At 42.0% G+C, this 72089-nt stretch overlaps 1 protein-coding gene across 1 annotated transcript; it reads left to right on the forward strand.

Annotated features, from left to right (window-relative positions):
* The first annotated feature begins 18153 nt into the window (after positions 1-18153).
* GPR139 (G protein-coupled receptor 139) lies at positions 18154-56203 on the forward strand. Its single transcript, XM_047087193.1, has 2 exons — positions 18154-18277; positions 55269-56203. The coding sequence occupies exons 1-2, from the start codon at positions 18154-18156 to the stop codon at positions 56201-56203; spliced, it is 1059 nt and encodes a 352-aa protein (XP_046943149.1).
* The last annotated feature ends 15886 nt before the right edge of the window (positions 56204-72089 follow it).

Genomic DNA, 72089 nt, shown 5'->3' on the forward strand with positions numbered 1-72089 from the left:
ACACAAATAATAATTCCTTTACTACTGATAAGAATAGGATTCACTGTACACTGACAACATTGGAAATACTGTACTAAGCTTCTTAGATTTCATATTGCATTTAATATTTCATATAGCAAATCATAAAGTAGATACTACTATTAACTCTATTTTACAGATATGTAATAGAGCGGAGTAAAGAAAACTAACATTTTTAGGTTGACAATACATAACCTCTTGGGACACTGGGGAGATGGCTCAGAATGCAGACTCTTGAGTCAGACCATCTTGTTGAAATCCAATGTTATCACTTACTGGCCATGTGATCTTGGGCAATTACTTACCAAGTATTCTCTTGGAGCTTGTTTCTTCACCCTTAAAATGGATAAGAAAATTGCATCTCTAAGTGGTATTAGGATGAAATGAGGTTCATCCAATCAACAAATGTTGTGTGCATGATTTAATGTTCCTCATAGTTCTGCAAGACTGGGAAATACTACCCCTTTTACATAAATGAAAAAACTAAGGTTTAAAGAGGTTAAATCAGTTGTCACACACACACTACTAATAAGCGGGGTGTTGGGATTCAGATCTAACTAGGTTTCTTTTAGTAGCAAAGAACTGGGTGTAGTTACATGACAAAGTCTGTTTGGGGCAGGGGCTAGGACAGAGAGGTGGAAGGACAGATTAAGCCCAGGTTGTGAAAAGCCCTTTGTGCTTTGTCAAGGAACATGGGCAACATGTTGGGTGAACTGTGAGAAGAGGGAGGCTGTGGGGGGCAGGAAAGGTGGGCACTACCAGATGGGTGACCCTCAATCTACAGAAGTGCAGCCAGTCTCTAGGCACACACTCTCCAAGGATGGTTATGGGATCACCAACCCAGGTGGCCTTGTTAATTATGAGATTTGCCTTGTGCACTGTGGTATTGTGATTTATAATAAGAAATATGTTAGGTCTTTGCCCCCTTCCTGGCACAGGGCTTCTAAAACCCTAGGAATTTCAGAAGTATAGAGAGCTAAGAGGTATCTTTGTTATGTTAATTTCAAAAGTATAGAGAGCTACAGAGGTGTCTTTGTTATGTTATGTTATGTCTATGTTATGTTAATGCCTTTGGATTGAGCCTATCAATGGGGGCTGGTTCACCAGGAGATCCATCCCTGTGATTCGAGGGTTGGAACTTTCAGTTCCTCCCACTACCACTTTAGGGAAGACAGAGGGACTGAAGAATGAGTTCAATCAACAGCAGTCAATGATTTATTCAATCATGCCTATGTAATAAAGCCTCCAGAAAAACTTACCTGGTGTGGGGATTCAGATAGCTTCTGGGTTAGTGAACTCAGAGAGGGCATGGAAGCTGCATGCCCCTTTCCCCATACCTCGCCCTATGTATTCCTTCCATCTGGCTGTTCCTGAGTCATATCCTTTTATAATAACCAGTAATCTAGGAAGTGAAACGTTTCTCTGAGTTTTGTGAGCTGCTCTAGCAAATTAATTGAACCCAAAGAAAGGTTCTTGGGAACCTCTGATTTATAGCCAGTCAGTAAAAAGCACATGTAACAATCTGGGCTTGTGACTGGCATCTGAAGTGATTGGGGTGGGGAGGGGAGCAGTTCTGTAAGACTGAGCCCTTAATCTGGGAATCTGATGCTATCTCCAGGTACATGGTGTGAGAACTGAGTTGAATCATAGGGACACCCAGTTGGTACTGGACACTTGCTGGTGTAAGGGAAAAAAAACCCACACACTGGCATTCATATCCAAATATTATACACTCTTGTCATCAAAAATCTATGTCGCTGATGGTTACAGTTCAGTCACCTCTCCATCAGCTGACATGGGCATAAACTGACCTCAAGCATTTGGGTAATCAGGGCTCTGAAGTCTGAAACTCCCTTATTCCAAAAAGCAAATGAACTAATAGCTACAGTAGGGCATTTGGGTTAGAATCCTTAGTATCTAGGTGATTGAAGCACAATGCCTAACTCTTGGGAACTCAGTATAATTGTTCTGGAGTCAGACTACATGGGTTTAAATCTTGGGCTGTGTAATCTCAGATAAATTATTTATAAGCTCTCTGAGGCTGTTTCCTCATCTATAAAATGGGAAAGATAGTTTTACTTATCTGTTAAAATGATGGAGAAGAAATTATGTAAGTCATACATTCAATAATAGTCAATGAAGACTTTCTATATGCTAGTCAGCTCTGGTGGTGACAAGACAGACAATATCCCTGTTCTCATGGAGCTCTCATTGGAGTGGGAGGGAGGAGATGATACACAGATAATTAAAATAACAAAATAACATCAAGCAATGATCAAACTATAGCTGCTTTGACACAGAAGAGGAAGTTTGAACAGAGAGGTGAATAATGGTTGAGCAGGGGGAACAGCAAGTGCAAAGGACCTGAGGTGAAACAGAGTTTGGCATGACTGTAAAAGACAATAAAAGGACAGTGTGTCTGGACATACTAAGCAAAGGGTAGAGCAGTGTAAGAGGTAGTCAAGGGCTGGATCCTGGGAAGCCTCTTTACTCTTGCTGGCACTTTGGATTTTACTCAACTTAAAAAGAAAAGACATTAGTGGAGGTTTTTAAACAGAAGTTCTTACCTAAGTGCCATCTATTCTAAAATTCATATGCAAGATTTGGTTTAATCAGGTATGGTAAGACACACAGACATGGAAATGACTGTCATAAAGGAAGTTTATACTCACAGATCCCTAGAAATAAAAGGCATGTCATGCAGGGCCACATGAGGAAACAGCAGAGGAAGTCAGGAGGCAGAGGTGGGAGAGGGCAAAGCCCAGATCCTGTGTGGGAATTCTCACAGGAAGAAATGGGTCAGGCAGGGTAGGTACAGTGAATAACTTTGGATTGGATAGTTTAAGTAATTTCAATAGGTTCTGGGCTGTAAGAGTGGTCCCTAGTTGTCTAGTACCTGGCCCTGGGGTGACTTAGGGCAGGGGGAACATTGGCTGGTATGTAAAGAGTTTGATAAAGGAGATGGTTGGGAGTGTGGGCTCTGAATTAGTTGGTTTGCCTAGCAAAAGTGTGCCTGAACAGAGTTGTTTGCTGTCTCTAGGAATTAGCAAGCCCTGGGAGGGACAGTCTCTCTAGAATCCAGGCCCCAAGTGCGAGGACATCAAGAATACACAAAATCAAAATAAGAAAATACAATCAACATGCTATCACATAACAAGCTTTCCATAAATGATATCTATTAGTATTACCTCTAAGATGAGGGCAATGAAAATTTCTGGTAATTATACAGTTATTCAAGGTATACAAGGAACTGAAAATGTAGGAAGTCCTTAAGAGTTTTATTTCTAATAAAAGTGGTGAGAGTGGACATCCTTGTTTTGTTTCTGAGCTTTTCCCCTAAGGTCAAGAACAAGATAATGATGTCCACTCTAACCACTTTTACCTAACTTGGTACTGGAAGTCCTAGCCACAGCAATCAGACAACAAAAAGAAATAAAAGAATCCAAATTGGTAAGAAAGAAGTAAAACTTTCACTATTTGCAGATGGCATGATACTATTAATAGATAACCCAAAAGACTCCACAAAAAACTGACAGAACTGATAAACAAATTCAATAAAGTTGCAAGCTACAAAATCAACATACAGAAATCTACTGCATTTCTATACACCAATTATGAAGCGGCAGAAAGAGAAATTAAGTAATCAGTCTCATTTACAATTGCACCCAAACCCGGGGTGCCTGGGTGGCTCAGTCGGTTGAGCGTCCGACTTCAGCTCAGGTCATGATCTCACAGCCTGTGAGTTCAAGCCCTGCGTCGGGCTCTGTGCCGACAGTTCAGAGCCTTGAGCCTGCTTCTGCTTCTGTGTCTCCCTCTCTCTCTGCCCCTAACCCACTCACATTCTGTCTCTGTCTCTCTCAAAAATAAATAAACATTAAAGAAAATTAAAAAAAAAAAAATTGCACCCAAACCTGTAAGACATCCAAGAACAGACTTAACCAAAGAGGTGAAAGACCTGTACTGTGAAAACTATAAAACACTGATGAAAGAAATTGAAGATGACACAGAGAAATGGAAAGACATCCCAAGCTCATGGATTGGAAGAACAAATATTGTTAAAATGTCTATACTACCCAAAGCAATCTACATATTTAATGTAATCCCTACCAAAATATCAGCAGCATTTCTCACGGAACTAGAACAAATAATACTAAAATTTGTATGGAAACACAAACAACTCCCAAATAGCCGAAACAATCTTGAAAAAGAAAAGCAAAGCTGGAGGCATCACAATTCCAGACTTCAAGTTATAGTACAAAACTGTAGTAATCAAAACAGAATGGTAATAGAACAAAAATAGACACATACATCAATAGAACAGAATAGAAAACCCAGAAATAAACCCATAATTATATGATCAGCTAATCTTCAAGAAAGAGGGAAAGAATATCCAACAGGAAAAAGACAGTCTCTTCAACAAATGGTGTTGGGAAAACTGGACAGCAACATGACAAAGAATGAAACTAAACCACTTTCTTGCACCATACCCAAAAATAAGCTCAAAGATTAAATGGATTAAAGATTATAAATGTGAGGCCTGAAACCATAAAAATCTTAGAAAAGAACACAGGCAGTAACCTTTATGACATGGACTACAGCAATTTCTTTCTCCTGAAGCAAGGGAAACAAAAGCAAAAATAAACTATCAATAAGACTATATCAAAGTAAACAGCTTCTGCACAGCAAAGGAAATAATCAACAAAACTAAAAGGCAACCTACAGAATGGAAGAAGATATTTGCAAATGACATCCAATAAAGGGCTAGTATTCAAAATATATAAAGAACTTATAAAAGTCAACACCCCCCAAAAAAACAAATTATCTGATTTTAAAATAGAAGACATGAACAGACATTTCTCCAAAAAAAAGACATACAGATGGCCAACAGACACAAGATGTTCAACATCACTTATCATTAGGGAAATGCAAATCAAAACTACGATGAGACATCACCTCACACCTGTCAGAATGGCTAAAATCAACAACACAAGAAGCAACTGGTTTTGGTGAAAAGGTGAAGAAAGGGAAACCCTCTTGCAGTGTTGGTGGGAATGCAAACTGGTGCAGCCACTGTAGAAAACAGTATGGAGGCTCCTCAAAAAGTTAAAAATAGAACTACCTTATGATCCAGCAATCGCACTACTGGGTATTTATCCAAACAATATAAGAACACTAATTCAAAGGGATACATGCACTCCTATATTTATAGCACCATTATTTATAATACCCCAGATATGGAAGCAACCCAAGTGGCCATTATTGATGAATGGATAAAGAAGATATAATGAAATATTATTCAGCCATAAAAAAGACTGAAATCTTGCCATTTGCAACAATCTAGATGGAGCTAGAGTATAATGGTAAGTGAAATAAGTCAGTCAGAGAAAGACAAATACCATATGATTTCATTCATATGTGGAATTTAAGAAACAAAACAAAGAGAAAAAAATAAGAGAGAGAAATCAAGAAACGGACTCTTTAAATACACAGAACAAACTGATGGTTACCAGAGGGGAGATGGGCAGGGAGATGGGTTAATTAGGTGATAGGACTTAAGGAGTGCACTTGTGATGAGCACAGGGTGATAAATGGAAGTGCTGTATCACTATATCATACACCTGAAACTAATATAACACTCTGTTAACCAACTGGAATTAAAATAAAAACTTAAAATTTTAAAAAAGGAAAAAGAAATAAAGCAAACTATATAAAAAAGTTTTATTTCTTTCCCCTTCCTGCTATAACATTTTGACCTCAGTGCTACATTTAGACCAGAAAATACCCCATAGCATATGGATTCTGACCTGTATTTTAAACTAGAACAAACTTCCCATCCACCCTCCAAAATGCAAGCCAGCCCTGGCAACTGATGGATGGATTGATTGATTGATTGATTGATTAAATAAATAAATATGTATTCACCATTGGAAATGTTGCCACCATGATTAAACCTCCCAACAGTCACTTTAAAAGCAGCCATGACAAAGAATAAGGGAAAAAGAGTAAATGTATTGCAGGTATCCTATGGACCAAGCACTATGTAAGGCATATACACCATTGCAGTATATTTCCCCCAAATATAGTTACAGGAGATGCTATGTCTAAATGCTGTGCACCCCCACCCCCACCCCCACACACACTAAATTCATATGTTGAAATCCTAACCCCCAAAGGTGATAGTGTTAGGAGGTGGGGCTTTTGGGAGGTGATGAGGTCATGAGGGTGGAGCCTCATGAATGGGATTCATGCCCTGATAAAAGAGACCTCACACAGCTCCCTACCCCTTCCACCATGTGAGGACTCAGTGAGAATACTCTGGCTATGAACCAGGAAGTAACCCCTCACCAGCCACTATATTGAATCTGCTGGCTCTGCCATCTTAGACTTCCCAGCCTCCAGAACTATAGAAATAAATGTATGTGGTTTATAAGCTACCCACTCTGAGGTATTCTGTTATAGCAGCCTGAACAGACTAGGACAAGAGACCATGGAGAATATAATTTTAAGGGTTCCTAGACCCAGTATTAAATAACATTGGAACACATGGTGAGCAGTTCATCCCTCACCCATCTTTCTAATTACACCAAGGGAAAGTCTCAAGTGGGTGCTAGCATGTCTTTAACACTTCTCTACCACTTGCTAATCTCTCCTTTCAACAAAAAATGAACAAGCCTTAGACTCAGAGCCGTGGCAGGCTACAGTACTGGCTAGAATTTTAGTGACTATTTTTTTTTTTACTCCATGATTCTTTAAATGGTTTCCTTTTTTAAAGAACGAGAAACTAGTCTGCTTATACATGATAAAAATTAATTTTAAAATAAAGTTTAAATACCTACTTAAAAAGCAATATCATGTTAATAATAGTACATGTGGCAAAAATCATACACACAGTACTCAAATGGCTAAATTTCAGGAAGTGCTGACTTACTTCTTTTATCCTAATAGCAACCCTGTGAGGTAGATGCCATTTTTATCTCTAGTTTACATGTTGGAGTCTGTGACGCAGATAGGAAAAGTGAGGCAGCCAAAGTCAGATAGGCCTCTTCAACCCAATTCTACCTAGCTGCAAAATTTGAAATCTCACCACGCTGACTGATCACAGTGTTTGTTATCAGAATCAGAAGTTGTCAACTTAGGAAAACCTCCGATGCATCTCTTAGGAAGGCTCCAGGGGTGCCTGGGTGGCTCAGTCAGCTCAGATCAGGAGCTCAAAGTTGTGAGATCAAGCCCCGCATCGGGCTCCACACTGAGCTTAAGATTCTCTCTCTCCCTCTCCCTCTGCCACTCCCCTGTGCATGCATGCACACACACTCTCTCTCTCTCACTCTCTCAGAAAAAAATTTAAAAAAATAAAAAGTTCCAGTGAGTGCTGGCTTTAGAAATTAGCTTCCAGGTGTATGGCTAACCCTCACCTGCAAATGCTTGGGCAAGCACTAAATTCTCTCTCCAAATCTCCAGCAGCTTCTCTTCTCACAGCATCAGCTATAGAGAGGCAGAGTGGTACTAGAACCCAATGTTGCACTGTTAATTGGTCTCTTAGGTCAGTAATGTGGAGTCCCCGGGATGACAGTGCTGTTCCAGGGAAGACAGCATCTGGTGCTCAGGTATTCAGGACATTCTGAAACTTTCCTGATCAGGACAGTTCACTCCTCTGCCCCTACCTAGTGTGGCCCAGCCACTAGATTGCCTATCTGCTGGCCTTTCTAGCTGCTCTGCTTCTGTCTTCGTTGCTGCTTGGCAGAACCCGCCTTATCTGTACATTGATGAGTCATGCTTTCTGTACATTTCAATGTTTTATCCCTGCAGGGAAGATTCTGGTAAGTACCTTCACTCTCACTGCTCTTAATACTCCATGCTTCCCTGTTAGGACTATTTCTGAGGCTCTTAAAGAAAATTGAACTTTTCAGCAGTTGGAGTGCAGTGGCTGAAAAAAAAAAAAAAAAAAAGGCTCCAGGATGGGGGGAATGTTCTTGTGATAACCTGGCTAGAAAGAATATTCAAACCTTCTCTCATCTACTAGTTTGACAACTTGACCATCTATTCTAGGTGTTATATAGTATATGAGAATTCTTGGCCTCTGAATGTATACAAATCAGAAGAAACTCATATAACCCACAGACAGGATTTCAACAACAAGTTACTGTTCATGCCTCTTCTGGAGCCAGTTGTCAATTATGCTGGGAGTGGCATGATACTAAGTGTTGTCAAAACTGCCTTTGTGTTCCAGCTGTGATATCAATGCAGTGTGTGACCATGGGCGCCTCACTTAACTTCCCTGGACCTCAATTCTCTCATCTGTAAAATATAGGAATTGGACAGAATCATCTCTGTGGGTATCACAATCCTCAAACACTAGGTAATCATGTGGGCACTGTGCTTGCTGTCTCCAGGCCATGGATTTCCCATGTGTAAAATGAGCTAATTAAGCTCTGACCACTTCACACAGATAATGATGAGGATTAAAATAAAATGGTGTACACAGCTATATTTGTTAAAAGTAAATTTCCATCAGTTTTGAAGTGTTACTGTAATGACAACAAAGATCACTGGTTGATCGACGCATGCCCTTGAGTTGCTAGGAACAAAATCCTTCTTTAACTTAAACAAATGGGAGGGTTTTTTTCTGTTTTCGTTTTTGTTTTTGTTTTTGTTTTCTACAAAGCCTTACCTAGACTATCTTTATGTTTTTTGGATTTTTAAAAATTGTAATAAGAACATTTAACATAAGATCTACCCTTTTAACAAGATTTTAAGTGTGTAATGCAATATTGTTAACTATAGGCATGATGTTAACGGTAAGATTTTGAGAACGTATTCATCTTGCATAACTAAAACTTTATGCCCCTTGAGTAGCAACTCTACATTCCCCCTCCTCCAGCCCCTGGCAATCACCATTCTACTCTCTGCTTCCATGAGTGGGCTATTTTAGATACTTCATGTAAGTAGAATCATGTAGTATTTGTCTTTCTATAATTGGCTTATATCACTCAGCATATTATCCTCAAGGCTTACCCATGTTGTCACATTAGGCAGAATTTCCTTCTTTTCTAAGGCTGAATAATATTCCATTGTATGTATATACATTTTCTTTGTCCATTCACCCATGATTGGACATTCAGGCTGTGGCCACATCTTAATGATTATGAATAATGCTGCTATGAACTTGGGAGTTACGAGGTACTCAAGGGCTCACAGGGAAACCGGGAGCCATAGATTTGAGAATGGGCAGGAAACAAGAACCACAACAATGGCTCCAGAGCAGTAGAATCTTGCCAGACAGTCCTCATAGGACAAATGAAATCCAAACTCTTCTCCTGCCCTTGTTTCACTCATTCAAGATTCTGACCCCAGAAGACAGAATCTACTGGCCAAGTTTAGAACACCTGCCTTCCCACCCATGACAGTCCTGAGCCAGAGGATCTGGCCCCTTCTGTTTCTGTAAATGAGTAGCAGACACCAGAATTCGCTGAGACCACACCAGGTAGAGAGGATCACTCTCCAAAAGGAAATCAAAACTGCGAGGAAGGGGAATAAGATTCTGCACAGCTCCTGAACATGAAATAATGACCACCCAGAGATTACTTAAATGCTTAAATAATCACAGTATGTCACCCACCAGTATGACTTATTTTTTTTTACTTTTCAACATTACATGTTCCCCTGCCTGATAGGAGACAGGTAGTTTGGTTAGAGTGGTTTTATTTCTTTCCTCCATATCCTCTCTCTTTCCTTTTCCACCCCTACCCCCACCCCTGTTCTTTCTGTCCCTCTCCTCCTCTTTTCTCTTCCCCAACTCACTCCTGTCCGGTAAGGTGATAGGAGCAAAGGCTTAAAGGATACTTACGAGTCTCCTGGGTCTCTGAACCAAAGAGAAAAGACTGTTTTCCTCATGCTTCAACCTCCTGGTCAATTACCCCTCCTTCAATCTGCCACATGGGTGCGTACACATAAGACACAGATACACGCCCCAACCCTTGCTTCCCTCTTCCTCTCAGGCAGAGGCCCTGTTTCCTTCACCTCATCCTCTGTCATTCCTCACCTCCTGATGAAATTTGCCCACGTGCAATTTGGACCCTTTCTTCCCCCACCAGGCTGCAGGGTTGAGAAAGAGGCATGCAACTGTGGAAATAATTCTCTTCCTGCTCTGTGGCAATCACTGACCACCTCAACAGGTCAGTGACAAGCAACAAAAGACTTTATCCAAATTCTATCAGAATTGGCATGCCCCTCAAAGAACTGTAGTGAATGGTTGTTACAGAGAGCACTGGAATGGATGGATTCTTAGCAGCTCACCAAGACGCCCTCAACCACAAGCCATGCGTGTGCAGTAAAACAAACACAGCAGAGAAACGCAATGCTACAGTTCTTATTGGAAAGCAAACAAGAGCCTGCAGACAAAGACAAACCAGTAAAAGCTCTAGTAAAGCTGGCCAAGGTCAGTGGAGAACCAGGAACATCAGGGGAAATGTCAGGTACTATTTTGACAGCCTAATAGCAAGGAAGGAATGGTCTTCTGCAACAACTCCCAAGGCTGAATTTGTCAAGAACTGCAATACCACCAGAAGGTGCTGGTTTTGACAATAGCTTGTAATAACCTACATGCCCAAGACAAAGTACACAAGATATTTTTTCCTATATTTTACTATGAAAATTTTCAAGGATACATAAAAACTGAAAGAAGTTTATAGTTAAAACTCATATACCCATGACCTAGATTCTACTATTAATATTTCCCTGGGTTAACACATATTTATCCATTCTTTTATCTACTCATCAATCCATCTGACTTTTTGATACACTTCACAGTTAGTGGCATGCAATGGTACATGTTACCTCAGAGCTTCAGCATGCAGTATTTGCTTAGGGCACATGCAGAAGATATTTCTGATATAAAAAATAAAACACAGGGATTAGGGAGAGGGAAGGATGAATGCATGAGGCACAGAGGATTTTTAGGGCAGTGAAAATACTCTTTATGACACTGTAATAGAGGACCCTTGTTCTTATACATTTGTCCAAACCCACAGAATGTACAATACCAAGAGTAAACCCTATTGTAAATTATGGGTTCTGGGTGATAATGATGTGTACATCCATTGTGACAAATGTACCAGTCTGCTGGGGGACATGGATAATGAGGGCCTGTGTATGTGTGTAGCCAGAGGTTTTATGGGAAATCTCTATACTTCCTGCTTGATTTTGCCATTAATCTAAAAATGCTCTTTAAAAAGTCTATTTTTTCTTTTTATAAATAAAGTCTATTTTTTAATTAAATAGATGATTGAAAATTAAATAAAACCTATGACTTATCTCTAACAGAGGATCGGCAAACTGGCATCCCAAGGGCTGAACTTGGCTTGCAGACATGTGTTGGTTTTCCCTGCCCAGAATCTATTCTCATTCCTCCTGTTACAGAATCCCAAGCTTCTTTTGAATAAATGATCCACCTCCTCTCATAATCCATGTGTTTTGGGAAGAACGGATTGCTTCTCTTGGCTCTATCACCAGGCCCATGAGCCCTACCTGGCCAATCAATGCAGTGCTGATTGGCTACAGAAATCCAATTCAAATGGTGAGTTGAGTTGAGATGGGCACATGGATCCCATTGGTCCATTGAGAGCCTTCCCGAAGACCCTCACTGAAATTCTCTTTCAGTTCAGGTTACTAATCCAATAGGATAAATCTAGGGATGCTGGTGTGCTGGTGTCCACCTTTTTTAAGATGTTGTAAGAAGCTGCTTAAAAATGCAGCTAATCCAAAGCAAAGCAGAGCCCATAGGTAGAAAGGTACAGGTAATTTATGCTCCTGGATCTAGCCAGGCCTAAAGTCCAGAAAACCGTATTTTTCAGTTATAAGAGTTAATACATTCCTTTTAAAAAACTAAATAGTTCAGGTCGATTAAACATCTGACTTTGTGGCTCAGATCATGATCTCACAGTTCATGAGTTCGTGCCCTGCACTGGGCTCTCTGCGGTCAGAAAAGAGCCTGCTTTGGATCCTCTGTCCCCTTCTCTTTCTGCCGCTCCCCTGCTCGTTCTCTCTCTCTCTCTCTCTCTCACTCTCTAAAAATAAACAAATAAGCTTTTAAAAAAGAAAAAATAGCTTGAGCTCTTTTTCTATTCATTTCAATAAAAATAATCCTGGCGAATAGTTACTATGGGTTTCACACCCAAGTCTGGGTTCAAGTTCTTGACTGTTAAGTTACGCTACAGTTAGGTCATGCACTGAAAATTCAAAGAGGAGGGAAACTTACCCTGCCCAGTAGGTGATGTGAATCCAGAAAGCACAGGTAACAAGTAACCCTCTAGTGGGAACACAATGTGGTAAGTGGTATAGAAGATAGATCTCAGTGTCAGGGAGGTGCTGGGGGACTTGGAAAAGCTTGGAGGACAAGGTGACCCTTAAAACGAGCCTTGTAGGGGCCCCTGGGTGGCTCATTCAGTTGAACATCCGACTTCACCTCAGGTCACGATCTCACACTTCATGGGTTTGAGACCTACATAGGGCTCTGTGCTGACAGCTCAGAGCCTGGAGCCTGGACCCTGTTTCAGATTCTGTGTCTCCTTCTCTCTCTGCTCCTCCCCGACTTGTTCATTCTCTCTTTCTCTCTCTCTCTCTCTCTCTCTCTCTCTCTCTCTCTCTCTCTCAAAAATAAATAAATAAACATTAACATAAAAATTAAAAAAAAAAAAGAGGAGGCTTGTAAAGTCAGGAGAAAACAGAGCACAAGTTGCACTCTTATGGGAGGCAGGGAACAGAGCGGGTCAGCAGAGTGGTCTTAGGGAGCTCCAAGCCCTTTTCACCAACCTTCTGAACCAAAACAATCTCAGTCATAATCTGTGTGTGTGTCCCTCTATCAATCTGTCTATTCATCTGTCTTCTCTGTGTCTCTCTCCACATCTCTGTGTCTCTCTCCACATCTCTGTCTCTCTTTTTCTTTTCTTTTTTTTAAATTTTTTTAATGTTTACTTATTTTTGAGAGAGACAGAGATGGAGCAGGGGAGGGGCACAGAGAGACAAACACACAATCCAAAGCAGGCTCCAGGCTCCAAGCTGTCAGCACAGAGCCCAACGCAGGGCTCAAACTCATGAACTGTGAGATTATGACCTGAGCCAAAGTCAGATGCCCAACCAACTGAGCCACCCTGGCACCCCTCTTTTTCTTTTCCTGTCTCTCACTGTGTGTCTCTCTCTACGTTTCTCTCTCTGTATCCCTCTCTCTCTCTCCCTCCCCTTCTTTCTCTCTCCTCTCTTCATGCACTCACTCGCCTACCTTCTGGGATGCAGTCCACCCCATCATCAATACCGCCCTAGTCTAAGCCACCATCATTTCTCACATGTCCAACTTGGCAGCCTCATAACTTGTCTTCCCACCTCCATTCTTGCCTTGCTTCCATCAATTGTCCACCTCTCTGACAAAGCAAATATTTTAAAATGAAAATCTAATCATGGTACTCCCCTGCTTAAAACCATGGATAAAGAAAGAACTCCTCAACACAGCCTACAAGACCCTTCCCATTCTCCAACCACATCCAGCTCCACGTATCCACCCCACTCACTGCACCCCAGCTTCCCTGGTCTTCCAGTTCTTCAAAGAGTCCTTCTCTATCCCATCCTAGAGCCTTTGAATTTGAAATCTCCTTGAAATGCTCCTCTCACCCCCAGCCCCACATCCCTTTACCTAATTAACACTTAGTCGTCTTTTACTTCTTATCTCAGATTCAAATATCACTTCCTAAGAGAAGCCTTCCCTGATTGCCAGACCACATCAGATCTCACTGGTACATGTTCTCTCATTTGTTTGACTTTTTCTTTATAGCACTTATCCAAGTTTAGAAATGTGTGTATGTGTGTGTATTTGATGGATTGATTCATGCCTGTGTCTTGTACTTAAGACCCAGGAAATCAGAGACCACGTCAACTTCTTAAAATAACTTCATACCCAGAATTCAGTACAGTGGCTAGTACACACTTCCATTTTGTTACAGTCCCCACCACTCCCTGTTGCATTCCCAACTCCAAGTTGTGTTAGTTACAATTTATGTTGTTTGTGCTACTGTTTCCCTAGAAAAAAGAATTATTCCTTTAGACTACTGCCTCTATTAAAGGGTAGAGAAATGGAGGCTAGACCCAGAGGGCCAAGTGTTTCCAGGAAAATGGGAGACTGCATTTTTCTTTATGGAAGTAGAAAATGTACAATAAATAGTTCTGTCTCACTTATGTTTATTTCCTGTCCAGGCTCGTAGGCATTTGAATTTTCAACACCTTCCCCTAACATTATTCATATATTTCTATTACTTATTTATTTATTTAAGGTATCTGACTCTTGATCTCAGCTCAGGTCATGATTTTGCAGTTTCGTGAGTTTAAGCCCCACATCAGGCTCTGTATTGGCAGCATGGACACTGCTTGGCATTCTCTCTCTCTCCTCTCTCTCTGCCCCTACCCCACTCATGCTGTCTCTCTTTCTCAAAATAAATAAATATAATTAAAAATTTTAAGATTTATTTCTGAACACCCACTTGGCACTAGGTATGTTCTTGGCACTGAGGATACAGCAGATATGGCAAATGAAGTCCCTGCCCTCAAGTCATAGTGCCTGAATTACAGTGTGACAGTTTCCTGTTGTATACCTGTCCTTCCACTAAGCAGAAGTGGTTCCAACACCAGCTCTGGAGCCAGACAGCCTTGGACCTAATCCCAGCCAGGTGGCCTTGAGCAACTTACCAAACCTATCTAAACCTTGGTTTCCTCACCTGTAAAATTGAGCTAATAGTGTTATTGTGTGCATGTAATGAGTTAAGACACAGCTGTCTCATCATAAACCCCCATATCTTTTATTTCCTACCTCTGTACCTTACGCAGGACTGGCTTCATGGGTAATGTGACCTGTGCAGCCACACAGAGCCCCATACTCAAAAGGGCTCTCCACTTGGTTTAATGCTCTGCTGTTGCTGCCCCCCAAATTCTTAATTTTTGAACAAGGGGCCCTGTATTTTTATTTTCGTATCAGGCCCTGCAATGATGCAGCCAGTCCTGATCAATACACATTAAATGCTCAGTAAATGTCTGTTGAGAGAATGAATAAGTGAGTGAATTTAGCCAACCACAGTTGATCCTCAAGAACGCCATTATCTTACAGAGCCAGTCAAGTGGCTCAGCCCCTGAGCAAAATTCAACAAACTTCGTTGTTGACTCATCCTGTCCCTTCCCTGTTACTAAAAGCCTGACCCAGGACCTTAAATTTCTTCTCATCTAACCCACCCATTTCCTGGGAAACTTTGACCTTGACAGGCTGCCAGAGTTCTCAATGGAGCCAGCAGTGAACCCCATCCCATTCTCCATTCTCCAGATCAGAGTCTGCACGGTTTCTACCTCTCTACTCCCTCTCTTCCTGCTCAGCATCCCTGGAATAAGATGCACCTGGTTTCCTTCATCCCATTTTACAGATGGGGAAATAGAGGCTCAGTAAAAATAAGGTCCATCAAGATTCTCCATGCAGCCCTGCTCCTTTGCCTAGCCAAGTTTCTAGTTTTATAGTTTCTAACAAGATCCCCAGAACCAAATCACACAAATTATTTTTATAGTGGCTAATCAGACTTGATAATTACATGCTAAATCTGAGACTGAGCCCCACAACCCTAACAGTATCCCATGTTCTGACACTCTGGCCTGCAAAGACAAGCAAAGATAAACTCATCTCCCCATGCCCTGCCTGCCCTAAGTCAGCAGGTGCTGGGGCCTTTCATTCTCTCAATGTTTAATGAGAATCTGCAACATGCAGGCACCATGTAGAAGCTGGTGATGCAACTGTGAACAAAACAGACAAAAGTCCCTGATTCTCTAAGAGGGGAAACAGATAAGAAACAAACTAATTCAATAAACTGTATATGGTATGACCATGGTACTAAGCACGGTGGAGAAAAATTAAGCAGGGGAGGAGCAGAGGAAGTGAGCATTTGGGAGGGTAGGAGTGGAGATTTCAATTTTAAATAGGACTGATTGGGAAAGACTTGAAGAAAGTGAAGAAGCTGGTTAATACAGCTTTCTGGAGAAAGAGCATTGCAGGCAGAAGGAACAGACAGTGCAAAGCCCTGAGGCATTATCCCTGACTCATAATGTTGAGAGATACCTGAATAGACTGGAGCACTTAGCCAAACCATACACACTCCCCCTCCCAGCCCCAGCTTCTCATCTCAGTTTTGCTGCCTATAGACAAATCTAATCTATAGGGTTTTGAACCACTAGGTATTGAATTTCTGCAATGGTACTACTTTCTTTATCAACACAGTGGGGTTTTCATTTTGTTTTTGTTTGGGGTAGTCACATTTAAATGAAAGAGTTCACAACAAAATTTCAATATCCACCTTGGCTTGAGATATCAGACCTGTGTTCACTGGGCCCACATGACTCTTTGTAATAATCTGTCCCTTCAGGGGGCATAAGCCCCCCTATTCACCACAAACCCAGCCAGAATGCCTCCCTTATGCAGAATGCCTGGCCCTGAATGCATTGTGGTTTACCACCAGCCCCACCCCCAACGCCTGCCTTGGAAAGCCCCTAACAATGATGGAGATTGGACACATGCTCCTTGCTGGGCATGAGGAGCAGGGGTCTCCTCCATCTTGGGAGACTGAAAGAGGCTGGGGAGATCCCTGTCAATTCCTTCTCCCCAGGAATAGATAGATGTGAGTGGGGAGGGGCTGGGAAGCCAAGAGAGAGGTCTAAGGCTTCTCTGAGCTCAACACATGCTCTTGCATTGACCCCCTGGAAATGCTTCTCCTCCTATTTCTGCAGAACCTAATTCTCACACATGCTGTCTTGAGCCCTGATTTCTCCCCCTGCCCAAATCTGTTGTGGCCTCTAGAAGAGCTACACTAGGAACTCTCCACCCTCCTACACTCAAGAAAAAGGGGGGTGTCTATGCGCCAAAAATTTCCAAGATTGCCTAGGTCCCACCTGTTTACCTCTCCTCTCCTATGCTTCACTCAACTTTCAAACTAGACCACCCTCAAATGACACCCACGTGAATTTGTATGTGTTTGAGTTGTCACGTGAGTGTGGTCTTTGTGCATGTTGATTAGGGTGCTCCTATGTTTTCACGTGTCTTGCTGAGGGATGAAAGGGCCTCCGCGTGCCTGTGAGTGTGTGTGTGTGTGTGTGTGTGTGTGTGCGCGCGCGCGCCCGCATAACCGGGTATTGTGTGTCTTTGTGTGAGCGTGGGTGAGTCTGTGTGTGAGTGGTTGCAACATCTTTACTCCCGACAGAAGGTCTTTGCGGCACACTTCTCTCAGCCAGCCTGCATCCTCTTCAAAGGCACTCCAGCTCAGGGACAGTCCACCTCTGGCCTTCTCCAGAATCAACACACGCATTGAGACGCACGCACACTTCCTTTCAAGCACTGTTCCTTTGGCCCAAGAGTACCGACAAACCTTGAGCATCCTCGCTCCGACAGCCTCCTCCCCACCCCCCAACCCCACCCTCCGATGCCCTGGCTGAAGGATCCTCTACATGGAGATGGACTCAGAGCACTAGCAACGGGGAAGAAAAGTGACTGGGAGGAGAATCGAGCAAGGCAAACTGAGGACACGCTGAAGGAGTACGGAGCCAGAGCCGCTGCGGGGAAGCAGGTCCCACCCACACCACGCCCCTCCCGCAGAGGGATAGCTTGTTCCCACCCCGGTCTTCCTCTGGGGCTTCCAGGTCTCACTCTTCTCCTCAAACTGGAGCTGTGAGAGGCAGCTGGGACCCCCTCCTCCCATGCATCCCCCTCGCCACACCATCCGCGTCCAGGCAGCTGCTGATTGGCTGCGGGGAGCAGCGCCCCAGCTCCCCGTCTCCGAGGCGGGAGCCGAGCGGGTCCGAGGTGGGAGGCGCACGAACCGGCTCTGGGAGCCCCTCCCAAGTCCCTGTGCCCAGCGCCCTGTGCCCTACGCGACGGCCGTGCCAGGACTCCAGGAGGGCAGGTGTAGAGGGAGCAAAGGGGACCACGGCCAAAGGTAGAAGCAAGTCCTGCAGAAAGAAAGGCGCTGCTGCTCCGGCTGCTGCCTCCGCCACTGCCGCCACCACCGAACCAGCGTCCAGAGCGGGGCTGGCAGGCCAGGCACGGAGACGAGAGGAGCGAGGGGCGAGCTCATGGAGCACACGCACGCCCACCTCGTAGCCAACAGCTCGTTGTCCTGGTCCCCCGGCTCGACCTGCGGCTTGGGCTTCGTGCCCGTGGTTTATTACAGCCTCTTGCTGTGCCTCGGTTTACCAGGTGAGGAGCGTGGGGGAGAGGGAGGAAGCCGGGACCCCCGAATGCGGAGCGACCCTGTCTAGAACCCCCAGGCCTAGACATCCTCGGCGCGTGATCCCTGGCGCCCCTTCTGAAAAAGTTTAAGCCTAAGGGCAACAGCGGACATTTCCAGACTGGGGAGAAAGGAAGTTGCTGTGCCTGTCAGGGACTCGTGTGTGTGTGTGTGTGTGTGTGTGTGTGTGTGTGTGTGTGCGCGCGCGTGCGCGTCTCGAGCGTGCGTGGCAGGTGATGGGCATGGTGTATGTGTTGGTGTGAGTGTGCGCGTGGATTCGAGTATTTGCATGAGCATCTGAAGCGATCCGCGTCCCCGAAGGTGTCCAGTGGGGGCTGTGTGACTTGACCGCACTTCCCCACAGCTTTCTGGGGTTTCACTTCTCTTGTGGCCCCCCCCACATCCACTCCAGCCTGAGAAAACCTCTGCCCCCTCCCCCACCGCGCGTGTCACCCCTGATTGGAGGTGAAGCCAGAGGTTCTGATGCCCAGCACTCTTTCTCTGGGGCTGCTGGGATGGAGCAAAGGATGAGCCCCTATGACCCCTAAGCGAGGAAGGGGTCTCCAGGGAGGCTAGGAAGAGTCTGGGTGGGTCTGGGACCATGCCTTGGCCAGGGTAAGGGTCCAGAGACACCCACAGGCTTCAGAAGCCACCACTTCAGGGGGTCACAGTCTCCTTGAGGACATGCCTTGCCCCCTGGCTTTGCTTCCCTGTCCATCCATTCTGGGCAGCTGATGACCGCTGCGGATGTCTGGCTGGTCCCACATCTTAACGTCCTCTCCAAAGTGTGACTGAGACTTCTGCTGAATTCCTGAAGAGAGCTGGGCTGCTGGGGGCTGGGGGTGCTTGCTGTTTGTGAGAGAGGGGGAGGGGGTTCCTGGGGCTCCAGCTTGAGATAACCCCTTCTTCCAGATAGTCTCTGAGACGGTCTGTGTGGCAGAAAGATTCCTAAAGATCACTTGCAAGCAGACAAGAGAGGGACAAAAGGAAACAGAAAGAAAAAAATCCAGCATACAGCCTAGAATCACAACATCATCTACCCTGCCATTCCGCATCCTGGGAACTTGGGAGCTGGATTTCTGAAAGCCTTGTTGACATTTCCTTTTCAAAACATTCAACTTGGTGGTCAGGGCCCCTGATAAGGTTGTTTATATAAATTCCCCCTCCCAAATTTTGGAAGGAATGAGAAAGCATAAGTTTACAATCACCAAGCCTCTCTCCCAGCGAGTGATGAGGTTTTTATTACTAACTAATCGTTCTGGCTGCCCTGGGAGAGACGCTCAGCCTCTGATTCACCCTGCTGGGGCAGCAGCACGTGTCCTATAATTACCTTGAGCAGGAATTGATTTGTCCAGTCCCCACGTCCCCATCAGCCCCCCTGAGCCTCTCCCAGAGCTCTCTTTTAGGGAGTGAGTTTTTGAGGAGGTTGGTTATTGGTGACACTTGCTGAACCAGAGAAGTGATAGCCGCCCCTTTTCCCTTCGGCTCTCACATCAGAATGTCTGACCCCTCCGCCTTCAACCCTCCATCTCCTCTGCTGACTAAAGAAGCTACTCTCTCAGGCTTTCCTTCTGAAAACCCTTTAAGGGACAGAGACATAAAGACGGGGAGGCTCCAAGGGCCCAGAGCAGGGACATGAAGATGAGTAGAACAGGGGAAAGCTGACCTTCAAACACCTCAAGGTGGAAAACAAGATACCTCACATCTTTACAGCATAACTCCTATGCCAGACATGGCCTTCCTGACCCATAGCATTGGCACCTATTGTGTGCCAAGCAGTCCTAGGCACAGGCTCATCATGGCTGAGCCCAGGGTTAGGAGACAAAGAGAGAGGGATTAGGATGAGAACTTGGAAGGCACTGATAGGTTCTTATGCTCCACTAAAAGCTGTGACCACCTACTGTGTGTCAAGTGCTAAAGAGGTGCCTACAGGATTCAAGGAGCTCACAAGTGGAGCTTGTGGTGGATGCAGAAGGACCAAGCATTCTGGAAAAGGATGACTGAAGAGGGCAGGCTTGCAGGAAGATGATAGGTTGATAAGTGTTTTGTTAATTGCTTGCAAGGTGGTTCAGAAGGTGAAATCCTTAAGTCATTCTCTTAGAACCATAAGGGCAGGCAAGTATGTCCTAGTGACTAAGAATGCAGACTGTAGAATGAAGCAGAGCTGGTTGTTAACATGTGGACCTTCTGTGTTTCTGTGCCTCAGTTTCCACATCTGTAAAACAGGCATTAGGACAGCAGCTACCTCCCGGAATGATGGCAAGAAGGAAAGACGTTGATGGAGATGATGGTGCAGGTTAAGCGCTCAGCTCAGTGCCTGACACACCACACACTGACTGATTGCTGCTGTGACACTGCAGTTGTGGTCATCATGAAGCTGATCTGGTTGTAAGGAGGGGGACTGCGTGGCATGGGAGTCAGAGAAGGGACTGGGAGCACACAAGAAAAGCACTTAGCTCAGCGCCTGAGCTCACTACAGTATTCCCCTCCCCACCCCCAGCTACCGGCAATTAGCAAACCCTCATTACCCTGCTACTGACCAGGATGCACAGCTATGCTGAGTGTGAAGTAACAGACCACAGAGCTTGGTCATATTGTTGAAAACTGAGATTTTTAATTGAATCACTTTTCCTGGCAGTGAACTCACCCCCATTTCCAAATTCTCACAGTGATTGGAAACTGAGGGGTGGATGAGGAGTGGCTGTTTGGCAACAAGGGAGCTAGTGACTAGGAGAAAGCACGGATGTTTCTTACCTCCTTCAGTATCTAGACTAAAAGGAAGAGCTTGGGAAAAGCCATGTGGTCCAATCCCCTGCCTCTAGGAATCACCTCAGTCTAACTTAACTGCTTTGGAGTGGGACCCGGGGGTCCTAATATGAAGTATGGGCACAGCTCTGCCACTTAAGAATTCTTAACATTTCTGTACCACAAATTACCCCACTTGTAAAATGGGGGTAACAGCACTACCTACTACCCACACAGATAATGTATATTAAATAAGATCATCCATATAAAAATTGCTAAGTACAGTGCCTGGACTGAGGAAAACACTTGTTAGTGCCTTCTCTGCACGGATCTTTTTCTATGCTAAATGCTTAGATTATTGCACTTAATCTTCACCACATCCCTGTGACCTGTACATGTCCCTGAACCCATTTTACAGATGAGCAAACTGAGATTCTGAGAAATGGAGCATCCTGTCCACAGTCACACAATCAAACCAGTATGTAAACACCTGCTCTTTCCATTGTACCACGGTGCCTTCATTATTGCCAGGAAGTTCTTCTAACTAACCCCAGTCCTTTATGCTGTGTACTCAGTGGAGAACATTGGTGTGTCCCAGCTGTTCCTAAAACTATGTCTCTTTTCTCTTCCTTTTAAGTAAGCAAGGTGTTTCTAGCTTTTCCAAATGCATACAATAAACCAGTAAAGCTAACAAGGTGCAGTTGGGGACCCTGATGGGGCCAAATGGGACAAGATAGTCCAAAGCAGAAGGCAGTACAGGAAGAAGAGATGAGCCTGATGCCTGAGGGAAGAGAATGGCAGGGAGGACGGGTGAGCCTGGCTGATAAGGAAGGAGCAGCACGAAATTAAACTGAGATATGAAAGATATTTTTTTAAATTTTACCTTCTAAAAGGCACCAGGGATGTTACGGGAGACAAGGTAAGGAAGACGATAGCCTGACACCACACACAGCCCAGCAGATAGGAGCATTTCTGGAACTGCCCTGTGAGGATGGTAATACCTGCCTGTGAGGATCGGTGCACAATGAAGGAGATGATGAGTCTGTCACCTGTCAGATAGTGCTTTGACACATGGTGGTTACAGTTGCTGCTAACAAGAGGTGAGAAAATGGTGACTAGCAAGCTGGACTGAGCCCTCAGATGCATTCTCTTTTGAGAACCTATAAACATCTTTTGAGAAAATATAGTAAGCAGGTTAACAGTACAAGGTGTGGAGTTAGACCTCTGGGGTTTGAGTCCTGGCTTTGCTATTTATATGCTGTGTAACTTTAGGCAAGTGACTTTACTCTCTGCCTCAGTTTCCCCATCTGTAAAATTGGATGATGATAATAATGGCACATACCTCATAGAGTTGCTGTGAAAATTCAGTGGGTTATATATTTAACACAATGTCTGCCACACAGTAAGCACTCCATAAGTCATATTTTTCATCATTTAAAAATTAGGAAAATTAGGGACGCCTGGGTGGCTCAGTCGGTTAAGCGTCTGACTTCAGCTCAGGTCATGATCTCACGGTCGTGAGTTCGAGACCCGCGTCGGGGTCTGGGCTGATGGCTCAGAGCCTGGAGCCTGCTTCCAATTCTGTGTCTCCCTCTCTCTCTGCCCCTCCCCCGTTCATGCTCTGTCTCTCTCTGTCTCAAAAATAAATAAAAACGGTAAAAAAAATTTTAAAAAAAATTAGGAAAATTAAAGAAAAATTCTCAACTTGTCTTATGACACCAGCTTTACACTAATACCAAAGCAGACAAAGATATTACAAGAAAACTACCAATCAATATCCCCCATGAACATAGACACAAAAGATCCTCAATAAAATATTACCAAATCTAACTCAGGAATATATAAGAATGATAACAAATCAAGATAAAGTTGGGTTTATCCCAGGAATGTAAGGCTGGCTCAACATCTGAAAATCATTCAGTGTGATCCACCATAATAAAAAACCTAAAAAAGGAAATCCATATGATCTTCTCAGTAGATATAAAAAAGTATTTGACAAAATTCAACATCCATTCATGATAAAAATTCATCACACTAGAGAACTTCTTTAACCTGATAAAGGTTATCAATAGGTAACCTATAGCTAACATCATATGTGATGATAAAAGATGGAATGTTTCTCCTCTAAGATCTAGAACAAGGCAAGGAGATCTGTTCTTGCTACTCCAATTCAACATCATACTGGAAGTTCTAGCCAGGAAAGAAAATGAAATAAAAGGTATACTGGAAAAGGGCACCTGGGTGGCTCAGTCAACTGAGGGTCTGGTTCTTGATTTCAGCTCAGGTCATGATCTCACAGTTTGTGAGTTTGAGCCCCTGCATGGGATTCTCTCTCTCTGCCCCTCACCCACTTGCACTCTCTCTCAAAATAAATAAACTTAAAAAATTGTTTAAAAAAAGGTATACTAGAAGGAAGAAATTAAACTGTTTCTATTCACAAATGATACAATTACCTTCATAGAAAATCACAAAGACTCCACACAAAAAAAGCTCCTCAGAATAAGTGAGTTCACCATGTTTGCACATGTTGCACCATGTTCACACTGTTAATATGCAAAAACCAACTGTATTTCTATGTATTAGCAATGAACAATTTGAAACTAAAAATTGGAATTAAAAAAATAGATTTCCAAGTTTCCTTGAAAAGCCAGAGGAACTAACATTAGGCACATATTCCCAGAAGGTTGGCTGCAGATGAGGAATGGACTGCTTTCCTATGTAGCTGCTTTTTGGAGAGAGAGAGAGAGAGAGAGAGAGAGAGAGAGCCTTAAATAGGCAATGACATTCATATTATTCAAAAACCTAGTAATATAAAAAGGCACACATTGCGAAATCTCCCTCCCATCCATTTCCCCCGCTCACCAATTCCTAAATCCACCCCATCATCACTACTACACAGATAACGAGGGCATCAGTATCTTGGTTTCTTATTTGTTCTTTCAGAGTGTTTTAGTTTATATACAAGCAAGTATGAATAGAGGATCTCAACTCTTCATTTTTTTTTTACTGTTCTCAAAATGAGCACATTATACACACTGTCCTCCATCTTGCTCTTTTTCACTTAATATATTAATCATCCATCATGGTATATTGAAGCTTTTTCATTCTTTTATGAAGCTGCATAGTATTCCATTGTATATTTGTACCATAATTTAATGGGTGCCCCTTTCAAAATCACATAGGCACTCTTATGTGAAAGTCCCTATATGCGACACCTCACTGTTCTCTGTAACGTGTATGGCCCCTCTTTATGCACATTTGGCCCTAGGATCCCTGTTATAACAGTGGGAGAAAGAGCACTGCATGAGGAGTCCTGGATTCCAGGCTATTCTCTAGCAATAACTCACAGTGTGGGTCTGTCAGAGGCCTGAGAGAGCTGGGCTCTGCTTGTATAGCTCAGTTGGAGACATGGCCCATAAATGGGACGCAAGCGTTGACCAGTGAAGTAGCTATGCTGGAGGCTGGCCGGGTTGGCCTTGGGCTGGGGTCCAGAACAGGAGCTTTGTTGTCCTTGCCCCTGCACAATTTCTGTAGTGATCCCATGTGTAATTTCTGCTTTTGAGGTTGTGTATAAAATGCATTGCACTGGAAATGAATGGACATGGATTTGAATCCTGTATCTTACCCGTGTTTTGTTGTGTGATCTCAGATATGATACTGTACCTCTGAGTCCCAGTTTTCATTTGTAATAAAATAATCAGCCAAGTTCAGCATTTAAGAAAGAGGTCTCTGATGTTAGACTGAATGGGTTTGAATCCTAGCTTCCCTACTTACCAGTCTGTGACCTTGAGCCAATTTCTCACCCTCTATGAGTCGCAGCCTCATCAATGAGGTGGGGCCATACTAATACCTATCTCATAGGGTTGTTGTGAGGATTAAATGAAAATGTAAAAATACTTAGCACCATTCTTGGCACATGTTTTCTCTTGTATAGAGTAAGAGTTCAGTAAGTGTTATTAACCTTCTGTGCCCTGCATTGTTACTGTGGTGATCCAAAATAAAATATGCAAAGGCTTCTCACAATCCCTCAAACATTGTAGGAGCTCAATAAAGAGTACCTGGTGTTGTTTTTATTGTTTAACATGTCAACAAGCCTTGTTGACCAAGGTCTTTCCCATACAATTCCACTCAGAGTGCACCCACCAGGAATGAAACTCCTTGCCCTGGAAAACTAAGAAAGAATTATCCAATGGATTAAACAATCAATTCCATCATAAGCCTAAGGAATTTGTACCTCTCAAAGAGTTGCCTGTGGTTCAGTGAAACCTCCAGAAATACCATCAGTCCAGAACATGAAACCTTCTTCAGCTAAAGTTGATAAAGGGACTGACAAGCACCCAGAAGAGTGCCCTGCATTCTGCAGCCAGGATCATAAACAGAAGTGATGCAGGGAGGTGAACACAGATCCTGCCACTGAACCTCCATGTGATCTGAACTGTGTGGGCAATGCTGATAGGGGATGCTAGCCCTGCACAGGGTGCCATGAAACGCTGGGGGCAGGGAAGGGCAGGTGTCTTGAATTCAAATACTTGCTAGAGGCAGTCAGATAGCATAAACAAAGTGGCCCAGTTTTAAGAAATATTTCACTTACCCAAAGAATCATCCTTCCCTGCTGTTTTTCTGAAAACATGTGGCCCTTTTGGTCTCTCTAATCTTCCCTCAGTGATAGAGACGTATGTACCAAAACCACTGCACTCTCCTCTTAACAACTGCTAGCACGTTTGTTGCACTTACTATGTACTAGGGATTCTTCAAAGCATTTTACAGGCACTAGCTCATTTAATTCCCACAATGACCCTTTGAGGTGTGCATACTTATCATGCCCATTTTTCAGATGAGAATGATGAGATGCCCATGGTCACATAGCTAGAAATCAACAGAGTGATACTCATTACTGCTATCCAGCTTTATGATAAGAAAATGGCAACACACACACAATGACAGCTGACAAGCAACACTTGGACTAGATCACTAGGGACAGGGGTAACAAACAATAGGGAGGAGTGGGGAGGAGTAAGGACTGGAGGAGGTTACAAAGTACCATCACCACTCAGCTCTCTAGCCAATGCAGTGTTGCCAAATTCTTCCAAAAATCTACAAATCTAGATTTTTATATGAAATATCCTAATGTTTCAATGTTGGCAACTAATTCAAAAATTTTAAAAAACACTGTGCGAGCCAGCACTGCATGAGCCAAACCAAACATATCTTCAGGCTTGATACAGCCCACCAGGCTGCCAATTCACAAACTCCAGAGTGGGTAAAGCTTTAAGAGGTACCAAGAAATGCCAACACAGTGCACAGTGTGTGGAGAATAAAAACAAGAAGCTAGGGGAAGGAGTAAGGAATAAAAGAGAGGGAGACCCAAAGAAACACATGACTAAAAAAAAAAAACAAGCATGCCAACTCAGGAAACCAGGGGTTTGGCATGACTAGAAGAAAGGGCTCCAAGTAGTACCACAAACTGCATGTTGACAATGTCCTGGAACACAGATCCCCCATTTTTTTTTTTGTAAATGGGAAGAGCCCTTAGAACCTGATAGCATGGTGGATTAGGATGTGGGCTCATGGTCTCCCACTGACCTGGATTCAAGTTCCAGCCTTGTGACTTCCTAGTGGCAGGGCTCTGGCAAGTTGCTTAAACCTCTCTGAGCGTCAGTGATCGTCTCTGCAGAATGGGTATAACAGTGCCTTTTTCACAGGGTGTATGTACAGACAAAATGAAGCAATTCATGGCTAGCAGGGGTCCCAATGTCTGCCACTCCATGGCTGCTGTTTTTTAATCAATGTCAGCACCATCATTTTATAACATGAGGAAACTGGCACCTTAGCCAATGTCACAGAGCTAGGAATGGCAGAATCTAAACCAGAACTTAACTTTTCCAACTTTAATTTAGTTCCCTTTTTATAAAATCACACTGCTAGTGATTTCTTGAGGAAGCAAAGTGATAGGAGTAAAGGAGAAACAGGCTGTGGAATTTTAGAACTCAGAGTAATCATCTAGATTTGGAGGCATTTTGTTGTTGTTATTGTTGTTTTATGTAGGATTATTTTAGGTGGCACAAGACTGCATCATTATTTAATCCCTTTTCAGTTTTCTCAACCTTTCTGATTCTATCAAAGGGAAAGTCTCATCTTGGTGCTAGTATGTCTTTAACACCTTTTCACGCGTGCTAAACCTCCCTTATTAACAGACACAGAGCAGGCCTAGAGCTCGGCCTTGGGAAGCAGCAGTATCTAGCTAAAATTTAATGTCACCCTTGCACTGTCATTATATTTATGTTTAAGGCTATCTTCTGTTTACAACAGGGAGGTGGGTTTGGGATTCAGGGTTGCTATATATGCTGTCCAATATAGTAACCACCAGCCTCACATGGCTATTGAGCACTTGACATTTGAGTAGCACAACTGAGGAACTGATTTTTTCATTCAATTTCATTTCAATTCATTTACAATTAAGACCTGATACTTGATTCAGTTATTGGACAATAACTGTATATTGGAACAACTTGGGTATGTGAATCTACTCTGAAATTTTCAACTGTATATTTTATGACATCTAAACAGAAATCAGGATTTCCACTGAAAAATTTAGCATCCTTAGAGAAATGTGCTCAGAATGTAAAATACATGCCAGACTTTGGACATTTAGTATGAAAAAAAATTAAATATCTCATTAATAATTTATATTGATTACATTTTTGGATGAACACAGTTAAATAAAATATATTTTTAAAATTAATTTCACCCGTTTCTTATTTTGTTAATGTGGCTGCTAGAAAAATCAAGATTGCATATGTGGTTCACATTACATTTATATTGGACAGCAGTATTGTATAAAGTATAAATTCAGGGGGAAAAAGACAAGTCACTTTAAAACAAAATGTTAATAATAGCACAGGGGACACAAGAATATGGCAAAAATCATAATATTGGTGGCCAATCACTAAAATCTGGGGAGCCCTGATATAGTACAATGCTCTTAATACAAAAACTGAAGCCCTGGAGAGGACAAGAAATTTTCCCAAGGTTACACAGCTAATCAGGTGTGATCTTGACCCCAAATCTTCTAGATTCTGAATCCAGTGTGCTTTGGCCATTGCAACAGCCCTACCATCTGTCCCCTACCAAGAGAAATGTAAGGAAAGGGGGTTGGGGCATGGGGAGGATGTGGCTACCTTGAATCCCATTGGTATTCAAACGGAGAGGACTTCTAAGTATGGATAACCCAGGATCTTTGCTTTTCTATCAAGTGAAGCTGAATGACTTGGGCTCCTCTTGAGTAAAAGTCATGACCAGCTGAACTACAGTGAGAGTTGTGACTTTCAACCCAAATACATGTTTTCATTTTGCCCCATGGCAAAGAAGGATGAGACAAGAAACCAGAAAGCACAATTAGGCAAATGAATCTGCATTTTTAAAAAAATTTTTTTAACATTTATGTATTATTGAGAGACAGAAAGAGACAGAGCATGAGCATGGAGGGGCAGAGAGAGGGGAAAACACAGAATGTGAAGCAGGCTCCAGGCTCCGAGCTGTCAGCACAGAGCCCAATGCGGGGCTCGAACTCACGAACCATGAGATCATGACCTAAGCCCAAGTCAGATGCTTAACCGACTGAGCCACCCAGGAGCCCCTGAATCTGCATTTATTGATTCACTTATCCCTCCCTCTCTCCTTCCATCCATCTATCCATGTGCCTGGCACTGCCAAGTAGGCTCATGGCAAGTCTGTGGTAGGCTCATGGCAAGTCTAAAAAGACCCATTCGATGTCTGCATGTTCGTGTGGGGAAGACAAGCATGATCAGAAGTCTGAATAAATGTAAATAGTCCCATGTGAGAAGAACATGAAGGAGAGGCACAGGGTGATAAGAGAGCTTTTTGTGGGGGGACTTGCCCAGTGGGGAAGACCCAGAACCTGAAGACTGAGGAAGGAAAGAATGGAAAGAAGAGGCAAGGGGGACAGGCTTCACGATGACTCTTAGGCAAGAAAGGACTGGTGCACCATATAGGAACAAAAAGAGGACAAGTCTGGAGTGCCAAAAGGTGGTCTGAGGACAGGAGGAAAACAAGGCATGAGATGTAAGCAGAGGAAACAGGAAATCAGAGCTTTACAGAAACCACACAAAGTGACAATGAATTGGGAGAACACATTCTACAGTGTTGACTCCTTTTGACTTCTGGTATTAACCAATGATTTCTTTTCTTTCCCCCTTTGTTTACCAGAATATTTGGCAGTTGAAGACCTGGGGCAATTGCTTTTCCACCACAGACATTTCTTATCATTTACAGCTAAGTGCAGGGAAAACTATCTACCACATGACTTCACAGGAGGGACTATCCACAGACCCACACAGAGAGACGTGCACACACACACACACACACACACACACATAGAGATGCATGCATGCGCATGTGCACACACACACAGATGTGTGCACACAAACATACACAGGCATATACACAGACACCACACAGACACACAGATGCACAGACATGCAAACACACAGACATACACCCACAGGGATACACACACAGAGACATGCATACACATACATACACACACACACACACACACACACACACACACACACACACACTCCTCCCACAGTCAAAGGTATAGAATGGTCTAGTCCTTGCTATAGCCTTTTGCTGTTAGCATTCTGGACCTCACCACCATGGTTCAGCTCCATAGAGCTGCTGACAAGAACCATCATCTGCCTCTTGAACGAAAAGCAGTGGCCTCCCTGGAAGGTAGCAGAATGGAGCAGTAACTGCAGAGAGAACTCAAGAGGGGCTGGTGCTATGAAAAGGGTAGAGATGGGCATTCCTTAAAGGAATCACAGGCCCACATTCTTAACCCTCACAGAGCCTGGCTTCTACATCATGTCCACCCTCCACACCCAGGACCCTTCCAGAACACCACCTGTCCTGGCTGAAAGGCTGAACACCACCTTTCCTATCAGGAAAGTAACACTGGCTTAGGAATTAGGCACACCTGGGGGTTTGAATCCCAGCACTGCAACTTTGCTAACTGTGAGGTCTTGAGCAGGTAATTTACCCTTCTTGGAGCCTCAGTTTCCTCATCTGAGAATGGGGGTGATAACAACTTTATTTGGCATATATGTGGCACTCCTTTCATATGCCAGGCACCTATGTAGGCACTGGAGGAAAAATAAAGAAAGTCTGCACAGGTATACATTCTACCAGGGAGACAAGTGGTAAACAAATAAACAAATGCATACACAACACTCTTTGAGATATTGATACATGCTATCAAGAAAACAACGTGGTAAGGAGATAGGGAACTATATTAGATAGGGTGGTCAGGAAGGGGCTCTCCAAAGAGTTGATGTCCAGAATGACACTGGAATGATGAGCAGGAGCCAGCCACAGGAAACACAGGGGAAGGACATGCCAGGCAGAGGGACCCCACAGGGTAAAGGCTCAGAGGTGGGAAGGAGGTGGAGTGAGGGCAGACTTGTGTGGCTGGAATACAATGAACAAGAGGGAGAGTGGCAGGAGATGAGGGGAAGAGGCGGACACTGGCTGGATTGTGGGGCCTTTTGGTCCACAGTGAGGAATCTGGATTTGCAAGAAGAGACCAGAGCCTTTTAAGCAGGTGATATGACCTAATTTGAGTTTTTCAAAGGTCTCTCTGGCTGCTGTGAAAAAAACAAATGGAAGGTGGTTTAGGAGGAAAGCTCCTTTTCTTAGGAAAGAAGAGGAAGCGGTTGCAGTGTGAACGATCTCTGGTTTCCAGTAGGAGAGAGTGCGCAATACTTGTAGAGTGGCCAACACAGTGCCCGGCACACAGTAGGAGTGTGGGTCAAGGGTCATGTTCACAGACGCTCCAATCCTACTCCCACCCCATCCACCATCACCTCGGTCTCCAAGTGAAACAGCATCAGACATGTGAAGTAAGCAAACTAACAATGTCCTCAGACATCAAGGACATCTGTGCCTGGCTCTCCAGGCACCATGGCAAAGCGCCCGCAGCACAACAGAGAGCTATCATCTTGGTTGTGGCAGTGGGCAAGTCCTGCTAATGATCCAGCTGTCAATTGCGAGAGTCCTGAACAGAGAGAAAGCAAGTGTCTGGACAAGAAGAAAAGGGTCACCTTCAGCACTGTCATTTGACAAATGAACAGGATTGAGTTCTGGCTGGCATGGTAGAGAGACATTATCATCGTGACTGCATTCAGTTCTAATGACCCAAGGTATTACAGGAAGAAGGGAGTAATGCCCCCAGGATTGAGGTGGAGACTCCAAGGACGTCCTGAAAATGGGAAGAGAATGCTCATGGAAGAGGAAAGAAAATGGTAGTTTGCCTCTTGGATCTTCTCAGCGTTAGGCCTTCTGGCCAGAAGAGAATGGCTCTAAGAAATAAGAGGATTTTTTTTCTTTAATCACTATCAGTACTGAATAATTTCCTCAAAATGCTATTCAGATACATGCTGGTTAATACCTTTCTCAACCACCCTCATATAACCTCCTGAAGAGGCCTGGACTGGGGGTCATAGCCAGCCAACAGCCAACAACCAACCAGAAACTCAGACCCCTTGGAATGTGAAAGAAGCCTGTGAAAGCTTTTCTTAAAAGGCAGCACCATGCCTATTAACATTCAGAGGCAATCTCTTAAAAATTCAGTTCCTCATGAGTCTTGGAAAATTTCAAAGGCTGGAAAAACTGAGCTTTCCCTGTCACTAAGTGCCTAGAACCAAGTAGCCACAGCCTTCTTTAGGTGGCACTTGTGCTACCCAGTTCATCGGAGTTATGGTGCCCCAGCACAAAGATTTTATACACACACACACACACACACACACACACACACACACACACACACCCCTGGCCTGTTTCTCTCACTTCTGTTCCCTACCTTGCTCCTATAGGATTTTAAATTTACTGTCTTACTGTCTAAAGCTTAACACATACGTACATATATCCCATATCCATTTATACCACCACACTTTTAGCCGCATCTATGCTTTCCAACCACACTATATGCTTTCCTGCAAGAAGGGAAGTTGGTGAAAACCTGGGTTTGAGATCCACTGGACTTTCCAGCTGTGTGCAATTAGCTTCCCTGAATGTCTATTTCCATATCTGTAAAATGAGGATTAGTAACAAGGATGCACCCCTTGTTGAGGGGAATACACAAGACAATGTACCTGGCACATGGTAGGTTTTTAATAGAGGATTTTTTTTCTTAAGACTGACAAGGATTTCCTATCAAATCCTCACCTGGACTCCTTAGGCTATGTTAAAGATCCAGCTCCATTACATGAGGCCAGATTTCTTTTCATTTCATACTTTGTGCCAGGAATTCTAGGGGATAAAGATGAGCGAAAGACAAAGATAAACATGGCATGGCCCTTGCCCTTAAAGAATTCGCAGTCTAGATGGGTAGAAAAGCAAGTCAATAATCATAATGTGATATGACAAGTTCTACAACAGGGGTGAGGGTGAAGCATTTAAATTCCTGTGGGACCTCAAACTTATCTTTGCCTAAGGGCATTGAAAAATGCAGACTTAGGCTTTGAACTAACCATGCCAATAGGCATGGGATCTGAGTCATCTCCATGATGACAGTACCCTCTGGGGGGCCTTGGCACATGATAGGGGGCTTAGCAATACTGAATGGATAGGTGGGTGGATGCATCACATGAATAGGTGACTGCCTTCTTTATCCCATTAATGTCATGTCCACACTAACCTTGAAGAGACTGAAGAAAACATCTTGATCACCACTATCATCATCACCACCACCACCCTTTATCAAGCACTTAATCCAAGCCAAGCACTGAATCAAACACATTATTCCACACTGCCTCATTAAAACCCAAAGTAATGCCTGTGAGGTGGTACTTCTATCATCCCCATCTGGTAGATGGGGGAACTGAGGCTCTGAGAAGTAAAATAACCTGCCCAAGGCAATTCAGCTCCTGAGGAGCAGAGCTAAGACAGAGTAGGCCTGTGTATCACTGCTTGCACTCCACTCTTACCACTGGACCTGCTGCAAACATTGGTATTCAGAGCATCAGAAAAGACAAATGCTGTGTCTACAGACCTCTGTCTTGGTTCACCCTCCCAGCCTGGTCTTTGCAGGCATTTAAAGGGACTATGTCCTCCTTCCTGATTGAAGACTCTCCCAGTGTCCCCATTGCCCTCTCCCCAAGCAGATGGTTTAATTACTTGAAATTATTTTTGAGCAAGGACAGGCAGGTGAATTCCCTTTCCACCTCATACCTAACCTACAAAATGGAAATTGAGCTGCCTTTTTTTTTTTAAGAAGCATATTGTAATGAAAAAATTTCTGTGAAAACTCTGTGGTCTTCCAAATCCTTCCAAGGTTTCTGTTTTCAGCCATAAATGTGCTTAGTTTCAGTCAAGTGCTCAAAATTTCAAATCCAGTTCATGTGGTGAATGTTTATTGACCACCTATTATGTGCCAGGCTCTATTCCTCATGCTTAAAAAGAATCATCAATAACAGCCATTAATGTTAATATAGTGCTGGCCAATATGCAAAGTGAATTAAAATTTACAAAGGGCTTTCTCATCCATTATGAAACTGAAGCTCGGAGGAGTTAAATAGCTTTCTCAAGTTACTACTGGTAGGCCAGGCTGAAAAGCAAAGCTAGATCCTATACAAAGCTGTCAGAAATAGGAATGATCCCCAAAATGGAGCCTCCCCTATGAATTCTGCCAGGACTTTCCATTATTCATTCATTCATTCATTCGCAAATTATGTGTTAGCTATTAGTGACACAAAGACAAACAGATCTGGGTTCCTGCTCTCAGGGAGGACTCAATCTAGCTGAAGAGATGAAGAAGCAACTCACAGTAGCATGAAAATTGGTAAGATATGAGCAAGAGGGAAGCCCATGTACCATGGGACAAAGAAGAAGAAATCAACCCCAGGCTTGGGTTGGGTTGCTGGGAATGCAGCAGGGTCACAGGGCAGACTTTTTTTGCTCCTACTATCTGGAACTCACCTTCCTCCTATTTGGTACCCAATACACAATGTGAATTCTGACCACAAATCTCTTTCTTCATCATACACACGTATGGAGCATCTCCTTCACATGAGAATCTTTGTTAAGAACTGGGAATGAGAGAGATGAATGAACTTTGCCCATACTTTTAAGATGTGTACTGTCCAGTGGGCAAAACAAGTAAATTGAAAATTGTAAGGTTGTACTATATGAAATTATCAGCATTTGGCCATTTTTTACCTTTTAAAATGCATATGTTCATTTTTTACCTTTTAAAATGTATACCTTATAGTGTAATGGTTTGCTGATCAGAAAAAAAACTCAGGATGATGTCGAAGCCCCAAACCAGTGATCTGACACCATACTCATGCATCTACCACCGCATCCCCCATGTAGCAGTATCCATGGCTGAAGCTTGGAGAGCACAGTTACTGAAGACCTGATGGTAGAAACTAAACTAACAGCTATTTACCATAATTGTAACAAACATGAATGGAATGCCTATGACCTGTTGGGCACTGTTTCAAGCACCTCCCATGAATTCACTAACTTAATTCTAACCCATGAAGTCGGTATTATTCTATAATACCTAATATTCTATAATACCTAATATTCTATAATAGTAATAGCTATTATTACCCCATTCTACAGATGGAGTACAAGAAACTGAGACATATGGTAGGTTGTGAGGTGGCTCAAAGTCATGCAGTTAGTGCTATGACAAAGCCAGGCTTCTAACCCAGACATCAGGAGTGATGTCATCTGCTCAGCTGAAGCACTAATTGTGCTTTTGGTCAGAACAGTTCTTTGGTTCCAGGATCATCCAAGTGGGGCTTTCATTAAAGCCATGATCTCTTCCACTGAAATGGATATGGGGAGTTGAGGCACCTAACCTCTGGGGTATAGAATTGTAAAGGCTGTCTGTGTTGGAGGTAGAATCAGGTAGGAATCAGGAATCAGGTAGAAAATCCTCCCTGAGGGGATATTGGCAAGATAATTGGGGTGGCATCTAACTCCCCCAACAGGCCAACTGGATTTAAGCCTTATTTTTTATACTGTTAAGAACCAGAGCCAACAGAACAGTCTGGTGAGAGATGCTGAAAGACTTTGGACTCAAGCAGGACTGGTTGGGGATGCAGGAGACAAAGTACAACCCAAGGTTGAAAAGGAAGCCATTCTCTTCACCTCTGCTAGGAATATATAGCCTCTGAGGGTGTTGGCACTTAGAGGCTTGTGAATGGAATCTTCTTCCCATTCCATTGTGTAAGAAACAATTGCTATTACGTTTGGGCTTTGGTTCTCTTGAGGATTCTCTTGCTGGTTCTAATAACATTCCAGCTAATTCTCTTGAGTTCTCTAAGCATACCATTATACTATCAATAAATAATGATGATGATGCCTTCTTAAATAGTTACATAGTTATCCTCCTTATTTTAGTTTCCCACTTTACCATTTTGGCTACACTGTAGATTTGGATTCTTTGTTAGCAGCTTTAATATTTAATATTAGTTAAATTAGTTTTACCAATAATATTTTATCAGAATGAAGAGAATGGATTGAGTTTTGCATCAAACGCAGACAGATTGCTTTGGGAACAGAACTAAGTTCCTTCAGTAACTCAGGTGTAATATGATGACATCTAAGCTCAATGCTGCACTAAACATTTATCAAGTACCCACCATGTACCATCATGTTTCAGGTACTGTACTAGTGACTGGGAATACGGCCCAAAATGAGACAGGCCTTCCCAGGGCTCCCAGGATCAGGATGACCAAGGAAAGAGAAAAGACAAGGTGCCTCTAAAGGTATTTGGACCAAGAATTAGCTGATGTGGTTTTCAGATGAGCAACAAAAACATTACTGCAAGTCTCAAAACCTGGCAGTACCATTGATAATAACCAAGAAATTGACTGAATTTTTATTAGCTTCTGAAATCTTTTACAATCTATTCAGCTGAAAAAAGGAGATGAAAGCAGTGACATTAGAATTTTTCATTTATGAATGCTTTTGAGAACGTGGATTCAAGAGAAATTACCAGATATTTTAATTTTCTGCTATCTCACCCCTGATACCAATCAGGCTACCTGTGAAACAATTTGTGATAATTAACATTTGTCTAACGCTTTTCCAGTTTGCAAAGCCACTTCCCATGTGTTGTCTTCTTCAGTCCCCACAACAACCTTGGGAGTCCGCAGAGCAATTTCACTGAGGTTATCACCCTGGATTCTTGAATTCTTATCCCTCATTTCCCTCTGGTCCACACGCCAGCCAAGCCTGGCATTTTTTACAGTGCTGCAAACAAAGCATGCTTTCACACTTCCTTGATTCCGCACTTGTGGTTCCCTTCTGCCAAGAAAGCAGCCCATCCTTTCCTTGTTCAAACAAGGAGTATCCTATTCATTCTGGGAAACCATGGGCAGGCAGGGAAAGACCTTTTTTCCCTAGGGCAGTGAGGAAGGCCCAGCATCCTAGAGTATAAAGCACCCAATGATGGTGCCCATGTCAGAGTAGACCAGAAGACCAGTAGGGCACAAGTTGTCCTGCAGGTGATTTAGGTGTCATTGGAAGCAATGGCCCCCAGGCCTTCTGCCTTCTTAAAGGGTGTAGCAGTTAACACTTTGCAATTAGACAGACTTGAGTTCAAATCCTGGCTGTGTGACTTACTAGCTGTGTAACCTTGGGCAAATCTCTAAACCTAATTCTAAATTCCCTCCTCTATAGAAAGGATCTAACAATACCCACCTTTAAAATGACGGGAGTAGCAGTAACTAAGTGCAAACCACCCACCACAGTTTCTAACGTACAATAAGGGATTGCGAAGTGGAAGCTATTATTCATTAGTAAGACCACTTCCCTTGTGGCAGAAAAAGGCACACATTTATCATCATCATCATCATCATCATCATCATCATCATTACTGCTACTGCTATTATTTACATTTCTCTCATTTCTAAAAACCCACTTGCTTTTCCTAGTAACATTCTCCTTGTTCTCTCTTAGAAATGATACTTCTGCTCAGAGGAGAAAGGGAGGCGGTTTGTTTTGTTACAGGCAAGGGGTACAGCAAAGCATAGGGGGTATCAATGTGGGGGCAGGACAAGCTGGCTCATGAAGAGTCAAGAACAAGAGTCATCCAAGACAAAGCGGATGGGGGAAGTGTTATAGAAAAGGGAAACTGCATAGGCAAAGGTCAAAGTCTGGAGAGAATGTGGCTTGTTGGGGGGCTTCACGTGCAGTAGTTCCTCTCAGCTGGGACATCCCCTCAGCAGGGATGATGAGTGAGATGGGATGCAGAGAGGAGCAGAGGGCACAATTCCAGTGGTGTCTACTAGGCAGCCTATATTCTTCTAAGCACTTTCTATGCATTAACTTACTTAGTCCTCACAATCAGATCCATTTTACAGATGAGCAAATATAGGCACAGAGAAGTTAGGTAACCTGCCCAAGGTCACACAGCAAGAACATGTCAGATCTATATCCAGTGCCCAGGCTCACCACCAGCACACCAGAAGGCAACGATTCTTTTTCTCTATGACACTCAGGCATGTGTCCCAAAGCCAGAAAAGAAACAGACCCCTCCAAAGTCATGAGAAAGTAAGGCATCCTTCACCTGCTGAATTCAGCTTGGGCAGAGGGGAAGCTACTCTCTCTCTGGCACCTCCCAGTGTGCAGAGGTAGGTTTTTAGAAGTTCCCAAACATAAAACCATTTCCATATAATTATGCCTCCTTGACCTACATGTCATTCGGCTGTGTGCATGGGCTTGAAGCACAAAACAATTTCTGCAGCCAGAGAAAATTGCTTCCCGAGGCCCCAGGGTAATTAGACATTGTCTTCTGGGCATGGCCTGTTCCCTGTCCATCCACATCCTCTGACATAGGTGCTGCCACTTCAACCCGGCATCCACTGGGAGAATGCAGGTCCCGTGGTGGAACAGAATGTCCATTAGGACAGCGGCCTTGGAAAGCGTGCAGCAGGGCTGTGTGCATCAGGAAATTTTCCAATGTTCTTGAACATTCAGATCCCGTGGAACTTTCCTCTGTTAGCCCAAGCAGGGAAAGGGGGACACATCACATGGGGAGATGTTACTTCTCAAGCATTTGGTCTATGAGGTCTATGAGGAAGCTACAATACCAATACCCATGTCTGGAAGTTTCAATGAGGTTTATAAAGGACCTTCTGTTCTTTACTCCCCCACCCACCCACCCCATCCCCACCTGGATATCTGTAGTTTGATACAGAAATAACAACTATCTTTTAAAAAATTTTTTTTAAGTTTATTTATTTATTTTTGAGAAAGACAGAGACAGTGCAAGTGAGGGAAGGGCAGAGAGAGAAGGAGAGAGAGAATCCTAAGCAGGCTCCATGCTGTGAGCTCACAGCACAGAGCCCAGGGTGGTGCTCAAACTCACGAAACTGTGAAATTATTACCTGAGCCAAAACCAAGAGTCGGATGCTTAACCGACTGAGCCACCCAGGCACCCCACAACTATCTTACTTAGTAAAACCCCTTAAGGCTGAAAGCCCTTCAATGACTCTCCATTTCCTCAGGACAAATTCAACTCAACCACGATTGCAAAACTGTCTGAATCATTAGAGTCGGGTGCTACTACTTCTCTACCACTTCTCCAACCAGGCCTCTCTCCCAGCTCTCTCTCCAGCAAGGGCAGGCAGATAACATAAATGAGTGAGGTCTGGTGGGGACTGGTTCAGCTGGAGAACACCCCCGCCCCCATGAAAATGTCACCCAGGGTGCCCTCTCCTTCTGATTTTCAAAAGAAGCTCAAATCTTCCATTGGCCATGAAATACTTCAATTTGTAGATATGACAAACTGATTCAGAAATCCTAAAGACACATTTGCAGCCTGGTATCTACCCCACAAGCCTCTGGTCTGTGACCTCCATTCTATGCTGAACTTTCAGCTTCTCCAACAGCCATTCTCTTTTTCTTGTCTTTTGACCTTTGCACATTTTGTTCTTATTGGCATATTTTGCTCCCCACTCAACTGGTTCTTACTCCTCCATGTCACTGCACACACATGCCACTTCCTCCCAGAAGCCTTCCGTGATCCTCTAGTTTAGATGGTTACCCACTCTCAAGTGCTCCCAATAACATGCTGTCTTCTGCTGTTATGGAGCTTCTTTCTGGGTATCTATCTGGCTTCTGCCAGGCTAGAAGTTCCAGGAAGGAAGAAACCATTTCTTCGGGTTTACTATGACATCCACAGCTGTGGCACAGTGCCTGAACACAGCAGGGAGTCAGTATCGGTGATAGAAGAAAGGGGAGGGAGGCTGGCCTGAGTTGTCTGTGATAATGCAAAATCCTTCTCACTCCAGAATCTCTTGGGTTGGGCTGTGAGCAACAAAAATAACATCTGTTGAGCACTCACTATGTACGAGGTATTCTTCTAAGCATTTGATGTAATTCCTACAAGAACCCTATGAAACAGGTAACACTATCCCCTTTTTACAGATAAGGAACATTAAGGCACAGAGTATTTAAGAAACTTAAGATCACAAAACAAGGAACTGGCAAACTTGGGGTCCAAGCCCATGAAGCCTGGTTTCAGAATCAGTGCCCTTAACCTCTACACCTTTCAACAAGGGGAAGGGTTAGTGCTGTATGGAAGAAACTGTCTATCACACTCGGTGGATAAATGAATAATATTTGAGAACCAACTACATGCAAGGCATGGTATAAATGCTCAGTCTTCTATGGGAAAATGTTATTGTCTGCCTTGCAGAGATGAGAAAATGAGTTAAGTGTCATGTTCAGGCAAGGAAATGGGGAACTCAGATCCATCATCCATCATAGGAGGTAAGAGAAATAAGTTCCTAAGAAGCTACCTAGACAGACTGGGTTTAGACAGAAAAAAACAGAGGGAAGGTATATGATCAAGTTATCATGTGTGTAATGGAATACCACAAAATTGACAGCAAGCAGATAAATGTTCCACAAAGAATGCCATGGGGAATCCATCCACCCATCCATCCATCCGTCACTCTTATTCTACAAATGTTGATAGAGTACATACGCTTTGACTGCCCTGCAAACCCTCAAGGTTCAGAGAAAAGAGATACAGTCCCCACCTCCCAGGGGCTCTCACTGAATGGGTAATAAAGATTTTGAAGAAGATCATTACAAAAATGTGTTAAATACTCTAGTCAATGAGATGCTTGACTCAGCATACTGAGATCAGGGAAGGCTTTAAAAATAAAAAATCTACCAGCCAAAGAGCTACAGGCAAGGAAGGCATTCCAGGCAGAAGAAATAGCCCATTCAGTGCTATGAAGGAAAGAAAGAGTGCTGTGCATTTAGGCAAAAGCTCATAAAAGTGACGAGCAAGGTGCATTTGCATGAGTTACAGAAGGGAGCTGATGGTGTGAGAGGTGTCTTGTTGGTCATGCAAAAATCCTGGATTTTGGCTACAGAGCAGAGGTCTCAAACTAGTTGCCCACAGGCCACACTGTGTGTGTGTGTGTGTGTGTGTGTGTGTGTGTGTGTGTGTGTGTGTGTTGTTTGAAAGCCTCTCCTAAAGCACTGGAAGACCTGGCCAGTTGGCTGTCATTCCCTCATGGAAAACCACCAGGAAGAACTAAATAGTTGCTGCTCTCTTGAAGGAGGGCATGAACTACTCAGTTCATTAAAGGTCCCTGCATGCCCACCTCACATATTGATATTACCTGCCTGGCCCTGTTGCCATTTGAATTTTCAAACCTTGGCATAGAGCCATTGACAGGAGCAGCAAGTTTGGAATGACTCCTCATGCTGCCTTGGTATGATTGATTCAGTAAGTTCTGAGCACCCTGAGCCCAAGGAATGGGTCTTGTACTCCCAAGAGCCTATTCCAGGCTTGGCACGTAGGTGGGCATCACTAAATTTATGTTGAACGAAATTGGATTCACGTGGAAGATTCTGGCACAAATCCTCTTCAGAGAAGAATGATAATCTCTCTCTCACACTGAACACTAAATTAATTTCCAGTTGCCTTTGATCATATCACCTGACTCATTTTCTGCAGTAAACCCTTGGTAAGCTCCCAGTCTATTCAAAATTGTTAACCAGAACTTCTGTGTGTCTGTGATGTTGTGTTAATCTATATTTGTAGTTAGTCATTCATTCAACAGTATTTATTAAGCAGCTACTGCATGTCAGAAACTGTGTAAGAGGTTGGAAATGTATGAGTAATAATAAGCAAAACAGACACACTTCCTGCCCTTCTAGAGTTCTAACCCCTCTAATAGTAATGATGGTGAAATTTATATAGCATGCATGGTACAAGTATGCATCATACTTGTTCTAGGCATCTTCCCTATATTTATTTATTTAATGCTCATAGAAGCCTGTGATAGGTGCCAAATAATCATCCTTTTTATAGATGAGTAAACTGAGGCACATTAAGTAAATTGCCCAGGATGACACAGCTAAAAAGTGGCAAAGGCAGATTTGAACCCTAGCAGTCTGGCTCTGGAATCTGTTCTCTGTGCCCTTGTCTTTCTGGAATAACAGTGGGAGCCCCCGAAATGCCTCTTGAATCATCAAACTAGCAGACTTTAAAGTTGTGGTCAGTTCCAGTAGTGTTTATAGCAATGGAACCATAAGTAGACAGATTAATCCTAGCAATGTGCTCTGGAACCTAGTGAATGTTCAAGTTTTTCCTGACATCATGTTACTGCTGTTCTTTTTTCTTTTTTTTTTAAGTTGGAGACCCTTGATGCAGACCTAATACTGGAAAGCAGCTGGAGGTACAAAGTCGCCAGCTAATTGTCGCCATTTATACACAGTCTTAGCTCCAGGGCAACCAGCTGTCCCTAAGAAGTAGCCCCTTAGAAGAAAAGCCTTCAGGCTAGAAAGACAGCATGGGTCACTGGCTGAAGAATTATTTGTTTAATTTATCTCTTATATCTATTAGATTCTTAGTTCTTGACTGTGCTGCCCACAGGCCTGCCTCCCTAGCTCATACCATTCCTGGATGTTGGAGTGCCCAGTCTCCCCGGTTTCCTCTTTCATGCCTCTGTGTAGCGTTCCCTGACCCCACTGGGGGGACTTGTTGCTGCTCTCTCCCCATAGACCTGAGAAAATGCCTGGGGCAGCCTGAGTCACTCTTGCTGCTTGGTCATGCAAACTCTTTGCCATTCTTGCTAGCAGAGAGATCTACCTCCCCTCATCAGCAACCTCAGCACTGTGAATGGCACACAGCACACGTCCAGCACATGCATTTTGAGTGCAAGAAGGCCCAGAGAAATACGTGACTTACCCAAGGCCACAAAGCTAGTAGGTAGCAGAACAGAATTCTACTTGGTCAACATACATTGTAAGCTCTGTGTGGACTTGATCTGCTTGTGTGTTTCCACATTACTGCATCACCCATGTCTGGCAAAGGGCCTAGTAATGGTGGGGCTCAGTAAATGTTTGTTGAATGAATAAGTGAGCACCAACTTCATTTAATTCTTCCTTTTTCCTTGCCTGCACTGAAGAAGACAGGCAACGGAAAACAAGGCTTTTTGTGTTGACTTTGTGTTGACTGTGTTTTGTATGCACAATTGATAAGCTATTTGCCCGAAGCTAAAAATACCTACCCCTGGCAGCCATTGGGAGGCAGATGGATGGTGCTTAGCACAAGATGTTTAATCAAACAGTGACAACCCGAGCAGAGCCACAATTAGCCTCTGACACCCCAGTGAACTCTAGATGAAGAGCCCGGAAGCCTCTGACTTCCTGTTGGTCCCCTGACCATCACCCTGGGTCCACAAAACAGCACAAACAAATGAGCATCCTGTGCGCAAGGCAGTCACCAGCTGGAAGTCAGGGGATGGGCAGTGTGGGCTGAAACTGAGCACCCGGGACAAATACGAGGGAGAATTAGCCAGTGGGGAGCATCATTCAATATTGGAAAGGGCAATGGAGAGTGCCAGCTGATACACATATTTAAAAAAAAAAAAGGAAAGAAAGAGAAAGAACAAACTGGCCTATTTCTATATAATGGTCAGTTCACTAGAGCTAATTACGGAAGCATCTGGACAAGCACGTGCATCAAATGGACTCTAAGTCTAATAAATTGTTTTTGAATCCTAAGTCCAGGACACACTTGATGTCTGTTCGGGCCAGTTTCTTAACCCACTGAGCCTCAGTGTTTTCATCCCTATAATGGGGATATTAATAGTACATATCTCCCAACGTCATGTGAGGATTCAATTTAATGTTAAGTAAAACCTCTAACAAGTGAGCCACATGGGGTAAATGTTTTAAAAAGGGAACTGTTATTAATACATGCATTAGTTATTACTAAATGTGCCCAGCTCTAATATAACAGGTATCCATAAACAGGAGAACTGGAAGAGGCATTTGATTCCTTAACAGCCAACTACTTAACCCTTCAGTCTTTCTTATCAATAAAGGGATGGAAAGAGTGCCTAGTTTATTCGTAAGGATTAAATGTTGGATATTTAATATATTTAATATTAGATACTATGATATTAGATGACATTTGATCTGAAACGTGCTTCATGTATATGAAGGGATGGGTTTTAGGGCCTGAAACACAGTAAGTGCTCATAACTTCCAGGGGCCCTGAAAAAATGGTAATGGGTCTTCTGTCTCATGCCTCTTTGCCTTGGGACATGGCAGTTCACTCTCCCTGGAGAGTCCTTCCTTGTCTTGTGTACCTGTCAAACTACCACTCACCCTAACTAGATGCGAGCTATGATACTATCTTTATTATTATTGCTTCATTGGTAACTGGCTCATTTTTGCACCTCTGGAAGCTGAAGCCCTGAGAAGGGAAATGGCTTGTCCACGGGCACACACAGGTCTGTGTCAGAACCTAATTGAAGCCTGAGGCATCTCCCAACAAAATTGGGATGCCTAGGCACACTTTTTCCCCCATCTTAATGAGATATAATTGACCTACATTACAGTATAAGTTTAAGGTACAGAGCATAATGGTTTGGCTTACATATATTATGAAATTATGGCCACAAGAAGCTTATCATCCATCACCTCAAACAGCTAAAATTAAAAGAGAAAGCAAAGAGAGAAAAGGATTTTTTTTCCTTACGATGAGAACCCTTAGGGTTTACTCTGCATTAACAACTTGCACATGTATCTCAGACAGCAGTGTTAAGGACACTTTCATTGACCGAGTATAATGAGTCAGAGGTCTTTCCTACAGCCAATTCTCCCATCCTCAAGAAATACAGCAGGAGAATCCCCTGCCTAGACTTGCCAGTGATTCTTCCTCCATGTCAAGCCTTCACCTAGTTCAGACCATCTCCTTCACAGGACTAGTCATCACACTCATGCATACTAACTAATCGTGGCCACTTACCGTCCACTCTGCCCATGCCAGGCTCTGTGCCAAGAGCTTTATGCATGTGACCTCCTCTGATTCCCCAACAATCTTCTGGGAAACACATGTCACTGGTTCTTCTACTTTACTGAGGAGGATGCTGAAGCTTCTGGTGTTACTTGTCCAAGAATGACAGCTAGAAAGGAGCAGATCTGAGTGCAGTTCATCTATACTCCAAAATATATGCCTGTCATTTTAAGGAGCCTGTCCCTTCTGGTAACTCTTACATTCTATGTTTTCTGGAAAGACAGCTCAAGCTCTGCCCCTATCTGTGTTTGCAACAAACCCTGGAGCCATAAAAACACAGCTGCATCTATCACTTGACCCAGGATGGTACCACTGAGTGCTTTCAAGATACTTCTTCGACTTACCAGCTGTGCCATGTTGGACAGGTGCCTAACCTTCCCTTCATCAGTTTCCTTCTTTGTAAATGGAGACCAGAGCCTACATTCTCTTTGCACTGTTATGCCCTCACATCTTTCTTTAAATCAACTCATTTTCTTAATAAACTGAACTTATTTTATAAGCATGTTTTTAATCACTACCCTAAATGAAAAAATAACATTCCTCTAACTCCATTTAAACTAAACACATAACTTTTAAAGTAAAATTATTCATTGAGGAGGGCACCTTTTGGGATGAGCACTGGGTGTTGTATGGAAACCAATTTGACAATAAATTTCATATACTGAAAAAAAAAAGTAAAATTATTCATCAGTGAATCACATAAAATCACCTCATCTCTACAGAGCCAAGAGGCTCATAGTAGGTGCTCAATGTATAGTAGTCATAAGAAAATAAACTTTGGCACCAAGCAGTATGGTTTGGAAACTTTTCAGTCTATTGGCCAACTTGAGACCTAGCAGTTGTCATGGTTACCCCAAGACGGTGCTCCTGGTCAAAAAGTCAGAAGGAATTTTGCAGTCAAGAGAAGGCCAAATGATTGGCCCAGATGAATGTGATGACCAGTCCAGGTACTAATTCACTTTCCCCCATTGTCTTGAGTCAGACTACCCTGGCAACCATCTTAGCTCTTGCCAACTATTCATCTGCAAGGGTCAGCCTTACTAGATCTCAACTAGTTCTGGTCTACAATGGAAACCACTGCTTTGTTAGATTCTAGGAAAAGCCAGGAAGACTGCATCCTGTATCCAGGGCTCAAACCCCCGGGGCAAATCCACAGCATTTGTTCCACCATGGCAAATATTACTAATCCAACACAGCACTACTAAACTCAGGCATGGTTTTAGAACAGGGAACATGGTAGCCACTACCAAAAGACTGAAGATGAACCGTGTTTTGCCATTCCTGTCTCAGGCTGTGCAATCACCCTTCACATGAGACTGTAGAAATAGAGGAAATACTACCCTTAGCTTTGAAAATAATCCACTCCAGTGCTAAATGCGGTGACAAATAGGGGTCTCCACAAGAAAATAGAGAAGAACATGATAGTAAAGCTACAAAGAAAATTAAAGAGCTATCAAAATAAAAACTAAAATTTTAAAAGAACAAAGGCTATTTCAGAGAAAGCAAGAGACAACTGAGTCATCGTGTAACAATGGCTCTTCAGGGCCCTAGATAACAGCCAGCGTTCCTCTCCACCAAGCAGAGAAACAAAGTGAGGAGTAGCCTGTGGAATACCACTGCAGCTAGAGGGATTAAGTTAAAGGCAATAAAGAATTTCAGGATAGGGTGACAGGATTATTAGTGCCTGGAATTATAGTTTAAGGGAAACTAGAATCTTCTCTGGGATTCCTGGAGAGCTCAGACTCTCTCTGACTCATCTCTGCTCCCAGCACAGTGTCTGGCCTCTAGCTCAATAATTGTCTGCTGAACTGCACTTGCCAGGTGTAAAATGTAACAATAGGTAACATAGGTGTAAAAAGAAACAACAGGTAAAATTTACTGAGGGCTCATTATGTGCCAAAAACTATGCTAAGCATTACACACACAGTATTTCATGTATCTTTATAACAACCAACGGGGGTATGTTTATTATGATGCCCATTTCACAGGTGTAGGAACTGAGGCTCAGAGAGATTAACATTACACTTCACAAACTCTTCCAACTAGGATAGGTTCTTATGTACCTGGATATTTTGGGTGAGGTTAAGCCTGCAAAGAACAACAACAACAAACCCAAATGGCTCTTTAGAGCCCTCCTGGGAATCTGGAAGCCATCCCTCAAGGACTGCCTTTCCCATAGGGTGAGGGTTGGGACCCACTGCCTGTCCTCACTAGTCCACAGTCAGTTTTGTGCCACTAATAACCAAAAGCAAGAAAGACTTTTGCATTCCCAAACTTCTGCCCTGGAGCAAGAGGAACAATGAAGAGACAGGATGGCCACTGGCCAGCTAGTAGTGCCTGAGGTTGGAACCACATGGCAAGACAGCTACCCTCAATTCCTTCCCTGCTCCTCTCCTAGGAGCCCTCAGGGCAGAACCACCTGAAGACCTTCTAGTACCATCCATGGAGGCCAAAAAGACTGAACACCAAGTCGTCAGCATCATGCTTTATTCCCTCTTCTTCCCTACCCTCCATGATCCAGAGTGGAACAGGTAACAGTGAGGGAGATGACAACCTCCAAGAGTCAATGCCCATCACACAATTCAATCTCCACTCCCCAGCTGATCTAAACAAAGGCAGTGCTGACTTCTTGCCTGGGAGGCTTAAACATTGCTTCTCCTAAAAATCTATCCTTGGGGCATCTCCCAGGAACAGCTAAAATAACACCATTGAAATTGCTTACAATGTTAGGGGTCCTTGTACTTCTGTAGGACAATAGGCCTAACTCTTCCAGTGCAAAAAACAGACAACTTTAAGGAGGAGAGATGCATTTAAGTCACCAAGGATGGTGAAATTCACAAGAACATAATTTAGGATGCAGAAAAAGAGGATTTGCAGAAGGGAACCTCAGGAATCAGCCCAGATAAGAAATTCTCTGTCCTCTTCTGAAGACCTCCATGAACCAAGCAACTGTGGTATCTGGCCTGCTCTCATTCACATAGCAGCCATTATAATCAAAAAGTTCTTCTTGGTGCCTAATCTAAATCCTTTTGTAGTTTCAACTGAGTTCTTTTCCTTTTTACAAATTTTCTTAGCTGCCTTTAGGAAGAAAGAGAGATATGGAAAGAGGGAGAGAGGGAGGAAGAAGGGGAAAAAACTGTGTTACCCTTTAAACCAGCATTTCTACTTTTGGGAATTTATTCTACAGATAAACGAAAAGACGCTTAATGAAGTTCTACAGTGGCCAAACAAAAAATAAGATAAAATAAATAATGTTCAGCCATAGGTGAATATTTCATGAATATTATTGACATGGGAAAAAATCCACGATTTATTTCTAATTTCAAAAAAAATCAATTTGCACAACAGTTTTATTGTATGATCTCCTTGTGTAGCAGTAATTATTATTACTAATTACATTTATAATTTATAATAACTGCTGTCACTTGGGGTTCCACTGAGCTGGACATCAAAGATGGCACACTCAAATGGCTGACAATTAATGTTGGATTCGGCTATGAGATCACCTGGAGCTTTCAACCAGAGTCCTGCACACCTTTCCATCTGACTTGGGCTTCTCATAGCTGGGTTCCAAAATGGAACATCCCAAGACCAAGTATTCAGAAGGCCCACATATTACCTGGACATACAAGGTCACCCCTGTATGTACAGACCCATAGTCTATTGCTCAAAAGTAAATCACAGGACCAGCTCCAATTCAAGGGGAGGAGACTACCCAAAGGCATGAATATTCAGACATGTGGTTCATTAAGGGCTATCTATGAGACTAGGCACTACAATACCTTTGGAAAATGGGATTTGGACAGACTTTCACATTTCAATGTCTAATGTAGTAGTTAAATATATAAACTGGGAGGCAGAAAGCCTGGTTTAATGTCCTAGCTTGCTGTGTGACCTCGAACAAGTTTCTTAACCTCTCTTGAGCCTTGATGCTCTCAAATCATAGTTCCAACCTCATAGGTGGTTGTGAAGAATTAAGTGATATATGGTCTGTTAAGATGCTTACAGGTAAATGCTCAATAAAAATGAGCTAATAATGATATAATTACATGTCAATATAATGTTTAAGTTTTTATAAGTATATGTTTTACTTTTGTAATTGAAAAAACTAATTTTCAATGACAAAAAAAAAAAGAAATCCAGCAGAAATGAGAGAGATAAACTCAAAATTCCCAGTCAATGCTCTGTTCCAGCTACTTCTTCTAAGGAACCTACAGAACCGTATACTCCTCACAGACACAGAAAATACCTCTGGAAAACTTTGACCCTTTACCTCTGCACCAGTAGGCCATTCGGTGGTAGGGTCTCACAGCCAAACCCATGTTGTTCTTTCAGCCACTCCCCAAATCCTCTCAGGTTTGAGCATAGTAAGCTGCAAAGTACAGGAAATTAATTCCCCCAAGAATATAACCAAGAAGCTTTGCAATCACAAAACACGGGCTTTCTATTACCCAGGAGCTTAAAACTGCCCTGTGACACCATTGACAGAAAGGATTTGCTTTTTTGAAGCATTGACATTTTGATTGTGAAGTTCACTGGGGCTTGCTTAGGTTTCCACAACAACAGAGTCTTGGGCTGGTTAGTTTGAGAGAAAACCTGAGAAATAGAATATCAGGCGGTGATGACTTTGGTTTCTTTGGTTGTTTTCTTTGTTTGTTTGTTTGTTTCACCCATTATAAATACGCACAGACCCTATCAACACCACTCCTTTTCTTTGGGGGAAAATGTGCCACCAAAGAAATGAAGGGATTTCTTGATGTAATTACAGCAAATGTGAAACCTTAAGAGTTGAAAACTCTACCTTCTCATTTCTTTTTCAGAAAATCAATACACAGGCATCTTTCCATTCCCCTCCAAGTTTCTGTGGCTCACACATGCTCTCTCATCCCAAGGATCTCCTAAGTGTGCTTGATGTTGCCTTGGGGGCAAATCTATCTGTACAAAAGAAACGGGAGACTCAGTGTCTGTGGGTTAGTTTCTCAAGAGAGACAATTACTAGAAACTTAAGGAAATGTCAAATAGGAATACGTAGCAATTTCGTTTGGACTCAATGACTTGCCTGACTTAAAGCATTAATTAGATGGGGCTGAAATATTTTTTAAAGAGCTTGGATATGGAAAATTTTTAGCACCACACTTCAAATAGCATTCATCTGGGGAGTAAGAGACAGTGGTGAAGAGTCACTCCCTGCCGAACATATAGTAAGGTTTTTTTTTTTCCCCTGGGGAGACCCCAGCATTTATCCATTCCTGCTTCCTTATAGGCTGGCAGGTGGGGCAGGAACATGGGAGAGAAATGACAGCACTTAGTTCTAAGTCAGGGGCAACCCAGGAAACAGGAAATCACTTTCCTCCAGCTGAGAACCCTTTCCTGTGATCAAAAATAAACAACACAGAACTTGACATGCCATAAAGTCAGAAAGAACTAGAGTCACTTTCTGGCTCTCCCACTTACTCCGGATGTGGCTTTGGGCAAATAACCTAAAGATCCAATCCTCAGTTTCCTCATCTATAAAATGGGGATGATAATAGGACTGATAAGAGGCCTTCTTTCTGTTCCATGACCATATTCATTGCCACCTCAGGGCCTTTGCACTTGGCATTCCCACTGCCTAGAATTCCTTTCCCACAAGTCTTTTCATGGCAGATAACCTTCTTTTCACCCTTAATTAAACTCAAATGTCACTTCCTAACCTAAAGAATAATCTCCCATCAATTTGTCTCATCCCTGGGTTTTATTCTGGATAGTATGCTGCCTGAAATTCTCTTGTACATTTTTATAGTTATTTATTGTCTGTCTTCCTCACCATACAATAAAGCAACTTGTGCATTTTGTTAACCCCTGCATCTCCAACACCTCATACAATGCCTGGCACATAGGAAATGCTCTGCTAAAATTTGCTAAAGGAGTGGACTCTCAGTCAATAGCTAACATTCATTGAAAACTTAACCACATGCCATGCACTGTTCTAAACACTTTGTAAAAATTATCTCACTTGATTCTCAAAACAACCCTCTCAAGGAGATATTCTTATTAACCCGATTTTATAAAGAAGGAAACTGACATGCAGAGAGATTGAATAAATCTGCCCAAAGGCAAAGAGCCAATAAGCAGTAGGGCCAGGACTAAACTCCAGCAGCCCAGCCCCAGACTCCACACACTTAATCCAGAGTCCTGACGCTCTTTGATACGTAACCATCAGACCTGATTTTACAGCTTGAATTTACGAAGCCCTGAGTGTATATGATTAGATCAAAGTAGCCAGACTTTTGACCCACACCTTCCCCCAAATCATTCTATGTGTGTTCACCAATCCCTCTTAAATCACCTGTGTGTTCTCTCTCATTTATCTTTTTTTTTTTAATTTATCTTTATTTATTTTTGAGAGACAGAATGAGACAGAGCATGAGCAGAAGAGGGGCAGAGAGAGGAGACACAGACTCTGAAGCAGGCTCCAAGCTCTGAGTGAGCATTCAGCACAGAGCCCGATGTGTGGCTCGAACCCACAAACCGTGAGATCATGACCTGAGCCAAAGTCAGACACCTAACCAACTGAGCCACCCAGGCGCCCCTCTCATTTATCTCTTTAATACTTAGTTACTTGTGTGTTTTTCTATACTTTCTGAGTGGAGACTCTGAACACCAATTTGTTTCTACCATGGGCCCATGCACACAGAAGGTAGATGCTAAATACTTTTTGAAAAGATTTCTAAATGAATAAAACATTTTGGAACATTTTTCAACACAATACAGCAAGAGTGTGTGGGTGCTTGGGTGGCTCAGTCAGTTGAGCATACGACTCTTGATTTCAGCTTAGGTCATGATCCCAGGGTCATGGGATTGAGCCCTGTCGGGCTCCACAGTGAGCATGTGGCTTTCTTAAGACTCTCTCTCTCTCTCTCTCTCTCTCTCTCTCTCTCTGTCTCTCTCTCTCTCCCTCTGCCCCTCTCCCCAACTTGCTTTCTCTCTACAATAAAAATAAAATAAAATGTGCATTCTATTAAAAAAAGAGAAGGGGTGCCAGGGTGGCTCAGTCAGTTAAGCCTCTGACTTCAGCTCAGGTCATGATTTTGCAGTCTGTGAGTTCGAGCCCCACATCTGGCTCTGGGCTGACGGCTCGGAGCCTGGAGCCTGCTTCAGATTCTGTGTCTCCCTCTCTCTCTGCCCCTCCCCACTCAGGCTCTGTCTCTCTCTCTCTCAAAAATAAACATTAAAAATTTTTAAAAGAGAGAGAGAACAAAAATGTATACAAAGCAAGTAGAAAATTAACATTAGCATTCCTTGCCTTAATAAACCCAACTCTTCATGCTTTTGCCATCTCAGGGCCTTTGCATATGCCGTTTTCCTTGCCTGAAACACACTTTCTACTCTCACCCTTTTTGCCTATTTACTTCCTCCTGGTTCTCCAAATTTCAGCTTGAACATCATTTCCTCAGTAAATCTTTTATTTATCACTCATACCACTTACAGCTTCCAGTTACATATTTTCTACTGTGGCTCTTCAGTTAACTTTTTGGTTTTTTGCCTAAAAGATTCTAAACTCCATGAAGGCAAGACCATCCATGTCTATTTTGGTCAACATCTCCTCCCAGGGCATAGCTCATAATCAATGCACAAAAACACTGTTGAATGCATGAATAAACTTTTGCTTTAATGGGACTTTTTTTTTAATTTTTTTTAATGTTTATTTATTTTTGAGAGAGACTGACAGAGTGCAAGTGGGGGAGGGGCAGAGAGCAAGGGAGACACAGAATCCGAAGCAGGCTCCAGGCTCCGAGCTGTCAGCACAGAGCCTGATGTGGGGCTCAAACCCACAAACCGTGAGATCATGACCTGAGCTGAAGTCGGACGCTTAACCGACTGAGCCACCCAGGTGCCCCAGGACCTCTTTTCTTAAGTAGTGACTTCAAATAGAATTTACTCATTATTTTTCTCTTTTGTATACACTGTAATATACCTGCATGGTACCCCCACCACTACCTGGAATTATTCATATTGCAGAGTGGTTTAGAGCATGGGCATTGGTCCTGGGTTTGAATTCTGGCTAATAAATATCATAAATGCTTAACTCTTCACTGCTTCAAAATATTATTTCAAAGTGCTTTGAAAAAGAGCAAGAATAGCACAGACTTAAAAACAAAAACTAACAGTAGGAAATACAGAGAGGATATGAGGAAACTAGAACTCTCATACGCTGCTGTTGGGAATGTAAGTTAGTAAAACCACTTTACAGACCAATTCAGCTGTAGATGGTAGAGATAAAGATGCACTTACTCTAGAACATAATAAATATACTTGTACATGTATATTACCCAAGAGAAACTCTCAAATATCAAGCTGTTAACTACAGCAGTTTTTAATAGCAAAACCTTGGGACTAATTTAACTGTACATTGTTTTATTTTTTGTTTTAATTTTTTTTAATGTTTATTTTTGAGAGAGACAGAGTGTCAGCAGGGGTGGGTCCAAGAGAGAGAGAGAGAGGGAGACACCAAATCTGAAGCAGGCTTCAGGCTCTGGACTGTCAGCACAGAGCCTGATGCAGGGCTTGAACTCAAGAACTGTGAGATTATGACCTGAGCCGAAGTCGGACTCTTAACCAACTGAGCCACCCAGGTGCCCCTAAATGTACATTGTTTTATACGTGCATGCACACACACACACACACACATGTCTATATGTGTATATATGCACATAATATGTAGACATACATGTGTGTACATGCCTATTATACAGAAATATATACAGACATGTGTATATATGTACAGATTTGTCTCTGTATGTATGTACGAATAAGTAAATTACAGTAATTTTATATAATGGAATCCTATATAGTCATTAAAATGAGTGAATGAGAGCTGCATGTATCAACAATATGGTCTCTAAAACATAATGTTGAGTGGAAACAGAAGCATATAGAATGGATGGTCCAATCTAAAGAAAAGTAAGGGTATGCAAATCTGGCCCTGAAGATTACAGCATGGGGTTTGCCTCTAGAGACAGAGAAAGAAGGAGGGAAGGAAAAGAATGGGCCTGGGACAGTTTCAAAGAGGACTTCAATTGTATCTACAGTGTCAGTTCTTTTTTTTTAAGAACTGAAACAAATATGTTAAAATGTTAAAATTTATTTAATCTGAGTGAAGAGTGCACCAGGATATGTATATTACAAGCTAATTTTACAAGTGAACTATTGTATAACATTTTAAAAAGTGAGATTAAGAGAGATTCAGATGCCAACTCTACCACCAGACTTCAGAAAAGAGACATAAATTCTCTGATACTCCTGTTTTCAAAATAGGATTAATAGTGTCGACTGAAAATTAATGAGATTCAATGTGCAGAATGACTTATAGATATTATCCACTGGAATATCATTTTAGAATGAGTCCCTAACAACTTTCCAGATGTGTCTTATTCGGAGAGACTTTTTTTTTTAATTGATCAGAAATTATATGCATGCATGTCAAGGGGCACCTGGCTGGCTCAGTTGGAAGAGCATGTGACTCTTGATCTCAAAGTCATTCAAGCCCCATGTTAGGTACAGAAATTACTTTAAAAAAAAAAAAACAACTTTAGAAGAAGAAATTATATGCATGCATTTTCAAAACAAATCACACACCAAGAAAAATAATATATTGCTACTGTTTGTTCAAAAACTATATACATATATTATAAAGACATATATAAGGATAGACTATTTATTACTGTGATTACCCTGAGGGAGGGGTATTTGGGTGGTTGGAGAACAAGAAGGGAAATTTACTTCTCCCTGCTATTATTTCTAATTATGTACCCTATTGTAGATTACAGCTCTTTCTTGATACGATGGGGTTACATCCTGATAAACCCATCATAAAAATTGAAAATGCATGGAATACACCTAATCTACTGAACATCATAGCTTAGCCTAGCCTACCTTAAATATTCTTAGAACATTTACATTAGCCTATGGTTGGGCAAAATCATCTAACACAAAGCTTTTTGAATACTGTACTGAAAGTGAGAAACAGAATGGTTGTACAGGTACAGATGGTCGTTAAGTGTGTCAGTTTTAAGAGCTCATGATCACGTGATTGACTGGGAGCTCTTACTGCTGTTGCCCAGCATAACAAGAGTCTCATACCGCACATCACTAACCCAGGAAAAGATCCAAATTCAAAATCCCAAGTACAATTTCTACTGAATGCCTATAGCTTTTGCACCATAGTAAAGTCAGAAAATCGTAAGTTGAACCATCATAAATCAGAGACCATCGGCACCTACTCTAAAAATAAATATAATTTACCTTTAAATTAATCTGAAGGTCATGATCTTCTCCACTCCATCAATACTAAACCTACATAAAAAGGAAAGGTCCTAAAATCCAGGTTCCAAAAAGGTTCTTAAGAGGTTAGTCTCCTACCTGAACACATGAAGCAGGGAACACCCCATATTTTCCTGCATGCATGAGGACAAAAGAAAGAGCATGGGATTTTGGATTAGGGGATCTAGGCTTGGTTCCTGTCGCCAGCACTTACTAACTGTGTGACTTTAAGTGAATTCCTTAAGCCCTCTGGGCCCCAGTTTCATTTCTGAAGTGAGGATAATGGCAACACCACCTCCAATGATTGTGAGGAATAGTTTATTTATTCCTACAACATTAAATTACGAGTATGTAATTTTGTCAAAATAGTATCCAGATGGCTGCATGAGCTATAATTTGTAGTATAGAGACTGTCTTTCAAAAGCACTGGTTTGGTCCCTTTGGCTTCCATGGAAGTACCCATAAACATAAGCCTAGGGCCCTATATTAGCCAATGAAGTCATCTGACTTCAGAGATAAACCAGATTCTCTTCTCTCCACAGCCAATATCCTGACAGTGATCATTCTCTCTCAGCTGGTAGCTAGAAGGCAGAAGTCCTCCTACAACTATCTCTTGGCACTTGCTGCTGCTGACATCTTGGTCCTCTTTTTCATTGTGTTTGTGGACTTCCTGTTGGAAGACTTCATCTTGAACATGCAGATGCCTCAGGTGCCCAATAAGATCATAGAAGTGCTGGAATTTTCATCCATCCACACTTCTATTTGGATTACTGTTCCATTAACCATTGATCGGTATATCGCGGTCTGCCACCCACTCAAGTACCACACGGTCTCCTACCCAGCCCGCACCCGGAAAGTCATTGTAAGTGTTTACATCACCTGCTTCCTGACCAGCATCCCCTACTACTGGTGGCCCAACATCTGGACTGAAGACTACATCAGCACCTCCATGCATCACGTCCTTATCTGGATTCACTGCTTCACCGTGTACTTGGTGCCCTGCTCCATTTTCTTCATCTTGAACTCAATCATTGTGTACAAGCTCAGGAGGAAAAGCAATTTTCGCCTCCGTGGCTATTCCACAGGGAAAACTACTGCCATCTTGTTCACCATTACCTCCATCTTTGCCACACTCTGGGCCCCCCGCATCGTCATGATTCTCTACCACCTCTATGGGGCACCTATCCAAAACCGCTGGCTGGTGCACATCATGTCCGACATTGCCAACATGCTGGCCCTTCTGAACACAGCCATCAACTTCTTCCTCTACTGCTTCATCAGCAAGAGGTTCCGCACTATGGCGGCCGCCACGCTCAAGGCCTTCTTCAAGTGCCAAAAGCAACCTGTACAGTTCTACACCAACCATAACTTTTCCATAACAAGTAGCCCCTGGATCTCACCAGCCAACTCACACTGTATCAAGATGCTGGTGTACCAGTATGACAAAAATGGAAAACCTATAAAAGTATCCCCATGACCTCACAGGTTTGGCACCTAGTGCCTCTGTCTAATCTATTTCCAGATGGGAGGGTAGCCCACTTAAAAGTGCTAACCTGATTTCCTATCTCCACAGACTGAGCAACCCTCAGACTGGTAGATGAGAAAAGATGGAAGAGAAGAAAGAAAAGCATCAATCTAGTTTTCATTTGTGCATTTATTTTCACAATGTCACTTGACAGCAGAATTTCTACCAGTTTGAAGATGTCTTTAGAGGTTGTGTCATCATCCTGTGGCCAGTGAGGACACAGGAAAGAAATAGTCTATGACTTTGCCTTGGCACCATCCAGTCATTGGGAACCTCTCATTTATGTGACACACCAAGCCACAATAGCAGGTAGCTGAGTCCACACTCTTCCTCTAAGAGCTGAGGTCAACCATCGCTTCCCTGTGCCATCCCCAGCAGCTAATAATGCTGACCACTGGGATTTGGGATTTTTCCAAGGTGCCCTTTGTCCTAGAGAAGGTTGTGGTCTTGAAGTGGCCCTGGAACCCTAAGCTACAGAATGACACTGTAAGGGGACAAGCAAGTATTAATCCCATCCAAACTCTGGCCAGAGCTTCTTTGGAAAGGCTTCAAACCAACATAACTATGACCCTCAGATTTGGGTCTAAAATGCAGGCTTTCTATTTGTCATTATGCATAGATTTTATCTATCTCCTCCAAAACAAAGACCCCTGCCTGGTGCGTGGGGGGAAAGGAGGATCTCTTGAGCCCAGAAAAACAAAAAAATAAGCCCACTCTTGCCATTGTTTCGATCCATCCCGTGTCAGCTGTGTATGATCCCTTTACTCAAAACAGCTTCTTATTGCCGTGCCACTTAAGCTTCCTGGAGAAGCCTTTTACATGTAGAGTTGACAACCCTGCCTCCTTGCTTGCTGAAGCCCTCACCAAATTGTTTTATCTGAAGTGACTTCCAAACTGGACTTAATTTTCAAGGGTCAGGAACTGTAGCCCTCCAGGTGTGAAAGGAGACATTCTTAGCTCTACCCCACAGTCTACCTGGTATTACTATTCAGCCACAAATGCAGATAAAATTCACACGGAAAGGTGCCCATGTTGTCTGCTTGTGTGCCCTTTGATGCATATGGCTCAAAAGGGTGGTACCAGTTTTCAGTGAAGCTACTTAATTCAGATCCTTTGCAAAATGATAAAATATGAATTTATTTAGCTGTTCTCCCCTTGCCTGTCCAAGGCAAGAAGAGCTCTCTGATGTAATTAATAGGGGCTTCCCTCGGATTTGCCACTCATGTGTGTACACACACATGCCCACACATGTTTGATTATATTAGGCCTATATGTATCCAGTAATGTATTTTAAAAGGGAAACCATGCTGGAGTTCCACTTATTTAGCTTTTTAAAAATTTCTCTTCCAGATTACCAGTATTTGAAATTATCTGTGTTCTGGAAGAAATCTCCCAAAATGATTTTGGAATTGTATGGTGTTTTTGGTGAGCAAACAAAAAGCAAACAGTCCTCCTGGAACACTTGGTTCCTCAGGCTGGATTCTTACTACATTTTTAGTCCTAAATTGGAAGACGTGTCTACCCTTTTTAAGGAAATCTGCAATAAAATGAGTATGGTAGAAAAGGCCCCAGTGCAATACAAGCCCTAAACAATTAGTCAATGCCCTCAATACTAAGTCAATATAATTTTAGGTCATGGTAGTCCTGATTATTCTAATTCCTACTCCTTTTAAATGACTGCAGTAGAGTCTCATCTTACCCAAAGATTAGATTCTAAAGTCAGTGCAAAAGAAAAAAATCTGGCAGAGCCAAAGTTACTTCTGCAAGGTCCTGAGGAAGGAACCGTATTGGAGACCATATTCTAATCCTTATAAAACCTAACTCAGCTAAGTTCTTCTCCAGCAATAGAACAGATTTCTTATATCAAGGATAAGACAAAGTTGGCATGCATTTAGAGACCTCCCTTCACTGTATGAATCTAATGTATCCAAGAACATTAAGATCGCACTGGTGCAGCAAGATGCTCCCACTAGAAGAGGTTCACGGAAGTTGTATGAGGGACAAATAGGTTAGTATGTCCCATATCACACTCTCCAGCGCACATGTGCATCAAATGGAATGGTGGGCAGACTCCCCCACAACCTTTAAATTGCATTTCTCTTTCAGTTTCTTTTTTGCCAAGCACATGTAATCCAAATATGTCGTATTCATTAAGTGTGTGTATGATGCAATTCCACCACACCCCCTTATGAATGAACATTGACCAAAGGCTACCTACACTGAATATATATATATATATATTTTTTTTTTAAACACATGGCTCAAAAATGCTAGTTTGAGCTATATGTGGATGAGTCACAGTGCAATAGCTCTAAAGATTAAGCAATTCCTCTTTAAGAATGTATGCAAGATGGAAAATATGTGTGTAAATCTCAATGCTCCCTGCTCCACATTTTTAATTACATGTAAAAACTGTTGATGTTTAAAAAGTAAAAAACTGGGTGTGCATTTGGAATGTTTTCCTCATACACTCATTTATTAATTCTCTTACCAGTAGAGGTTGTACCACGTTGTATTGTGATCTTTTTTCCTTCTGGCTATATTTTATATTTTGATAAATAATATTTAAAAGAGGTCTGATTCTTGAAGGCATTCCAATGAGTTGTTATCTTCTGGTTAAAATGCATAAGAGTACTCACTGGGTTAGGTTAATACATATGTCCTAAAATTTGTTTCAGATAATCTATGGACTTTTAATTTATTATTATTATTTATAGTAATAATTATGGACAATAATGATAAGGTTTTTAAGAAAAAAAACTTTTAAACCTTTTCTTTCAGGCCAGTTTTGGAAACAGCCTTGAATTTTAAAGCCTGTCATGTAAAGAGCTGCTGTTGACGGCACTTAAGCAATTGCCTTATATTAGGTTTTTGTGAAAGACTGTTAACTAGCATTTCTCTTGTGTGATTTGTGTCCCTGGTTGGACATGCAGTGATGCTACACACGTACATGCTGTGTCTTTTTATCAGACAGCTCAAGGACTGAACTGTCCCATGGGGAAAGAAATGAGGAACATGAAAGACAAACCATAAAAGACCATGAGAAGGTATGAACTTCCATTTTGCAAACATTCTGCAACTGGAAGATTACTTTGCACAGTTGGAGCCTATGGTCCAACATGAGCCTATGTGAAGTGAATCAAAGACTCTAATGTTGGCTATTCCAGTTCAAAGAATGGAATAGAATGTTACCAGAGAAGAATAGTAAATGTTCATATTTTCTTAATTAGATAATATATTGTGTTTGGACTTGTTTGTATTATAATAAATTCTAATATGGTGCACACTTGGTGTTTGGAATTTGCATATATGTTCATGCTATGGCAGAACTCTGGCTAAAAATTTTTAAATGAGCTTTTTACTTATCCTTTGTGCTGGTGCTACAATGAGACCTGAATCCCACCTATCCCTTGGTTAGCCAGATATATTTCAGAATTTAAGACCACTGAACTCTGCTTCCTATAATCCTAATTAGGTAGTTTACTGGGGATAAATCTGAATTCTCTTTTGACTTTATCCTTTACATGTCTTCAAGACAATGCTGACTATAATCATAAGAGGAAATCTAGCATAATGACAAAGAGCTTGGACTTGTTTTTCCCTCATGACTTATCTATAACTGGAAGATTTTATCTTTTGACTCCCTTCACCCATTTTTCCCATGCCTACCCCCCATCTCTGGCAACCATCAATCTGTTCCCTGTATCTACGAGCTTAGCTTTTTGTCTTGTTTTTTAAATTCCACATATAAATGAGATCATACAGTATTTTTCTTTTCTCTGTCTGACTTATTTCACTTAGGATAAAGCCCTCAAGGTCCATCCATATTGTTACAAATGGCAAGATTTTATTCTTTTTATGGCTGAATAGTATTCTGTTGTGTGTATATACCACATCTTCTCTGCTCATTCATCTATTAATGGCCACTTAAGTTGTTTCTGTATCTTGTAATAGCTTGGATGTTGAAGCCAGACAGTCATGGTTTCACATCCCAGCCCCACCATTTACTAAATGGGTGGCCTTCAACAATTCTTTGAAGATCTCTGAAAGATGGTCCTCACATAAAAAATGGTACAAAATTTAATTTTTTGGTTGTCTTCAAGGTAAATAGAAGCGCTCAAGGTCAGGAAACCAAGATTTGGAGTCAATTTTGGCAGGCTATAACTTTGCAGGCTATTCCACTTCCTACCTGTGTGGCCTTGCACAATGTTCTCAATCTCTCTAAGTCTCAATTTCTTCTCCATAAAATATGGCTACTAGGAATTCCAATACATACCTCATAGGGTGATTATTAATAGTAGAGCTAAAAGGAGTCTCCAAGTGCACATCATTTTACGAGTAAGGATACTGGGTCAAAAGAGGTCAATGACTTTGTCCAAAGTAGTCACTACACACTTCATGCCTCCCACTTTACCTCATTGCCTTCTCTGAAAGATTCTGACTCATGCCCTTTTCAGATTTGAGTATATTGCATAGTTTTCCAACCTTTCAAGCCCAGGTCATCCAAGCATGAGATATATTATAACTGCATCGTAATTAAAACATTTTGCTTGACCTTTCCCTCTAAGGTAGATTTTTTTTTAAGTTGACTCTCTGGAATCCTAACCACAGCTTTTAAACTAGCTATGCATTTCCCACACAAACCACTATCAATTCTGACAGCCACCCACAAACTATTGTCACAATCTATCTTTGCGTCAACTTGGATAATGAAAGTAACTTACAAGTTGAGAGGGAAGCACAAAAAAGCAAAGAATTTGCTGAGAAGGTTGCAAGCAGAAGCTGTTAGGCATGGCTACAGCATCCTCATTAATTTTGTTCACCAACTCAGGAAGGCAGGATAAAAGTAAGTTGATGAAGGTTGAACTGTTAAATAATTATCCTTTTATTAGTGCACTCAGCTAAATGTGATGGTTCAGCTTCTGTGGAGGGTATGCAATTAATCCACAAACTTGCCAGACACAACAAGGGGGATAAGAGGCTCATGTCTACTGGGATAAATAGAAACTGTGAATTTCCCGGGTTTATTGGGAGAATGTGTCACTGTAATGCCAGAAAAAGAAAACTTCTCTGATTAAAAAGGAGCAAAAGAGGGCCATAGGGAAGAGATTCCTTCCCATCAACTCTCTGCATGAGGAACTTACTATGTCCATAGAGCTTTGTTACCTAGTGAATGGTAATAATGCAATATTTCTCTCTACTGGAGATGGAACAAAAAAGCACGTGAGACTGAAACTCAAGTATGAGAGATCCAGATCAAACCCAAAAGGGAAGTCTTCGTAATGATGTCTACTCACTCCACAAATGGAGTTCTCAGAATCTGGGTATATTTTCAAATGGACTGTATATCAGAGTCTTGGAGGAAAACAAATCTCACTCAGACGGTTTCAATAAAAAGCGTTTAACCAAGGAGACCTTTGAAAATGGTCTCATCAAGATTAAGGGAACGAACAAGAGTTATTGAGATTCCTAGGAACTAGAAAAATTAGTGAAAACACTGTTACTGCAGCTCAGTGTGGCTGAACTTTGGAGGTAGGGCCTTCTAGCAAACAAGTGCCACACCATTACCAGAGATGTGAGGCCTGAGAGGAAATGGAAGATCCCCAATCTCTCTTTTCCTTCCCTCTGATAGCATGTTGATGCCCCCACCAGCAGAGCTCAAACAGAAGTCAGCCAAGGAGGGAGAGCTGGTGATGTAGTCCATAGTGGCCAGGCCTCAAGGCACAAACAGTGAAAAATAGATCAAGAGTGAAGTTAGACAAGCAGCAACTGCAGAATAACCAGCAAAGCTTGGATTCTTATTTTCCTATCACTGAATGCTGGAGAGGATCATGGAGGATACTTCACTCAAATAAAGAAGGAAGGGAGGAAGGAAGGAAGGAAGGAAGGAAGGAAGGAAGGAAGAAGAAGAAGGAGGAGGAAGAAAGGCAGGAAGGAAAGAAAGAGAGAGACAGAAAGGGAAAATTAAGGCCTAAGAGATCGCCTTGCCCGAGGTCATATGACCTAGATGTTGGTAGGTCCGCCTTCTAATGATTTTCTAGCACAATCCCAGGAACATGTACTGTAGACCTTCACAAACTTGCTTTCCAACCATCATACTTAGAATTTTCTTTCATTAATCCTCAGCATCTCCAGTTGTCAACATGAATATGTTTGGGAGAGAAATGAGGAAGCTGGGCACTCATTTAGTAACCATTATGTCTCAGGCACTCCTACGATCACTCACTTATTTGACTAATATGTGTTGAAACATATGATGTCTATTCATATTCCAAATCTATTGTAGGCATAGTGATTCTCTGGTGAACAAAACACATAGGGCTTCTGACTTTGTGGTACTTACATTCTATCAGGAGAGACAATATACAAGAAAGCAAATAAGGTAATTTCAAGTAGTGCTAAGACTATGAAGACTTTCCTTTTAGGTAAAGGAAGCATAAAGTACAGACACTTTGAAATGAGAAAAACCCTGAGCACTCATAGTACAAATAGGAGACTAGCATTACCAAAACATAGTAATCCAGGGGAAGAGTGATACAGAACAAGGCATGGAGGGGCTGGCAGGAGCAAAATAATGCAGAGCTCTGTGGGGTCTGGTAAGGAACTTGGTGAAAAGCCACTGACGAATTTTAGGAAAGAAATTGATGTGATCTTCTTAAGTTCAATTATTTGTTTTGAGAGAGAAAGAGAGAATGCGAGTTGGGAAGGGGCAGAGAGAAAGGGAGAGAGAATCCCAAGCATGTTCCATGATATCAGTCCAATGCAGGGTCCAATGAAGGGCTCAATCCCATGAACAGTGAGATCACAATCCAAGCCAAAATCAAGAGTCAGACACTCAACTGATTGAGTCACCCACGCACCCCTGATGTGATCTTCTAACCACATCACCTAACCATCATAACAACTCTTGAAGAAGAGTATTGTTACCTCCATTCTTCAGATAAGAAAATGAAGTCTCATGGGGATTCTCACAGGGAAGCCTCAAGGTCGCAGTAAGTAATTTATGAGTGGTATTTAAGCCTAGTCCTGTCTGGTTACAAGAGCCATTTCTTCAGGCCACCTTGACACAACTTCCTTCACATCCCATACTCTCTTCTGAATTAGCAGCTTGTTCCCATTAGCCTTTTCATCATCCAAAGCTGATATTTAGACTAAAGCTATCCTCTAATGCCAGTAATGAAGAGTCAGAAATCATCAGGTCATGATAGCATATGGTTCTATTTCATGACCTAATTCATGTGTCTGATGAAATCTGGCAGAGTAGAGAATCAGTCACACAAGTTCATGGAGAAAATAATATAGACTCTACTGGCAGGCAAAGCAAATATATATATTTATTTACCTAAATATAAATATATATATATATATATGTATATTTATTTATATATTGTGTATTATGTATATGTATATGTGTATATTATATAATTATGTAATATGTATATGTACTGTGTAACATATAATTATATATTATAATATATGTAATATATAATAAAATATATATTGTTATATATTAAAATTTTTGAAAGCATATATCTTTTAAAACAAACCTCAATAATGTTTTCAATGACATTGTTTTGCAAATGCTCTTACACACAGATTTCGATTCTTGGTCCTTCTCCAGCTTAGTGGCTGGCTCTTCAGAGCAAGGGCCTTTGCTTCTGTCCAAGGTGCTGAAATCATTTGACCACAACTTTGATTTGAATAAGAAATGCAAAATCTGCTAAGAAAATTTTATGTATAGGGGTGCCCAGATTGTTCAGTTGGTTAAGAATCCAACTGTTGATTTCGGCTCAGGTCATACACAGTTCATGAGTTGAAGCTGCGACTCAGACTCTGTGCTGACAGATTCATTCATTCTCTCTCTCCCTCTCTCTCTCTCTCTCTCTCTCTCTCAATAAAAACCTTAAAAAAAAGAAAATTTCACTTTTAAAGATACATATTTGCTCCCTCTCATTAAAAAGGGAATTGGTTCTCCCAAAACAAAACAAAACAAAACAAAACAAAACAAAACAAAAAAACAAGAGTCCAGGACCAGATGGCTTTCCACGGGAATTCTACCAAACTTTTAAGGAAGAGTTAACACCTATTCTCTTGAAGCTGTTCCAAAAAATAGAAATGGAAGGAAAACTTCCAAACTCTTTTTATGAGGCCAGCATTACCTTGATTCCAAAACCAGACAGAGACCCCAATAAAAAGGAGAACTACAGACCAATTTCCCTGATGAACATGGATGCAAAAATACTCAACAACACGTTAGCCAACCAGATCCAACAATACGTTAAAAAAATTATTCACCACGACCAAGTGGGATTTATACCTGGGATGCAGGGCTGGTTCAATATCCGCAAAACAATTAACCTGATTCATCACATCAATAAAAGAAAGGACAAGAACCAAATGATCCGCTCAATAGATGCAGAGAAAGCATTTGACAAAACACAGCATCCTTTCTTGATAAAAACCCTCAAGAAAGTAGGGATAGAAGGAGCATACCTCGAGATCATAAAAGCCATATATGAATGACCCAATGCTAATATCATCCTCAATGGGGAAAAACTGAGAGCATTCCCCCTGCGGTCAAGAACAAGACAGGGATGTCCACTCTCACCACTGTTATTCAACATAGTATTGGAAGTCTTCGCCTCTGCAATCAGACAACACAAAGAAATAAAAGGCATCCAAATCGGCCAGGAGGAAATCAAACTTTCACTCTTCACAGATGACATGATACTCCATATGGAAAACCCAAAAGATTCCACCAAAAAACTGCTAGAATTGATACATGAATTCAGCAAAGTTGCAGGATATAAAATCAACACACAGAAATCGGTTGCATTCCTATACACCAACAATGAAGCAACAGAAAGAGAAATCAAGGAATCCATCCCATTTACAATTGCACCAAAAACCATAAAATACCTAGGAATAAATCTAACCAAAGAGGTGAAAAATCTATACACTGAAGACTATAGAAAGCTTATGAAAGAAAGTGAAGAAGACACAAAAAAATGGAAAAAGATTCCATGCACCTGGATAGGAAGAACAAATATTGTTAAAACGTCGATACTACCCAAAGCAATCTACATATTCAATGCAATCCCTATCAAAATAACACCAGCACTCTTCACAGAGCTAGAACAAATAATCCTAAAATTTGTATGGAACCAGAAAAGATACTGAATAGCCAAAGCAATCTTGAAAAAGAAAACCAAAGCAGGAGGCATCACAGTCCCAGACTTCAAGATATACTACAAGGCTGTAATCATCAAAACAGTATGGTACTGGCACAAGAACAGACACTCAGATCAATGGAACAGAACAGAGAACCCAGAAATGGACCCAAAAATGTATGGCCAACTCATCTTTGACAAAGCAGGAAAGAACATCCAATGGAATAAAGACAGTCTCTTCAGCAAGTGGTACTGGGAAACCTGGACAGCAACATGCAGAAGAATGAACCTGGACCACTTTCTTACAGCAGACACAAAAATAAACTCAAAATGGATGAAAGACCTCAATGTAAGACAGGAAGCCATCAAAATCCTTGAGGAGAAAGCAGGCAAAAACCTCTTTGATCTTGGCCACAGCAATTTCTTACTCAACACGTCTCCAGAGGCAAGGGAAACAAAAGCAAAAATGAACGACTGGGACCTCACCAAAATAAAACGCTTCTGCACAGAGAAGGAAACAATCAACAAAACTAAAAGGCAACTGACAGAATAGGAGAAGATATTTGTAAATGACATATCAGATAAAGGGTTAGTATCCAAAATCTATAAAGAACTTCTCAAACTCAACACCCAAAAAACAAATAATCCAGTGAAGAAATGGGCAAAAGACATGAATAGACACTTCTCCAAGGAAGACATCCAGATGGCCAACCGACACATGAAAAAAAATGTTCAACATCACTCATCATCAGGGAAATACAAATCAAAACCACAACGAAATACCACCTTACACCTGTCAGAATGGCTCACATTAACAACTCAGGCAACAACAGATGTTGGTGAGGATGTGGAGAAAGAGGATCTCTTTTGAATTGTTGGTGGGAATGCAAGCTGGTGCAGCCATTCTGGAAAACAGTATGGAGGTTCCTCAAAAAAACTAAAAATAGAACTACCCTACGACCCAGCAATGGCACCACTAGGCATTTATCCAAGGGATACAGGTATGCTGTCCTGAAGGGACATATGCACCCCCATGTTTACAGCAGCACTATCAACAACAGCCAAAATATGGAAAGAGACCAAATGTCCATCCATGGACGAATGGATAAAGAAAATGTGGTATATATATACAATGGAGTATTACTCAGCAATCAAAAAGAATGAAATCTTGCCATTTGCAACTACGTAAATGGAACTGGAGGGTATTATGCTAAGCTAAATTAGTCAGAGAAAGACAAATATCATATGACTTCACTCATATGAGGACTTTAAGACACAAAACAGATGAACATAAGGGAAGGGAAACAAAAATAATATAAAAACAGGGAGGGGGACAAAACATAAGAGACTCTTAAATATGGAGAATAAACAGAGGGTAACTGGAGGGGTTGTGGGAGGCGGGATGGGCTAAATGGGTAAGGGGCACTAAGGAATCTACTCCTGAAATCATTGTCGCACTATATGGTAACTAATTTGGATGTAAATTTTAAAAAATAAAATTAAAATAAAAGGAACTGGTACAGCATTATTTACTTTATGAAACTATTTAAGAATTGGATTTCTTAGAACACGAGGTCCACTGGGGCCTTTCTCCTCAAACCATGGTCCACTAATGGCAGCATCACATCAGTATCACCTGGGAATTTGTAAGAAGTATGGAATCACAGGCTTTACCCCAACGTACTGAACCAGAATCTGAATTTTAACAAGAACCCAGGTGATTCATACACACATGAAATATTGAGAAGTACTGCACTGTTGGACTTTAAAACAGTGGTTTTACACCCTTGGGAAGCTTTTTGAAAATCCCAATACCCAACATGAAACCCAATGACAGTATTTTTTAAAGTTCCTTGGATAATTCTAATGTACAACCAAAATGGAGAACCACTGTTTTTTTTAAAGAAAACTTTAAATCACTATCATAAATGGAAAACCAGAATCATCTGCCATAATAGATAGAACCCATTTTAAAAAGGCCAAAGATTGTTAATAATTCTTACTTTATACAACTGTCTGAAACTAACATCTATTCTCTTTGTGTTAAAAAACAAAAGACAGCATCTTTTGGGATGAGCACTGGGTGTTGTATGGAAACCAATTTGACAATAAATTTCATATATTTAAATAAATAAATAAATAAATAAATAAATAAATAAATAACAAAAGACAGGAATTAAGGGCCTACTACCACCATATTGAGACTTTCTCCTTAACCTAATCAGAAGGATTAATAACAAATTAGAAAGGGAAAAAATTTTTTGCAATGTGCTTCAATGTTACTGAAGCAAAGCCTTTGTCATCTAACTTGATTCACATACCCCTTGTTATAAGCACTGTACTTTAGAAGACATTGACCTATTAAACAAGGAGCCTTCAGCACCTTCCTTTAGTGATTTCCAGCCTTAACTTAAACCTATGGCCTGACTCTACACCCAAATGAATTAAATCAGAACCAAGGGCAATGGGCTCAAGACATCAAAATTTTCTAAAGCCTTCCCATGTGATTCTGATACAGAGCCAGGCTTGAGAACCACTTGCCTATTTGGTAACACTTGGTTGCCTGTAAGAAATGGCAAATTACAATGCAGCTTTCCCAAATAATCTTTCATCTGACTATTTCCCAATTCAGACTTTCCAGAATTGGTTGAGGTTTCACGGTGTGTGTACTTCTCACTGTTGAAGATTAAGGAAACTGACAAATCACACCCTATACCCCCTTACTCTGAGTGTGGAACCTGCTGAGAAACAGATTCAAGAAACAGACTAGTGGAGATCAATGATCAGTTCTATTACTAGAAGGGTGGGTTGGAAAACCTGGTTGAATTGAGAGCCAATGGACTTCCTACCCAATCAGTTTATATTTTGGCTCAAACACTCATGAGAGTCTGGAACTGTATAGAAGACAGTTGCAAGCATAATATCTGTCCCCCAAGGAGAGTCCTATCAGTGAGGACAATTACAGATGGACCTCTAGACCCTCCTCTGCAAGCCACACCTGGACCACAACCCAGTTAGGATTCCTGTGTGGAAGGCAGGAGCATGGAAACAATTCCTCCTTTCTGGAGGCCTGAGAAATAGAAAGATAAGGTGGCTTTCTTACATATATGGTGTTCCTTCTTCCTCTGCTACAAATCAGTCAAGGCCTTCCCTCTCCTTTGGGGGCAGAGTGAAAAAGAAGGGTTGAGAAAAGTTACCTTCCAAGTACCTCTGAGAGTAAAATCAACACTTCCTAAACTACGGGTTAAGATAGAACTAACAGATGGAATCTACCCCTGAAATCATTATTGCACAATATGCTAATGTGGATGTAAATTAAAAAATAAAAAATAATTAATTGGATTAGGGGAAAAAAAGAACTATTAGAAAGAAAAAATGGGTCTCCCCTATATTCACATCCTTATGACCCAGGGAATTTTACAAATGTGGCTCAGTATTTCACAACCCACAAGGAGAAAAACAGGTGTGCTGCACTGTTAAAATACTTAGATAAAAGGCAAGAAAAGATCCTTCCAATCCTCCAGAGCCTCATGTCCTCAAATTAGGGCTATTGGGTGCCTCCAAAGGCATAATTCTATCTTCAAGGCCTCAGCCCTGGTCTATCTATCTCTCACTGCCAGCACACAGTTCTCTAAACGCTCTGAAATCAAAAATAATTTTTTTAGTTTTTTTAATATTTATTTTTGAAAGAGAGAGACAGAGTGTGAGCAGGGGAGGGGCAGAGAGAGAGAGAGAGAGAGAGAGAGAGAGAGAGAATCTGAAGCAGGCTCCAGGCTCTGAACTGTCAGCACAGAGTCCGGCACGGGGTTCGAACTTGTGAACCATGAGATCGTGACCTGAACCAAAGTCAGATGCTTAACTGACTGAGCCACTCAGGTGCCCCTGACATCAAAAATAATTTTAATTGACTTTGATTAAAATAAGGATGCCAAATAGCACTTTTAGGAGTGAACAAAAGTGGTGCCAGTATCAGACACCTTCACAGCACTGCAACCCTCAAAGGCAGCTTCCTGGTGTGCAAAGATGTGGGTCATGCAGATCCAGGTTCAAATTCTGACTCCACCATTTGCCAGCTACATGACACTAGAAAAGTTACTCCAGTCTCTGAGCTACTGTTACATCATAAGGAAAATAGGAATAACAATAGTACTGACTTGAAAAGGCGGGTAGTGGGAGTTATTTGCATGATTTTTTTAAGTGTTTGGAACATACCTGTATTACTAATAAATAGTGCTATGATTATTTAGTTCCCCACGATAGGGACAAGAGAACACTGCATATTCCAGAACTTCTCTGGGAAACTGGGTCACCTTTGCAATGACAAGGCCACTCTTGAGAAGAAAGGTTTAGTTATGTCATGTTCCAGCTTTCTCTCTTTTTCAAAGTGAAGAAAGCATATCATTCATTGCAATCATCTAGTGACAGTCCCTGGAAAAGACAGAGCATCAGGATTTGGAAGACTAGGGGCAGGCCATCAGTCACTCCACAGTCAATTTCAATACTATGAAATGTGGCCTCCAGTTACACCCGAATTCTTTCTCTCAAACCGTATGCATCCAACACTAATTGCTGGAGTGAAACTTCAGCCTTCAGGATGATGTGATGGTGGCTGCATAAAGGCCACTTGCCCATCTCGTTAGGGTTGCTATCATTTCGCACCAGTGATGAGAAAAATGGAAATAGTTCCTGCTGGTGGGTGAAGGTTGATACAGGTGACCTGTCCCCAAGATGTCAAGTATGTCTCCAGGGCTCTGAGAGAGGACACAAATATTCCTCAGCTAGAGACAAGGGCTTCTTGTTATTGCAAATTAATCTTATAAATATCTGATTTTTAAGAGGCTGTAAGGAAATGACTCCCTGTGGTTATATGTGTGTCCCTCTTAGTGTATCTGATTTCTGGGGCATGGTGATGTGTTCTGACATCGCTGTCCCTGTGAAGTCTGCAAGGGAAAGGCCACAGCCATGAGAAGAAAGGACAGGGTTTTCCCCAAGAATGAGGTCATCATAGCATCTGTCATCTGGGGAAGAAGCAGGCCATTAGACAAGGCAAAAGGAATGGGCTTGGAAAAGTAGGAGAAAGAGTTCAGCTTCTTTGTCTTAACTTGGACAATTTATATGTTTACAAGATGTTTCCTGGGAAGAAGATGCTAAATGTGGGGCTTGAAGCCAGAAGAAAGGGAACTGGGATGGTTCATCTTTCCTGAGATTTCTTTTTTTTTTTTTTAAATTTTTTTTTTCAACGTTTTTATTTTATTTTTGGGACAGAGAGAGACAGAGCATGAACGGGGGAGGGGTAGAGAGAGAGGGAGACACAGAGTCGGAAACAGGCTCCAGGCTCTGAGCCATCAGCCCAGAGCCCGACGCGGGGCTCGAACTCACGGACCGCGAGATCGTGACCTGGCTGAAGTCGGACGCTTAACCGACTGCGCCACCCAGGCGCCCCCTGAGATTTCTATCAATGAGATAGGTCTACCTAGAGGCAATTCTACTTCAAGTTTGACTGCTTCCTTAAGGTTCTCTTTGCTGGTTTTCTGCTACATCCCATACCTTTAAAATATTCCATCTTATCTTGGTGGAACTGAAATATTAAATGAGACTATATCTCCAACCAAGTCCAGCACAGCTGTAGGTAGATGTGTAAGCCCCTTCCAAAGAGAAAGGATCATACCTTACAGTGAGAGAGACCCTGCTTAAGGAAACAGCAATACTTTTGGGAGGTTAACCTCTCCCTTTGGTTTATACATGTGCTGCTAAGGTTATAAAAGGATTTTACTGATGCCATATTATCTCAATCAGAAAAGGCTAAATGTATAATAATGCAAACGTGCCCCTGCCTCACCATCCTGTAGACATACAAAGAGCTATATTAAAAATGTTCTAGGGCACCTGGATGGCTCAGTTGGTTAAGCGTCCAACTTCGGCTCAGGTCACGATCTCATGGTTTATGGGTTCGAGCCCCGCATCGGGCTCTGTGCTGACAGCTTGGAGCCTGGTGCCTGCTTCAGATTCTGTCTCCCTCTCTCTGTGCCCCTCCCCCAATTGCACTCTGTCTCTACCAAAAATGAATAAATGTCAAAAAAATTGTTTTTAAAGTTCTATTAATTATAATCTACCTAAATTTTTCTGTCTTGCCTCTGTGTGTTCCCTTGGGTCCCCCTTTCAATATTTCGAGGAGTCTCTGTGGTCACTTCACATGTCCTCAATCTATTAGCTAGTGTGTCCACATGGAGGCCTCCCTGTTCTTCTTCCTCTATTGTCCCAGGTTCTTCTTGTTGATGTCTCCCAAACATGAAGAACTTCAGAGGACCTCACTGTTGCCATTACTGACAGAGGCCACCATGAAAAGGCCAACAAAAGCTAGAGCAGGGCCACATTCCAAGCAGAAGTGGGAAATGGTCTCTCTTCCAGGTCAAGTCACCTGGCATATATTTGGGAAAAAATCATGAAGATTCTAACTATGAGTAGGCAGTAAGCAGTTCACAGAAGAGGAAATCTGGAAGGTGAATGAATTAATGAATGAATGATGCATACATACATACATACCATGTCCAACTTCACTAAAAATCAGGAATGTGGACATTAAAACATCAACAATTTTCATACCTATTGGATTGTCAATAATTAAAATTTTTTTTTCAACGTTTATTTATTTTTGGGACAGAGAGAGA

Source organism: Lynx rufus, unplaced genomic scaffold (genome assembly GCF_022079265.1).
Source record: "Lynx rufus isolate CCGP_SWC_20201006 ecotype Redwood Valley unplaced genomic scaffold, mLynRuf1.p SCAF_23, whole genome shotgun sequence".
Classification (NCBI taxonomy): domain Eukaryota; kingdom Metazoa; phylum Chordata; class Mammalia; order Carnivora; family Felidae; genus Lynx; species Lynx rufus.

Bases quoted from the DNA above. Each gene is read 5' to 3' on its own strand.
- GPR139 (XM_047087193.1), top strand. From the start codon at position 18,154: ATGGAGCACACGCACGCCCACCTCGTAGCCAACAGCTCGTTGTCCTGG. The intron at 18,278-55,268 runs GTGAGGAGCGTG...TTCTCTCCACAG, and splicing joins GCTGTGCCTCGGTTTACCAG to CCAATATCCTGACAGTGATC.